This window comes from Gobius niger, assembly GCF_951799975.1.
Source record: "Gobius niger genome assembly, chromosome: 21".
NCBI lineage: Eukaryota > Metazoa > Chordata > Actinopteri > Gobiiformes > Gobiidae > Gobius > Gobius niger.
Window position 1 is genome coordinate 4,279,907 of NC_136872.1, and position 72,089 is coordinate 4,351,995.

General features: G+C 43.0%; 2 protein-coding genes and 2 long non-coding RNA genes across 5 annotated transcripts; all 4 read left to right on the forward strand.

The window, feature by feature from the left end:
• The first annotated feature begins 1,397 nt into the window (after window positions 1–1,397).
• LOC306980326 lies at window positions 1,398–1,896 on the forward strand. The gene is made up of 3 exons (XR_013794008.1): window positions 1,398–1,519; window positions 1,598–1,629; window positions 1,712–1,896. It is a non-coding gene; the product is annotated as an uncharacterized lncRNA (long non-coding RNA).
• A 12,285-nt stretch (window positions 1,897–14,181) lies between these two features.
• Window positions 14,182–14,692, forward strand: LOC306980330. Its single transcript, XR_013794012.1, has 3 exons — window positions 14,182–14,304; window positions 14,383–14,414; window positions 14,497–14,692. It is a non-coding gene; the product is annotated as an uncharacterized lncRNA (long non-coding RNA).
• A 26,280-nt stretch (window positions 14,693–40,972) lies between these two features.
• Window positions 40,973–43,881, forward strand: LOC306980773 (signal-regulatory protein beta-2-like). 2 transcript variants are annotated; one of them, XM_079580201.1, is made up of 5 exons: window positions 40,973–41,023; window positions 41,096–41,764; window positions 43,404–43,526; window positions 43,598–43,635; window positions 43,704–43,881. In XM_079580201.1, exons 1-5 carry the CDS (start codon window positions 40,978–40,980, stop codon window positions 43,827–43,829), a joined length of 1,002 nt encoding a protein of 333 aa, XP_079436327.1. In that variant the 5' UTR covers window positions 40,973–40,977; the 3' UTR covers window positions 43,830–43,881. The 2 variants fall into 2 exon arrangements, with proteins under 2 accessions (XP_079436327.1, XP_079436328.1); XM_079580202.1 differs by having other exon boundaries at window positions 43,601–43,635.
• Window positions 43,882–53,363: 9,482 nt separating this feature from the next.
• On the forward strand, window positions 53,364–59,809 carry LOC306980307 (uncharacterized protein). Its single transcript, XM_079579655.1, has 6 exons — window positions 53,364–53,408; window positions 53,493–53,831; window positions 59,115–59,165; window positions 59,255–59,359; window positions 59,567–59,598; window positions 59,681–59,809. Exons 1-6 carry the CDS (start codon window positions 53,366–53,368, stop codon window positions 59,795–59,797), a joined length of 687 nt encoding a protein of 228 aa, XP_079435781.1. The 5' UTR covers window positions 53,364–53,365; the 3' UTR covers window positions 59,798–59,809.
• The last annotated feature ends 12,280 nt before the right edge of the window (window positions 59,810–72,089 follow it).

Consider the following 72,089-nt stretch of genomic DNA (forward strand, 5'->3'; position numbering starts at 1 on the left):
TATCTCTTATAAAGTCCAACATAATGCAAGTACTTGTTTTGCTAGGTCAATCTCCAGAAAATTGGCGCTTTTAAATACGGATGTCTTTAGGCCAAAGGACAGTTTTGCACAATTGTAAAACTCATGCAAACGTACAGGCAGTTGTGTGGCTTACAGTTTTGGAAGACTATTTTTAAGATGAATTTGCGTCCTCATTATTGCATTATTTCGGCCAGTCTTACTGTAGACGTTTTATTCTATGAGAAAAAATAAATCAGGAGTTTATCATCCGCTGGTTGGCTGTGGATTTCGGGTTGACCCCATCTCTAACTGCCACACTTCCGAGGCAGCGCATCAGTCTGACTGACCATAGGTTTAAAGAAAAATCTGCTCAAATGTATACACTTTAGCACACTTTTGTAAAAGTAAATGTCGCTGTCACTGAGGGGTGCAGTAATTCAAGTATATGGGATTTACCCAATGACTAATATAGACTCAATACAGTGTTATTTTTTTATTCCACGCGTACATGTACCAGCTATCTGCTCCTGCTTTTTGTATCTGTTCAAAAGCAGGACTGTCTGGAAATGTGCAAACAGATGATCAAATCTGAAAATCACAGAGCACATTATCACAACAGGAACTGAATTAACTGCAAGTTATTATTACTATTATAAGTATTTTCCTAAATGTTCTTAACAAGAGCGTACTTTTCATCTTCTTCTTTTTCTTGTTGCCGCTTATTGAAAGTTCCAAACTTATGTTTATTGAAAAAGCCCTTACACATTCGTGTTGAGTTCTCCTACATTTAAAATCTGATCCGAGTTGCTCATGACTCCTTGTATCCTTCAGTTTTTCTGGCAAAAACAGCGTAGATCATTCACATTAGTCACTGCTCTTGTGGCCGATGCCATTGTAAAACTACAAAATACGCCGCATGCGTCATACAGTTTCCTGCTTTTCTGATTCTGATTAATAAGCTTGTAAATCACGGCCATTGGAAATCGGAAGAAATCACCCTGAGCCCAGATTCACTTTTTGTGAAGAACAGGAAAAGGGTGTCAGAGGAGAGAAGGAGAGTGTGTCAGTGGGTCACAAGCTAAAGTCCCAACCAGGTGTTCTTCATGATCGAGGGAAGTGAATCCAAACAACCTTGGATTTTCTCTTCTCAAGGAAAACGGTGTATTCTGGCTGGCCAGGCTATACATGTACGGGATGTGCACAAGAGGACAGTTTGCATTAGTGCACTTTTGAGGGACTGCTGTTAGATTATAATGGAGCCCTGTTGGCCCTCGGGCCTCATATGACACTTTGACACTTTGAAAAAGCATGTGGTTATGCTGTTAATGACCCTGGCATCTTCAACATGTCATGTCCCATTGCATGAATTTAACATAATTATTCCTCATAGGGGAAGAAGCTGTCCAGTCTGAAGTGAGTCGCACTGTCCTCGTCTTGACGGTGTTGAATGTCGTCTTCGGAGCGGCCGTGGTTGTCCTGGTGTGGGTGGTTTGCGACGCCCGCAGGAAACGAGTGACAGGTACCACATTTACAAGCAATTTTATTTTCTCTCCTTGGCACTGGAGAAAATACTGGATGTGAAATGTCTGTGTTGCAGACTCCTGTCCCGGCTCTGCTGACGCTCCACAGGTCACAAGGATTTGTCTTTGTTGTTTATTTGTCCAAACAAATCTCACCAAGAGAGTAATTCATCTTTGTATTGTTTTTTTAGGCTGAAGGTGAGGTCACTTACGCCAGAGTGAATGTGGTGCCCAGGAGCGCCCCCCGCAGGCCCACCTCAGCTGCGCCCAGACAGGACTCAGTGGTTTACTCTGGAGTGAGAAACCAACGCGTCTGACTGAAAAAGTCACTCGACTGAAGTCATTCAAAGCATGGACATGTGTTACAGTTTCAAAATTGAACTGAAGGAAACCTATACAAAACATTTCTGAAAGTTTCCAAATCAATTTTAACTCCTTTCCTTTGCTTTTTGTCCTGTTGAAAATAAGAACGCATTGAATGACAAACCAGTGTATTGTACGTTTGTCTCTTTCTATTACTTTGATTCTTTTCCCTGAAATGAGTCCAATGTTTTACACATCAGCAGAATGACAGCCTGTTCTGAGTTTGCCAAAAGGCACCGAAACGACTCCCAGACAATGAGAAACAAGAGACGAACCGTTTGTCCTGAATGCCAAGCATCAGATCTGGAGGAAACCAGGCGCCACTGATCACCTGGAAATACATTCCTACGGTGAAGCCTGGTGGTGGAAACATCATCCTGTGGGGATGTTTTTCAGAGGCAGGACCTGGAGACTGGTCAGGTGAGAGAAAGATGATTGCAGTAATGTACAAACACGTCCAGGATAAAAACCTGCCCCAGAGTTCTCAGGACCTCAGACTGGGGCGACGGTTCACCTTCAAACAGGACATCGAGGCCAAGCAGCACCAAGATAACAAAGCAGTGACTTCAGGACAAGTCTGTGAATGTTCTTGAATGGCCCAAACTGAGCCCAGTTTGAACCCGATTGAACATCTTTAGAAAGACCTGAAAATAACTTTGCAGCGACGCTCCCCATGTAACCTGACAGGTCTGAGAGGATCTGCAGAGAAAAATAAGGAAAATGCCCCAAATGCAGGTGCACCAAGTGTGTAGCATCAAACCCAAGACGACTTGAGGTTGTATTCATTCCTGAAGGCGCCTCAACAAAGTATGAAGTAAACGGGTGAATATTTTTGTACATGTGCATTTCCGTTGTTGATTTTTAATGAATTTACAAAAGGTTATCCCTTGTATCCTTCTTTTTGTCTGAAAGAAATGAAGACAGAAAAACATAACTTTGGACTTTACAAAAAAAAATCTTTCAGTTGGAATTGTCCCACTGCTTGAAAAAGTGTCAGAAAACTCCCATAAAGAGCTTCAAAGAACCCCTCAGTGCTGTTCGACAGTGTGTCGGTGTGTGAAACTCGAGTGCCGTGTTTACGTACAGTTGCAGAGTGTGCCCCGTGCACCAAACTAACCCGACTTCAGGCCACGTCCAGACCTCTTCAGATTCTCAACAGAGAGAATAGTATTTGTAGCGTCATCGGCAACGATTGCAACAGGACTTTCGGGTGGGATTTCATAACCATCTGCAACTTTGCTTAGTCTTTCAGCGATGTTCTCGACACTGTGCGCCTCATTCATTTGTCTGGTTTCGAACACAACACTTTTCATCATCCAATGTGCGTCAATAAAAGGAGCCGTGACAGTCATGTAGGCCTCCATTCGAAGAGAGGACCATGAATCTGTCGTTGAGGCCACAGCTTCAGAGTTCTGTAGCAACTCCTGTACTCGTGTTCTCGTTTGTTCAAAGCATGAACTTAAGGCGGCCTCTCTTTTTGGCACCGTGTACCTCGGCTCCAGGATTTTGTCTGGTCACAGATAATGTCATATTAATATGAAACTGATATCCGACATCTTAATTAGTGCAAGAAGCGCATGCAATTGGTCGACCAATAAAAATGTGTCCGAGCAAGACGCCATTGTCTGTTTAGTCGACTAAATGAGCAAGAGGGGGCGGCCCTAGTTCACAAACATATAAAGTACTTTTATTCACAAACTCTTTCAAACAAACTCAAACCAGTTTAACATCATGTCACACTGGTTTGTCTCTCAGTTAGACTCACTCACTAATCACCTGTGGTTTTAGTGAGACGATGTTTACTGGCTGAAAACTGTGTTCGTTCTGTTTGACCAACAAACAACAGGCAGGTTATTTTTTACCCCTGTTGCCAAACCACACTGAAGTTTCACTCTCTCTCACCAGAGCACCATGGTCAGTCAGAGGTTCACCTCTGCACATGATACAAGCCACAGAGCATTAAACATGAGGGCTGTGCACAAAGAGGACTCTGTGGCTTTCAGAGAGATGCACCGGCTCAGAGCAGATGCGCAGTTTGTGTCATGTAAATTTTTAGCAAAATGGCGTCTAAATGAAACCATGTAAGTGTTGTGTTTGTGTGACTTTGATCATTGGCTGCTATGTCTGTTGTGGATCCAGTTCTTCGCCTTCCATGACCTTCTGATGGATTTGATGGATATCTTCCTTTTCTAACTTGACCTCTACAATCACTCTTTGTTCAAAAGTTTAGAGACTCCATTCCCGGGATATACTGCAGATAAACCTTATTTTACTTGTCCATTTTCAAAATGTGTCAGGTCCTCATTTTATCATGGCTCATTTCCAGCAACAACCAAGACACACACAAGGAACACTGTTAACAACAAGAATAACTTCAAAATAAGTAGACAATGACGACAGGTAATACTAAAAAAAAGACCTGCCATCAAAAGAGATCAAATATAAATAAATAAGGTCAGTGATGGAGAAGACCCTGCTCCTGTGGTTTTATGGTTTCTTACTCCCAGTTTAAAGTCGCGCTGCAGGATTTGGGACCAATGGCATAAGTGTGAAGTGACTCGCAGAATCACATCACAGAGTCAAGTCTTGAGGATCTAAAAGCCTCCTCTCTTGTGTCTGCACATGCACGACTCCACTAAACCTTGGCCAAGAACGTCCTCTGGAAATCAGGAATTTAGGCGATGCCCACATCTGGGTGTTGACCACACGTTAAAGAACGAACCTGAAGACGTAGCTTTGAGGTCAGAGTATTACTTAAAACTGACAAATTCCATAAACCTTTAAAGAAAATGAGGGGAAATAGGATGTTCCATAATACACCAGTTACATTTTGTGCTATTTTAGGTCATGTCACTTTGACTGAAACAAACTCAGCGTCTGTAGGTGATGTGGCTTGTTTTCAAACAGCCTTTTTCAACCAATCAGGTAAATTTATGTTAATGTTCATCACCCAATCAGAAAGCTCCAGTCACAGCTTTATAAAACTTCCAGAGCCCGCCTCGATTCAGAATCTCTACAGCACAACTGCACTCAGAATGGAGACGCTGAAGATTGTTGTCATTACTGTGCTCTGCTCTCTGTGTAAGTAACTCTCCACATGGACTTTTCTCTTTATTTAATACACTTTAGTGAACTTTCATTATGATTTTTCAGATGGAGTTTTGCTGCAGGAAGTCGATCAACCAGAAGGTTTTAAAACTGCAAAGCTGGGTCAAACTGTTGATATAAAATGCTTCACCAACAGTAAATATAAGAGTAGAGTGTGGTACAAACTGGGCTCAAACAGAACATTACAACTGTTGAATGCACTGATGGATCGTCGTTATTCAGTGAAGTCTTCAGAGAATGAATTCACTTTGACCATCAAGGACATCACAGTGAAGGACATCGGCACGTACTTTTGCGGAATATCCTACATGGAAGACGTTTTCTTTGGATCAGGCACTGTCCTGGTGATCGAGGGGGAGTCAGAGCCCGTCCAGTCTGTTCTCCAGAGTCCAGAGTATATCAGAGCAAAGCCTGGAGACTCTGTGACTCTCAGCTGCTCTTTCACCTCCAGACACTGTCCACAAGAACACATCAGCGTCATGTGGGTGAGAAGTGGCTCTGCTGTTTCTGAAATTGTTTCTTCGGACCATGGAAAGAAGATCTACTGTGAGAGCAGCTCATGTGTCCATAACCTGACCCTCAAAAACATCAGCTCAGCAGAAGATGGGACCTACCTCTGTGTGGTCACCGTCTGTGGAGACATCATGATCGGCACAGGAACCAGGATCCAACTGAATGGTAATAAAAAGCCTTTATGGATCCTCGAAAACGCGATGGCACAAAAGAAATGACAACGTTACAGAAAATGTACTGGTCAAAGGTTTGGAAAGCTTTTCTCTTGTCTCTCTCAAACCCACAATGAACAAAAGTGGTTATGATTTCTCTCTGTTCAATGTTACAAGTGCACATTTTTTAGAATTGTGTAAATGCCTACATTGTATTATGTTTATATTTTACAGATGTTGAATTGGTCGATGTCCTAAGTCCTGCTGTCCTGGCTCTGATTTGGTCAAACGCTGTGCTCGGGCTGGTGCTGCTGCTGCTGTGGGGGATGTGGAGACTCAGCAACAACAAGACGGGTATTTCCTCACAGTCCTTTGGTTTTTCAGAAAGTAATAACTGTTTAATAAAAACTTCTTGCTTTGACAGAGCTGAACTCTGAACAGCAAAGAGCTCCTCACAGCTATCAGGTCAGACTAGTATAGGATTACTCATTTGAGAAACACTTAACAAACCACCATGTAACAAGTTGATCAGTCCTGGCTTCACCATCTTTCCTTGTTGTATCATATTAATGTCATTTTTCTGATTTCAGCCCGACGACACTTTCACTTACGCAGCCGTGTCTTCAACAACAGTGAGACGCAGAAAACACCCAGATATCTACTCCCAAGTGTGCTACCACCACTGCAAATGAACAAAGTCCCCACATTACTCAGTGTGGATATTCCTTTTGCTTTTCTTCTTCTTTTTTTATAGAATTGTCTGGTTGCTGATGAGACTTTGCATGATGCTGATGTAATGCACAGTTTGTGTGACGCTTTGAATTTAAAATAAAGACTGTTTAACCATGACAGAGTTGAACGTAAACTCCCAGGGTGTTTTTTTCCCTCTTCATCGCAATTGAATTCAATCGCATTCAACAAGGAAAGTTCGTTTTAATGATGTTTTCAGTAAAATGTTCATTATGAGAGTATTTTAGCTTCATTTTGAACCCAAGACTGGGGCTGTCCACAACCAAAGATTTTCATGGTCGACCAAAAACATGCCCTGAGCAGCGATTAGTGGACTAAAAGGGGGCGTGGCATGATGCTGGCATAACTACAACTTTTCTGACCCAAACTGCACTCATAACACATCAAATTGCAGGAGCTCTTGTTGCAACTATACTGTTTATACATAGAAGCAACGTAAATGCGCATTCCTGTGTAAAAGTCACATTAATCTCACCTTTAATCTCAGACTGCAGCTCCCTGTCTCACTCCTGCACCTGCTGCTGTACATGTGCTGCCCATACGTCCATATAATCCAAATAAAGAGAGATCCATCATCGTCCCTGTTCCCAAATGTCCTCCGGGTGACACTTCCATGTGACACTTGTCCCTGTTTCGCCTGTGATGTAAACATGAGCCATGTGCTTTATTGTGAAATGCTCCGCCCGCTGGTTCCGTGTGACGTCCTCTCAGGCCGTTTCATTTCTTCGACTTCGGCGCTGCACCGTGTAGTGATGAATCGGTTCACGTTTCGCGGAGCTCCTCGTCTTATTGATCTCGGAAAAAGCCAGAATGAAGCGGAGAAAGACACAGCAGCTCCATGAGCAGCTGAGCCTGATGTTATAGGCTACTTTCGGTTTCGTTTCTTTCATATTTTTCACTAAACCTGCAGACAGAGGACAGAGACGCGTTTAGGCTATTTCACAAGAACCAGGGTATTTGAGGTTTAAACAACAGTAGAGGTCTGGCCTATAGAAGACAACATCTCTCCAAGACACAGAGCCCCTGATCTTATCTGCTTATGTTCACACAGGAGAGGCCTCTCCCGTCCTCATGTCTCTCCTCAATGTTTTTTTTTTTTTGCAAAAGCATTTCACACAACCAATTCAAACATCAGTCTGTCTGTAAAACTTTGATTATCTGGTTTTATGATGAAGTATTAGCCCAAGGTAAAAGATAGACCAGCCAAAGGCCTCTGGTGTAAATTGAGATCAACTTAATTGTTTCAAAAGTGCATGGGGGGGCACACACCATTAGATACTGAATAATCTTCGTTTAACTGGTCACTTGAGGACTCTAGCAGAGGAGGAGCTGGTAGTTCCGGCAGGTGAGAGGTCCTGGGCTAGAAGGTTGGAACATAGTTTCTGGGCCTGAAATTTCTTTCCCTACGTCTCTCACGAAGGCAAGTCATCGAGTCTAGTGAAGAGTGATATAAGGTCCTCAAGTTTGGCGGTCTCACCACTGGCCGCCAGCTCGTCCTTCACCTCCTCACTCAGACCACGAAAAAAAGAAACCTTGTAGTGCCTTGTCATCGCACCCACAAATTGTAGCGAAAATGCGGAAGTCAGTGGAGTTTGCAGAAACTGAACCAGAGCCCTGACACAAAGAGCAAACGACGACTAGCCTCTACACCGTGCAGTGGATGATCAAATACTCTTTGCATTTCAGATGAAAATGAATTGAGAGTGTTACAAACTGGAGAGTCACTGGTGGATAAAGCGACAGCCCAAGCAGACGCCTTCCTGGAAAGTAGACTCATTATAAAACGCTAGAACAATCAGAAGAGTAGGTGAGCGGCTGCTTATCAAAGACTAACATGCATAGATGTATGAACTGCTGACACATCCCTATCACTCCTGAGTACCTACGAGGAATGGGTATGAAAGGCTCACGGGGCTGTCTCTCAGTGACACCCACAACAGCTGTTATTTTAGCTAGAATATTAATGGCCCCCAAGCTGGACGATGTTAACTGGCAGAAAACAGTGTTTATTCTGTTTGACTGATCAACAACAGGCAGGTTATTTTCTCCCCTGTCGTGAAACCACACTGAAGTTTCACTCTCCCTCACCAGAGCACCATGGTCAGTCAGAGGTTCACACTCTGCACATGATGCTAGACACAGAGCATTAAACATGAGGGCTGTACACAAAGAGGCAAAGGACTCTGTGGTTTTCAGAGAGATGCACCGGCAAAAGTGTGAAGTGACTCGCAGAATCACATCACAGAGTCAAGTCTTGAGGATCTAAAAGCCTCCTCTCTTGTTCTGCACATGCACGACTAAACTAAACCTTGGCCAAGAACGTCCTCTGGAAATCAGGAATTTAGGCGATGTCCACATCTGGGTGTTGACCACACGTTAAAGAACGAACCTGAAGACGTAGCTGTGAGGTCAGAGTATTACTTAAAACTGACAAAATCCATAAACCTTTAAAGAAAATGAGGGGAAATAGGATATTCCATAATACACCAGTTACATTTTGTGCTCCTTTAGGTAATGTTACTTTGGCTGAAACAAACTCAGCGTCTGACGGTGATGCGGCTCGTGTTCAAACAGCCTTTTTCAACCAATCAGGTTAAGTTATGTTAATTTTCATCACCCAATCAGAAAGCTCCAGTCACAGCTTTATAAAACTTCCAGAGCCCGCCTCGATTCAGAATCTGTACAGCACAACTGCACTCAGAATGGAGACGCTGAAGATTGTCGTCATTACTGTGCTCTGCTCTCTGTGTAAGTAACTCTCCACATGGACTTTTCTCATTATTTAATACACTTTAGTGAACTTTCATTTGGATTTTTCAGATGGAGTTTTGCTGCAGGAAGTCGTTCAACCAGAAGGTTTTAAAACTGCAAAGCTGGGTCAAACTGTTGAAATAAAATGCCTCTCTGACAGTAACTATAAGAGTAGAGTGTGGTACAAACTGGGCTCTAAGAGGAGATTAGAACTGTTTAAGCCAAATGCATGGATGGATCGTCATTATTCAGTGAACTCTTCAGAGAATGAATTCACTTTGACCATCAAGGACATCACAGTGAAGGACATCGGCACATACTTTTGTGGAATATCCTACGTGAAAGACGTTCTCTTTGGATCAGGCACTGTCCTGGTGATCGAGGGGGAGTCAGAGCCCATCCAGTTTGTGCTCCAGAGTCCAGAGTATATCAGAGCAAAGCCTGGAGACTCTGTGACTCTCAGCTGCTCTTTCACCTCCAGACACTGTCCACAAGAACACATCAGTGTCGCGTGGGTTAGAGCTGGCTCTGCTTTTTATGAAATTGTTTCTTTGGACCATGGAAAGAAGATCTTCTGTGAGAGCAGCTCATGTGTCCATAACCTGACCCTCAAAAACATCAGCTCAGCAGAAGATGGGACCTACCTCTGTGTGGTCACCGTCTGTGGAGACATCATGATCGGCACAGGATCCAGGATCCAACTGAATGGTAATAAAAAGCCTTTATGGATCCTTGAAAACGAGATCTCATTAGTAAACTTGAGCTTTTCTTTAGAGCATCAGGGCGGAATGTGACCATTTACATAGCACTACATCTTCTGCACTGATTCTCTCATTTATCGCTCCAGGTTCCATGTGTTTCTTATGTTCTCGACATTGTAAAATGTGAGAAAAAATGTTATCGGCCATTTTTTGTAATAACAACATTCAAACATGATTTACTGACTATAAGCTGCTACTTTTTGTACACTCTTTTAGCCTTTAAGATAATGGCTGATTTATAGATTTTTACAGTCATACTGAATATCGTGTCATGTTTTCAATAACAGTGCACCAGGGTCCAAAAACACAAGGCTATTTCTAATAGAAGAGCTCCAATGTGAGAAAGACGCAATAATAGCTCCACTTCCAAACACCCCTGAAATATTATGGAGGGACAAAGCGAGGCACAGGCTAAAGTCATCACAAGTCACCCTCGAATAATTCACCACAGATCCAGCTCTGCCACAGACAGAGCAGCTTCGAACCCTGGGAAACCCCGGGACCTCACACTGACAGGCCGCGGAGGGTGGCTCTAAACACGGCCACTAGCGTGGGTCAGCTTTTTATGACCCTGCGCCTTTTCTGTGACACCCCTAGCAATAATAACAAAAATATGTATTAATCCTGTAAGACTACTAATGGCCTAATAATAATGGTAAAAAAAACATATTTAATATCTAGGCTATTTTAAGCAAGCTCGAAAGGCTATGGTCAACGTAGCCTAAACCTTCACACGGCTCCTCCTCAGACAGCCTTGGCTTCGCTGCTCTCCATCTCCTCCACTGACACTAAATAACGAGGAAAGGGGATTTAGTCGCCCAATATTGTGATGCTATATGCATAAAATATTATAACCCTACAAATCCATATATCACCGGTGCATAACGTACCTGCTGCAGAAGGCCGCTGACTTTTGAAGTGCGGCGTCAGGAAGGTAGCGATTTTGTGGGTGGTTATTAAGATTAATTTTACATTCAAGAGCCTCCCTGCGCGATTGTGAATATACTGAATGTAGTCGGGATCTGTGCACCTTGGCTCACAGTGCACTTTGAGCTTGTTGTACCAAAGATCCACGCTGTCGATGGTTGGATAGCGATCACCTTCCACTTCTTCTGAAGCGTCTTTGAACAGAAACTCACCAACAGTGTTCAGCACTTCCACTTGGAGACCCTCCATTCGTTGTTCAGCTCATGGATCTGTCTGTATTGTTTTGCCACGGAGTTTATTATCGCCACTTTGCTATTCCACCTTGCTTCGTATTCTTGCTGCACAGCGTGAGGAAGACTGAGTGTGCTGTCAGACTTCTTGAGGTAAGTGACCAGCGCTTTGCACTTCAGAAGTTGACTTGTGCTCAAACTCATCAATGCTGGAGCTCAGATGTATTCTTCAGGATGTAGTTTTTAGAGCAGCTTTTATATTGGGGCCCTGGTCTGTGACAAAATAGGAGACACGTACTGAGGAGACACGCCGATGTCAATTAATTCCCTGCTTCTCTGGTCTTGTATGTTTACAGCAGTTTTCTTCTTGTTTGCGTCAAACTCCAAAGTAGAGATCACGCGGGTCAGTTGTACCCACTCCTCAGGAATCAAGTGATATGTGAGCGCTGTATATGATCGAAGCAATCCGTCCACATATCGGTTGTTGTGCCAATCCCATAATCAAGCGCTCTGTTAATAACGTTACAGAGAGCAGCTTTTCCGCTTTTGGCCTTGTCCTTTTCCTTATCACAAATGGTCTGTCTGTGAGGAATCAACATTGATGAGTCCCTGTGCCAAACTGGTGAAGACTTTGCTTCCTTGTTGGATATAAATGTTGTCATTAAAGGCTGTTTTGGCTGCGCTGTTGTCTCGGCAACACAACTATGGTGAGGCAGATTTGATGTAGCCATTTTGCGACTGTTTAATTTGTACAGTGCCTTACAAGTTAGGCTGATTACGTGGTCTGCAGGAGAACCATCTTGCAGAGCAACTTTACTCTTCTGGCTTTTTTTTTTTTTGCACAACTTTTGCCTCACCTGTTTTTAATTTATCTCTTATAAAGTCCAACATAATTCAAGTACTTGTTTTGTTAGGTCAATCTCCAGAAAATGGGCGCTTTTAAATACGGATGTCTTTAGGCCAAAGGACAGTTTTGCACAGTTGTACAACTCAAGACAAGACTATTTTTAAGATGAATTTGCGTCCTAATTTTTGCATTATTTCAGCCAGTCTTACTGTAGACGTTTTATTCTATGAAAAAAAAAGAAATCAGGAGTTTCTCATCCGTGGGGTGGCTGTGGATTTCGGATTGACCCGCGCATCTCTAACTGCCACACTCCAGGCATCACATGAGTCTGACTGACCGTAGGTTTAAAGAATAATCTGCTCAAATGTATACACTTTAACACACTTTTGTAAAAGTAAAAGTACCTGTAGGCCACTGTTTTCCTGGAATATTTGACCATGCATGAAGTCCTGCATTTCTAGTGCCGATGGTGCGTTCAAGTGGGCTTGTAACGATGTGGACAGCTGAGGCACATAGACAAGTGTGGCCTCTGTATGTTAAAGGAATAGGCCACCGTTTTTATATACTAAGATATGTTCTTACCTCACTTTAGTCGAGTTAATATATCCCCGTCTGGTCATTGTCCGCGCGCTCTGTCACGCAAACGGAGCACATACGCAGCCTCTCCCATATGTGACATAGCTCCGAAAAAGCTCACGATAGAAGCTACCAAGCTCTTCCACGTGTTCCCTATTTAAATAAAGTTACGTGAAGTGTTTTCATGCGAAGTATATTTACACAGAAATGTAACGTGTCGATTTTATAAGCAAATAAAAAGGGGGACTATATTGTGAGGCGTAATGATACGAGGAGTAAAACGTCCGCGCAGTAACTCCTAAAGGTTATTGACGGAAGTGAGCGGGGGAAGTCTTTAGGAGTTACTACGCGGACGCTGTGCTCCTCGTATCATTACGCCTCACAATATAGTCCCCCTTTTTATTTGCTTATAAAATCGACACGTTACATTTCTGTGTAAATATACTTCGCATGAAAACACTTCACGTAACTTTATTTAAATAGGGAACACGTGGAAGAGCTTGGTAGCTTCTATCGGGAGCTTTTTCGGAGCTATGTCACATATGGGAGAGGCTGCGTATGTGCTCCGTTTGCGTGACAGAGCGCGCGGACAATGACCAGACGGGGATATATTAACTCGACTAAAGTGAGGTAAGAACATATCTTAGTATATAAAAACGGTGGCCTATTCCTTTAAGATCACAACATCATGGCGGGGTCCTGGGTCACTGAGGGGTCCAGTAATCCAAGTATATGGGATTTACCCAATGACTAATATAGACTCAATACAGTGTTATTTTTTCATTCCACACGTACATGTACCAGCTGCTCCTGCTTTTTGTATCTGTTCAAAAGCAGGACTGTCTGGAAATGTGCAAACAGATGATCAAATCTGAAAATCACAGAGCACATTATCACGACAGGAACTGAATTAACTGCAAGTTATTATTACTATTATAAGTATTTTCCTAAATGTTCTTAACAAGAGCGTACTTTTCATCTTCTTCTTGTTGCCGCTTATTGAAAGTTCCAATCTTATGTTTATTGAAAAAGCCCTTACACATTCGTGTTGAGTTCTCCTACATTTAAAATCTGATCCGAGTTGCTCATGACTCCTTGTATCCTTCGTTTTTTCTGGCAAAAACAGCGTAGATCATTCACATTAGTCACTGCTCTTGTGGCCGATGCCATTGTAAAACTACAAAATACGCCGTATGCTTCATGCAGTTTCCTGCTTTTCTGATTCTGGTTAATAAGCTTGTACATCACAGCCATTGAAAATCGGAAGAAATCACCCTGAGCCCAGATTCGCTTTTTGTGAAGAACAGGAAAAGGGTGTCAGAGGAGAGAAGGTGAGTGTGTCAGTGGGTCACAAGCTAAAGTCCCAACCAGGTGTTCTTCATGATCGAGGGAAGTGAATTCAAACAACCTTGGATTTTCTCTTCTCAGAAAAAAAAGGTGTATTCTGGCTGGCCAGGCTATACATGTACGGGATGTGCAAAAGAGGACCGTTTGCATTAGTGCACTTTTGGGGGACTGCTGTTAGATTACAAGACCCTTTTGCCAGCCCTGTTGGCGCTCAGGCCTCATATGACACTTTGACCCTTTGAAAAAGCATGTGGTTATGCTGTTATTGACCCTGGCATCTTCAACATGTCATGTCCTATTGCATGAATTTAACATAATTATTCCTCACAGGGGAAGGAGCTGTCCAGTCTGAAGTGAGTCGCACTGTCCTCGTCTTGACGGTGTTGAACCTCGTCTTCGGAGCGGCCGTGGTTGTCCTGGTGTTGGTGGTTTGCGACGCCCGCAGGAAACGAGTGACAGGTATCATATATACAAGCAATTTTACTTTCTCTCCTTGGCACTGGAGAAAATACTGGATGTGAAATGTCTGTGTTGCAGACTCCTGTCCCGGCTCTGCTGACGCTCCACAGGTCACAAGGATTTGCCTTTGTTGTTTATTTGTCCAAACAAATCTCACCAAGAGAGTAATTCATCTTTGTATTGTTTTTTCAGGCTGAAGGTGAGGTCACTTACGCCAGAGTGAATGTGGTGCCCAGGAGCGCCCCCCGCAGGTCCGCCTCAGCATCGCCCACACAGGACTCAGTGGTTTACTCTGGAGTGAGAAACCAACGCGTCTGACTGAAAAAGTCACTCGACTAAAGTCATTCAAAGCATGGACATGTGCTACAGTTTCAAAATTCAACTTTAATTTGACACCAATTTCATTGATTTTTGTAAGGCAACATATACAAAACATTTCTGAAAGTTTCCAAATCAATTTTAACTCCTTTCATTTGCTTTTTGTCCAGTTGAAAATAAGAACGCATTGAATGACAAACCAGTGTATTGTACGTTTGTCTCTTTCTATTACTTTGATTCTTTTCCCTGAAATGAGTCCAATGTTTTTCACATCAGCAGAATGACAGCCTGTTCTGAGTTTGCCAAAAGGCACCGAAACGACTCCCAGACAATGAGAAACAAGAGTCGAACCGTTTGTCCTGAATGCCAAGCATCAAGTCTGGAGGAAACCAGGCGCCACTGATCACCTGGAAATACATTCCTACGGTGAAGCCTGGTGGTGGAAACATCATCCTGTGGGGATGTTTTTCAGTGGCAGGACCTGGAGACTGGTCAGGTGAGAGAAAGATGATTGCAGTAATGTACAGAGACATCCAGGATAAAAACCTGCCCAGAGTTCTCAGGACCTCAGACTGGGGCGACGGTTCACCTTCAAACAGGACATTGAGGCCAAGCAGCACCAAGATAACGAAGCAGTGACTTCAGGACAAGTCTGTGAATGTTCTTGAATGGCCCAAACTGAGCCCAGTTTGAACCCGATTGAACATCTTTAGAAAGACCTGAAAATAACTTTGCAGCGACGCTCCCTATGTAACCTGACAGGTCTGAGAGGATCTGCAGAGAAGAATGAGGAAAATGCCCCAAATGCAGGTGCACCGAGTGTGTAGCATCAAACCCAAGACGACTTGAGGTTGTATTCATTCCTGAAGGCGCCTCAACAAAGTATGAAGTAAACGGGTGAATATTTTTGTACATGTGCATTTCAGTTGTTAATTTTTAATGAATTTACAAAAGGTTATCCCTTGTATCCTTCTTTTTGTCTGAAAGAAATGAAAACAGAAAAACATAACTTTGGACTTTACAAAACAAAATCTTTCAGTTGGAATTGTCCCACTGCTTGAAAAAGTGTCAGAAAACTCCCATAAAGAGCTTCAAAGAACCCCTCAGTGCTGTTCGACAGTGTGTCGGTGTGTGAAACTCGAGTGCCGTGTTTACGTACAGTTGCAGAGTGTGCCCCGTGCACCAAACTAACCCGACTTCGGGCCACTTCCAGACCTCTTCAGATTCTCAACAGAGAGAATAGTATTTGTAGCGTCATCGGCAACGATTGCAACAGGACTTTCGGGTGGGATTTCATAACCATCTGCAACTTTGCTTAGTCTTTCAGCGATGTTCTCGACACTGTGCGCCTCATTCATTTGTCTGGTTTCGAACACAACACTTTTCATCATCCAATGTGCGTCAATAAAAGGAGCCGTGACAGTCATGTAGGCCTCCATTCGAAGAGAGGACCATGAATCTGTCGTTGAGGCCACAGCTTCAGAGTTCTGTAGCAACTCCTGTACTCGTGTTCTCGTTTGTTCAAAGCATGAACTTAAGGCGGCCTCTCTTTTTGGCACCGTGTACCTCGGCTCCAGGATTTTGTCTGGTCACAGATAATGTCATATTAATATGAAACTGAAATCCGACATCTTAATTAGTGCAAGAAGCGCATGCAATTGGTCGACCAATAAAAATGTGTCCGAGCAAGATGCCATCGTCTGACCAAGAGGGGGCGGCCCTAGTTGACAAACATATAAAGTACTTTTATTCACAAACTCTTTCAAACAAACTCAAACCAGTTTAACATCATGTCACACTGGTTTGTCTCTCAGTTAGACTCACTCACTAATCACCTGTGGTTTTAGCGAGACGATCTTAACTGGCTGAAAACTGTGTTCGTTCTGTTTGACCAACAAACAACAGGCAGTTTATTTTTTTCCCCTGTTGCCAAACCACACTGAAGTTTCACTCTCTCTCACCAGAGCACCATGGTCAGTCAGAGGTTCACCTCTGCACATGATACAAGCCACAGAGCATTAAACATGAGGGCTGTGCACAAAGAGGACTCTGTGGCTTTCAGAGAGATGCACCGGCTCAGAGCAGATGCTCAGTTTGTGTCATGGATTTTTTTAGCAAAATGGCGTCTAAATGAAACCATGTAAGTGTTGTGTTTGTGTGACTTTGATCATTGGCTGCTATGTCCGTTGTGGATCTAGTTCTTCGCCTTCCATGACCTTCTAATGGATTTGATGGACATCTTCCTTTTCTAACTTGACTCTACAATCACTCTTTGATCAAAAGCTTAGAGACTCCATTCCCGGCACATACTGCAGATAAACCTTATTTTACTTGTCCATTTTCAAAATGTGTCAGGTCCTCATTTTATCATGGCTTCATTTCCTGTTGTCCAATCCAACTTTATTTATATATTTCAACAACCAAGACACAAACAAGGCACACTGTTAACAACAAGAATAACTTTACAATAAGTAGACAATAAAGACAGGTAACACTAAATAAAAGACCATCAAAAGAGATCAAACATAAATAAATAAGGTCGGTGATGGAGAAGGCCCTGCCCCTGTGGATTTATGGTTTCTTACTCCAGTTTAAAGACGCGCTGCAGAAACGGCAAAAGTGTGAAGTGACTCGCAGAATCACATCACAGAGTCAAGTCTTGAGGATCTAAAAGCCTCCTCTCTTGTTCTGCACATGCACGACTCAACTAAACCTTGGCCAAGAACGTCCTCTGGAAATCAGGAATTTAGGCGATGCCCACATCTGGGTGTTGACTACACATTAATGAACAAACCTGAAGACATAGCTGTGAGGTCAGAGTATTACTTAAAACTGACAAAATCCATAAACCTTTAAAGAAAATGAGGGGAAATAGGATGTTCCATAATACACCAGTTACATTTTGTGCTCCTTTAGGTCATGTTACTTTGGCTGAAACTAACCCGGTGTCTGACGATGATGCAGCTTTTGTTCAAACAGTCTTTTTCAACCAATCAGATAAAGTTATGTTAATTTTCATCACCCAATCAGAAAGCTCCAGTCACAGCTTTATAAAACTTCCAGAGCCCGCCTCGATTCAGAATCTCTGCAGCACAACTGCACTCAGAATGGAGACGCTGAAGATAGTTGTCATTACTGTGCTCTGCTCTCTGTGTAAGTAACTCTCCACATGGACTTTTCTCATTATTTAATGCACTTTAGTGAACTTTCATTTGGATTTTTCAGGTGGAGTTTTGCTGCAGGAAGTCGATCAACCAGAAGGTTTTAAAACGGCAAAACTGGGACAAACTGTTGATATAAAATGCTTCACCAACAGTAACTATAAGAGTAGAGTGTGGTACAAACTGGGCTCTGACAGGACATTACAACTGTTTAAGCCAAATGCACTGATGGATCGTTATTATTCAGTGAACTCTTCAGAGAATGAATTCACTTTGACCATCAAGGACATCACAGTGAAGGACATCGGCACATACTTTTGTGGAATATCCTACATGGAAGACGTTCTCTTTGGATCAGGCACTGTCCTGGTGATCGAGGGGGAGTCAGAGCCCGTCCAGTTTGTGCTGCAGAGTCCAGAGTATATCAGAGCAAAGCCAGGAGACTCTGTGACTCTCAGCTGCTCTTTCACCTCCAGACACTGTCCACAAGAACACATCAGTGTTGTGTGGGTTAGAGGTGGCTCTGCTTTTTATGAAATTGTTTCTTTGGACCATGGAAAGAAGATCTTCTGTGAGAGCAGCTCATGTGTCCATAACCTGACCCTCAAAGACATCAGCTCAGCAGAAGATGGGACCTACCTCTGTGTGGTCACCGCCTGTGGGGACATAATGATCGGCTCAGGGACCAGGATCCAACTGAATGGTAATAAAAAGCCTTTATGGATCCTTGAAAACGAGATGGCACAAAAGAAATGACAACGTTACAGAAAATGTACTGGTCAAAGGTTTGGAAAGCTTTTCTCTTGTCTCTCTCAAACCCACAATGAACAAAAGTGGTTATGATTTCTCTCTGTTCAATGTTACAAGTGCACATTTTTTAGAATTGTGTAAATGCGGAGATTGTATTATGTTTATATTTTACAGATGTTGAAATGGTCGATGTCCAGAGTCCTGCTGTCCTGGCTCTGATTGGGTCAAACGCTGTGCTCGGGCTGGTGGTGCTGCTGCTGCTGTGGGGGATGTGGAGAGTCAGCAACAACAAGACGGGTATTTCCTCACAGTCCTTTTGTTCTTCAGAAAGTAATAACTGTTTAATAAAAACTTCTCGCTTTGACAGAACTGAACTCTGAACAGCAAAGAGCTCCTCACAGCAATCAGGTCAGACGAGTATAGGATTACTCATTTGAGAAACACGGTCAAAAACTATTCATGTTTTATTCTTAACAAACCACCATGTAACAAGTTGATCAGTCCTGGCTTCACCATCTTTCCCTGTTGTATCATATTAATGTCATTTTTCTGATTTCAGCCCGACGACACTTTCACTTACGCAGCCGTGTCTTCAACAACAGTGAGACGCAGAAAACACCCAGAGATCTACTCCCAAGTGTGCTACCACCACTGCAAATGAACAAAGTCCCCACATTACTCAGTGCGGGTATTCCTTTTGCTTCTTCTTCTTCTTCTTTTTCTATAGAATTGTCTTGTTGCTGATGTGACTTTGCATGATTCTGATGTAATGCACAGTTTGTGTGACGCTTTGAATTTAAAATAAAGACTGTTTAACCATGACAGAGCTGAACGTAAACTCCCAGGGTGTTTTTTTTCCCTCTTCATCGCAATTGAATTCAATCGCATTCAACAAGGAAAGTTTGTTTTAATGATGTTTTCAGTAAAATGTTCATTATGAGAGTATTTTAGCTTCATTTTGAACCCAAGACTGGGGCTGTCCACAACCAAAGATTTTCATGGTCAACCAAAAACATGCCCTGAGCAGCGACTAGTGGACTAAAAGGGGGCGTGGCATGATGCTGGCATAACTACAACTTTTCTGACCCAAACTGCACTCATAACACATCAAATTGCAGGAGCTCTTGTTGTAACTATACTGTTTATACATAGAAGCAACGTAAATGCGCATTCATGTGTAAAAGTCACATTAATCTCACCTTTAATCTCAGACTACCTGTCTCACTCCTGCACCTGCTGCTGTACATGTGCTGTCCATACGTCCATATAATCCAAATAAAGCGGTAGATCCATCATCGTCCCTGTTCCCAAATGTCCTCTGGGTGACACTTCCATGTGACACTTGTCCCTGTTTCGCCTGTGATGTAAACATGAGCCATGCTGGTTCCGTGTGACGTCCTCTCAGGCTGTTTCATTTCTTCGACTTCGGCGCTGCACGGCGTAGTGATGAATCGGTTCACGTTACGCGGAGCTCCTCGTCTTATTTATCTCGGAAAAAGCCAGAATGAAGCGGAGAAAGACACAGCAGGTCCATGAGCTGCTGGGCCTGATGTTATGGGCTACTTTCGGTTTTGTTTCTTCCATATTTTTCACTAAACCTGCAGACAGAGGACAGAGACTCGCGTTTAGGCTATTTCACAAGAACCAGGGTATTTGAGGTTTAAACAACAGTAGAGGTCTGGCCTATAGAAGACAACATCTCACCAAGACACAGAGCCACTGATCTTATCTGCTTATGTGCACACAGGAGAGGCCTCTCCCGTCCTCAAGGCTCTCCTCAATGTTTTTTTTTTTTGCAAAAGCATTTCACACAACCAATTCAAACATCACTGTCTGTAAAGCTTTGATTATCTGGTTTTCTAATGAAATATTAGCCCAAGGTAAAAGATTGACCAGCCAAAGGCCTCTGGTGTAAATTGAGATCAACTTAATTGTTTCAAAAGTGCGTGCATTTAGTCGACCAATGAAAATCTTGGTCGACCACGACGGCATCGACCAATAAGTCGACTAAATGACCAAAAGGGGGTACACACCATTAGATACTGAATAATCTTAGTTTAACTGGTCACTTGAGGACTCTAGCAGAGGAGGAGCTGGTAGTTCCGGCAGGTGAGAGGTCCTGGGCTAGAAAGTTGGAACATAGTTTCTGGGCCTGAAACTTCTTTCCCTACGTCTCTCACGAAGGCAAGTCATCGAGTCTAGTGAAGAGTGATATAAGGTCCTCAAGTTTGGCGGTCTCATCACTGGCCGCCAGCTCGTCCTTCACCTCCTCACTCAGACCACGAAAAAAGAAACCTTGTAGTGCCTTGTCATCGCACCCACACATTGTAGCTAAAATGCGGAAGTCAATGGAGTATGCAGAAACTGAACCAGAGCCCTGACACAAAGAGCAAACGACTACTAGCCTCTATACCGTGCAGTGGATGATCAAATACTCTTTGCATTTCAGATGAAAATGAATTGAGAGTGTTACAAACTGGAGAGTCACTGGTGGATCAAGCAGACGCCTTCCTGGAAAGTAGACTCATTATAAAACGCTAGAACAATCAGAAGACTAGGTGAGCGGCTGCTTATCAAAGACTAACATGCATAGATGTATGAACTGCTGACACATCCCTATCACTCCTGAGTACCTACGAGGAATGGGTATGAAAGGCTCGCGGGGCTGTCTCTCAGTGACACCCACAACAGCTGTTATTTTAGCTAGAATAGTAATGGCCCCAAAGCTGGACGATGTTAACTGGCAGAAAACAGTGTTCATTCTGTTTGACTGATCAACAACAGGCAGGTTATTTTCTCCCCTGTCGTGAAACCACACTGAAGTTTCACTCTCCCTCACCAGAGCACCATGGTCAGTCAGAGGTTCACCTCTGTACATGATGCTAGACACACCATTAAACATGAGGGCTGTACACAAAGAGGACTCTGTGGTTTTCAGAGAGATGCACCGGCTCACAGCAGATGCTCAGTTTGTCATGGAAAGTTTTTTTTAAAGAGGGGGTATTATGCTTTTTTCAGCCACATAGCACCAGTCTATATCACACTACAATGATGACGAGACCGTCTGTTGGTCTGTAAATGCAGTGAATTAGAATAACTGCCTTGTATAAAATTGCTCTTTCAAAATGGTGGTAGCGAATGACTTGAAATAGGCCCCTGTCTCTTTAAGAACCTCTGACCCTTTCAGACACGCCCCCTCCACACGCTGTCTGTGGCATCACAACAAACACTACGCTCGTTGTCTCAACTGTATTGAAACTACGATCGGTGCATTTTACTTTTTATTGTTGGAAAGGACCTACTGTTTATCACTTTGTGAACAATGGCCACACAGGATATTATTTGGAGACAAACCTTCCACACCGGACGCTTGGAAGGGGCTCTTGCCTGAAAAATAACTGCTGTTTGGAGGCTCTCTCTTTGCATCTGCCATGCCCTATGGATCTCTAACTATACCCCCATGGACGACACCAGGATCTGCAGGAGCCCATACGATTCAAAGACGGACATTATCTGTGCAGGTGGACAATGGTTTTTCGAGGTTACCCCGTTAGCTTGTTATAATCGACTACAGCTCATTGTTGATGAAAAGTCTGCAATAAACCACAAATGTGTAAAGCCAGGCTCATTGTGTGATCATCGTAAAGGCTGCTTCGAGTAGTTGCTGCTTTATTGACGTTATTTGTGCATAATATGCTGCCTGTTTTCAATGAATGTTGTGAAGGTGAAGGTTGTTAGCTTGTCGCGGCTAATAGTGCCTTAGCTCCGGGAGAAACCACTCGGCTACGACTCACTGTAGATGAAATGTGAGCAATAAACTACACAATCAACAAGCCAGGCTCCGTGTGTGATCACCATAAAGGCTGCTTCAAGCAGTTGCCTGTTTTAGTGGCGTTTTCAATGCATAATATGCTGCTTGTATTCAGTGAATTTTCCCGTTAGCTTGTCGCGGCTAGCTTGTTAGCTCCGGGAGAAAACCACTCGGCTATGACCCATTGTAGATGAAATGTGAGCAATAAACTTCCAAATCAACAAGCCAGGCTCCGTGTGTGATCATTGTTAAACGGTTCTTTATGTGTGTGGTGGTTTTATTGACTTTATTTGTGCATATTTCTCGTTTTCACGTGATGACTCGAGGTTTAGCTTAGCATTAGCTTTCTCCGGAGGCTCTGTGCATCATCAAGGCCCAGCGCAGAACCAGACACTGAAATAAGTGTTCTTGTCACCGGTTTTAATCCTGGGTGTTTAGGTAACAGAAACACTGATGTGTGTCTTTGTAAAGTCTGCTGTGGCTCCGGTTCACAACACATGAAGCTAATCCTCCATGATGACTCTGTTTACGTCTTAGGGCTAGACACTGCGGGAGGGGGTTCTGCTGAGGGGCAGTGGTTGGTTACTCGGCTGGTGACGAAAGGTCGGAGGCGTATCCTGGAGGTCGGAGGCGTTTCCTGAAGGAATCAGGCGTTTTATCCCTAAAATGGCTGCCATCGGAGTTTTTACAGATTACTCGAAAATACGTGAATGTGCTAAGGCAACACTTCAGGCATGTTTTTAATGAGGGAATGACTTAATAACATGATGTAAAGCTTGAAAAAGTCGATTTTGCATAATAGGCCCCCTTTAAAGTAAATGCCCTGAGCAAAATGAAACCATGTAAGTGTTGTGGGAGGTACAGTTTGTGTGACTTTGATCAGTGGCGTGACTGCACACGTCTGTTGTGGATCGAGATCTTTGCCTTCCATGACCTTCTAATAAACTTGATGGACATCTTCCTTTTCTAACTTGATCACTATTTGTTCAAAAGAGAGACTCCATTCCCGGGATATACTGCAGATAAACCTTATTGTACTTGTCCATTTTCAAAATGTGTCAGGTCCTCATTTTATCATTTTATCCAGCTGTTGTCCAATCCAACTGTTATATTTCAACAACTAAGACACAAACAAGGAACACTGTTAACAACAAGAATAACTTCAAAATAAGTAAACAATGAAGACAGTAATACTAAATAAAAGACCATCAAAAGAGATAAAGCATAAATAAATAAGGTCGGTGATGGAGAAGGCCCTGCCCCTGTGGTTTTATGGTTTCTTATTCCAATTTAAAGATGCGCTGCAGAATTTTGGACAAACGGCAAAAGTGTGAAGTGACTCGCAGAATCACATCACAGAGTCAAGTCTTGAGGATATAAAAGCCTCCTCTCATGTGTCTGCACATGCACGACTCCACTAAACCTTGGCCAAGAACGTCCTCTGGAAATCAGGAATTTAGGCGATGCCCACATCTGGGTGTTGACCACACGTTAAAGAACGAACCTGAAGACGTAGCTGTGAGGTCAGAGTATTACTTAAAACTGACAAAATCCATAAACCTTTAAAGAAAATGAGGGGAAATAGGACATTCCATAATACACCAGTTACATTTTGTGCTCCTTTAGGTCATGTCACTTTGACTGAAACAAACTCAGCGTCTGACGATGATGCAGCTTATGTTCAAACAGCCTTTTTCAACCAATCAGATAAAGTTATGTTAATTTTCATCACCCAATCAGAAAGCTCCAGTCACAGCTTTATAAAACTTCCAGTGCCCGCCTCGATTCAGAATCTCTACAGCACAACTGCACTCAGAATGGAGACGCTGAAGATTGTTGTCATTACTGTGCTCTGCTCTCTGTGTAAGTAACTCTCCACATGGACTTTTCTCATTATTTAATGCACTGTAGTGAACTTTCATTTGGATTTTTCAGGTGGAGTTTTGCTGCAGGAAGTCGTTCAACCAGAAGGTTTTAAAACTGCAAAGCTGGGTCAAACTGTTGATATAAAATGCCTCTCTAACAGTAACTATAAGAGTAGAGTGTGGTACAAACTGAGCTCAAACAGGAGATTACAACTGTTGAAGCCAAATGCATGGATGGATCATCCTTATTCAGTGAACTCTCTAGACAATGAATTCACTTTGACCATCAAGGACATCACAGTGAAGGACATCGGCACGTACTTTTGTGGAATATCCTTCGTGGAAGACGTTGTCTTTGGATCCGGCACTGTCCTGGTGATCGAGGGGGAGTCAGAGCCCGTCCAGTTTGTGCTGCAGAGTCCAGAGTATATCAGAGCAAAGCCAGGAGACTCTGTGACTCTCAGCTGCTCTTTCACCTCCAGACACTGTCCACAAGAACACATCAGTGTTGTGTGGGTTAGAGGTGGCTCTGCTTTTTATGAAATTGTTTCTTCGGACCATGGAAAGAAGATCTTCTGTGAGAGCAGCTCATGCGTCCAAAACCTGACCCTCAAAAACATCAGCTCAGCAGAAGATGGGACCTACCTCTGTGTGGTCACCGTCTGTGGAGACATCATGATCGGCACAGGAACCAGGATCCAACTGAATGGTAATAAAAAGCCTTTATGGATCCTTGAAAACGAGATGGCACAAAAGAAATGACAATGTTACAGAAAATGCACTGGTCAAAGGTTTGGAAAGCTTTTCTCTTGTCTCTCTCAAACCCAAAATGAAAAAAAGTGGTTATGATTTCTCTCTGTTCAATGTTACAAGTGCACATTTTTTAGAATTGTGTCAATGCCTACATTGTATTATGTTTATATTTTACAGATGTTGAATTGGTCGATGTCCTAAGTCCTGCTGTCATGGCTCTGATTGGGTCAAACGCTGTGCTCGGGCTGGTGGTGCTGCTGCTGCTGTGGGGGATGTGGAGAGTCAGCAACAACAAGACGGGTATTTCCTCACAGTCTTTTTCTTTTCAGAAAGTAATAACTCTTAAATAAAAACTTCTCGCTTTGACAGAACTGAACTCTGAACAGCAAAGAGCTCCTCACAGCAATCAGGTCAGACTAGTATAAGATTACTCATTTGAGAAACACGGTCAAAAACTATTCATGTTTTATTCTTAACAAACCACCATGTAACAAGTTGATCAGTCCTGGCTTCACCATCTTTCCCTGTTGTATCATATTAATGTCATTTTTCTGATTTCAGCCCGACGACACTTTCACTTACGCAGCCGGGAGCCTGGACTCTTCAACAACAGTGAGACGCAGAAAACACCCAGATATCTACTCCCAAGTGTGCTATCACCACTGCAAATGAAGGAAGTCCCCACATTACTCAGTGCGGATATTCCTTTTGCTTCTTCTTCTTTTTTTATAGAATTGTCTTGTTGCTGATGAGACTTTGCATGATGCTGATGTAATGCACAGTTAGTGTGACGCTTTGAATTTAAAATAAAGACTGTTTAACCATGACAGAGTTGAACGTAAACTCCCAGGGTGTTTTTTTCCCCTCTTCATCGCAATTGAATTCAATCGCATTCAACAAGGAAAGTTAGTTTTAATGATGTTTTCAGTATAATGTTCATTATGAGAGTATTTTAGCTTCATTTTGAACCCAAGACTGGGGCTGTCCACAACCAAAGATTTTCATGGTCAACCAAAAAACATGCCCTGAGCAGCGATTAGTGGACTAAAAGGGGGCGTGGCATGATGCTGGCATAACTACAACTTTTCTGACCCAAACTGCGCTCATAACACATCAAATTGCAGGTGCTCTCGTTGTAACTGTTTATACATAGAAGCAACGTAAATGCGCATTCATGTGTAAAAGTCACATTAATCTCACCTTTAATCTCAGACTGCAGCTCCCTGTCTCACTCCTGCACCTGCTGCTGTACATGTGCTGTCCATACGTCCATATAATCCAAATAAAGCGGTAGATCCATCATCGTCCCTGTTCCCAAATGTCCTCTGGGTGACACTTCCATGTGACACTTGTCCCTGTTTCGCCTGTGATGTAAACATGAGCCATGCTGGTTCCGTGTGACGTCCTCTCAGGCTGTTTCATTTCTTCGACTTCGGCGCTGCACGGCGTAGTGATGAATCGGTTCACGTTACGCGGAGCTCCTCGTCTTATTTATCTTGGAAAAAGCCAGAATGAAGCGGAGAAAGACACAGCAGGTCCATGAGCTGCTGGGCCTGATGTTATGGGCTACTTTCGGTTTTGTTTCTTCCATATTTTTCACTAAACCTGCAGACAGAGGACAGACACTCGCGTTTAGGCTGTTTCACAAGGACCAGGGTATTTGAGGTTTAAACAACAGTAGAGGTCTGGCCTATAGAAGACAACATCTCACCAAGACACAGAGCCCCTGATCTTAGCTGCTTATGCGCACACAGGAGAGGCTCTCCCGTCCTCATGTCTCTCCTCAATGTTTTTTTTTTTGCAAAAGCATTTCACACAACCAATTCAAACATCACTGTCTGTAAAGCTTTGATTATCTGGTTTTCTAATGAAATATTAGCCCAAGGTAAAAGATTGACCAGCCAAAGGCCTCTGGTGTAAATTGAGATCAACTTAATTGTTTCAAAAGTGCGTGCATTTAGTCGACCAATGAAAATCTTGGTCGACCACGACGGCATCGACCAATAAGTCGACTAAATGACCAAAAGGGGGTACACACCATTAGATACTGAATAATCTTAGTTTAACTGGTCACTTGAGGACTCTAGCAGAGGAGGAGCTGGTAGTTCCGGCAGGTGAGAGGTCCTGGGCTAGAAAGTTGGAACATAGTTTCTGGGCCTGAAACTTCTTTCCCTACGTCTCTCACGAAGGCAAGTCATCGAGTCTAGTGAAGAGTGATATAAGGTCCTCAGGTTTGGCCGCCAGCTCGTCCTTCACCTCCCCACTTAGACCACGAAAAAAAGAAACCTTGTAGTGCCTTGTCATCGCACCCACACATTGTAGCTAAAATGCGGAAGTCAATGGAGTTTGCAGAAACTGAACCAGAGCCCTGACACAAAGAGCAAACGACGACTAGCCTCTATACCGTGCAGTGGATGATCAAATACTCTTTGCATTTCAGATGAAAATGAACTGAGAGTGTTACAAACTGGAGAGTCACTGGTGGATAAAGCGACAGCCCAAGCAGACGCCTTCCTGGAAAGTAGACTCATTATAAAACGCTAGAACAATCAGAAGAGTAGGTGAGCGGCTGCTTATCAAACACTAACATGCATAGATGTATGAACTGCTGACACATCCCTATCACTCCTGAGTACCTACGAGGAATGGGTATGAAAGGCTCACGGGGCTGTCTCTCAGTTACACCCACAACAGCTGTTATTTTAGCTAGAATAGTAATGGCCCCCCAAGCTGGACGATGTTTACTGGCAGAAAACAGTGTTCATTCAGTTTGACTGATCAACAACAGGCAGGTTATTTTCTCTCCTGTCGTGAAACCACACTGAAGTTTCACTCTCCCTCACCAGAGCACCATGGTCAGTCAGAGGTTCACACTCTGTACATGATACTAGCCACAGAGCATTAAACATGAGGGCTGTGCACAAAGAGGCAAAGGACTCTGTGGTTTTCAGAGAGATGCTCCGGCTCAGAGCAGATGCACTCAGGTTGTGTCATGGAAACTTTTTTTTTAAAGTAAATGCCCTGAGCAAAATGAAACCATGTAAGTGTTGTGGGAGGAAAAGTTTGTGACTTTGATCAGTGGCGCGACTGCACACGCCTGTTGTGGATCGAGATCTTTGCCTTCCTTGACCTTCTAATAAATCTGATGGACATCTTCTTTTTCTAACTTGATCACTATTTGTTTAAAAGCTTAGAGACTCCATTCCCGGGACATACTGCAGATAAACCTTATTTTACTTGTCCATTTTCAAAATGTGTCAGGTTCTCATTTTATCATTTTATCCAGCTGTTGTCCAATCCAACTTTTTTATATATATTTCAACAACTAAGACACAAACAAGGAACACTGTTAACAACAGGAATAACTTTACAATAAGTAGACAATGAAGACAGGTAACACTAAATAAAAGACCATCAAAAGAGATCAAACATAAATAAATAAGGCCGGTGATGGAGAAGGCCCTGCCCCTGTGGATTTATGGTTTCTTACTCCAGTTTAAAGACGCGCTGCAGGATTTTGGACTAACGGCAAAAGTGTGAAGTGACTCGCAGAATCACATCACTAAACCTTGGCCAAGAACGTCCTCTGGAAATCAGGAATTTAGGCGATGCCCACATCTGGGTGTTGACCACACGTTAAAGAACGAACCTGTGAGGTCAGAGTATTACTTAAAACTGACAAAATCCATAAACCTTTAAAGAAAATGAGGGGAAATAGGATATTCCATAATACACCAGTTACATTTTGTGCTCCTTTAGGTCATGTTACTTTAACTGAAACAAACTCAGCGTCTGACGATGATGCAGCTCGTGTTCAAACAGCCTTTTTCAACCAATCAGGTAAAGTTATGTTAATTTTCATCACCCAATCAGAAAGCTCCAGTCACAGCTTTATAAAACTTCCAGTGCCCGCCTCGATTCAGAATCTCAGAATGGAGACGCTGAAGATTGTCGTCATTACTGTGCTCTGCTCTCTGTGTAAGTAACTCTCCACATGGACTTTTCTCATTATTTAATGCACTTTAGTGAACTTTCATTTGGATTTTTCAGGTGGAGTTTTGCTGCAGGAAGTCGTTCAACCAGAAGGTTTTAAAACTGCAAAGCTGGGTCAAACTGTTGATATAAAATGCCTCTCTAACAGTAACTATAAGAGTAGAGTGTGGTACAAACTGGGCTCTAACAGGAGATTAGAACTGTTGAAGCCAAATGCATGGATGGATCGTCGTTATTCAGTGAACTCTCTAGACAATGAATTCACTTTGACCATCAAGGACATCACAGTGAAGGACATCGGCACGTACTTTTGTGGAATATCCTTCGTGGAAGACGTTCTCTTTGGATCCGGCACTGTCCTGGTGATCGAGGGGGAGTCAGAGCCCGTCCAGTTTGTGCTGCAGAGTCCAGAGTATATCACAGCAAAGCCAGGAGACTCTGTGACTCTCAGCTGCTCTTTCACCTCCAGACACTGTCCACAAGAACACATCAGTGTTGTGTGGGTTAGAGGTGGCTCTGCTTTTTATGAAATTGTTTCTTTGGACCATGGAAAGAAGATCTTCTGTGAGAGCAGCTCATGCGTCCAAAACCTGACCCTCAAAAACATCAGCTCAGCAGAAGATGGGACCTACCTCTGTGTGGTCACCGTCTGTGGAGACATCATGATCGGCACAGGAACCAGGATCCAACTGAATGGTAATAAAAAGCCTTTATGGATCCTTGAAAACGAGATGGCACAAAAGAAATGACAACGTTACAGAAAATGTACTGGTCAAAGGTTTGGAAAGCTTTTCTCTTGTCTCTCTCAAACCCACAATGAACAAAAGTGGTTATGATTTCTCTCTGTTCAATGTTACAAGTGCAGATTTTTTAGAATTGTGTCAATGCCTACATTGTATTATGTTTATGTTTTACAGATGTTGAATTGGTCGATGTCCTAAGTCCTGCTGTCATGGCTCTGATTGGGTCAAACGCTGTGCTCGGGCTGGTGGTGCTGCTGCTGCTGTGGGGGATGTGGAGAGTCAGCAACAACAAGACGGGTATTTCCTCACAGTCTTTTTCTTTTCAGAAAGTAATAACTCTTAAATAAAAACTTCTCGCTTTGACAGAACTGAACTCTGAACAGCAAAGAGCTCCTCACAGCAATCAGGTCAGACTAGTTTAGGATTACTCAGTTAAGAAACACGATCAAAAACTATTCATGTTTTATTCTTAACAAACCACCATGTAGCAACTTGATCAGTCCTGGCCTCACCATGTTTCCTGTTGTATCATATTAATGTCATTTTTCTGATTTTAGCCCGACGGCACTTTGACTTACGCAGCCGGGAGCCTGGACTCTTCAACAACAGTGAGACGCAGAAAACACCCAGATATCTACTCCCAAGTGTGCTACCACCACTGCAAATGAAGGAAGTCCCCACATTACTCAGTGTGGATATTCCTTTTGCTTTTCTTCTTCTTTTTTCATAGAATTGTCTTGTTGCTGATGAGACTTTGCATGAGGCTGATGTAATGCACAGTTAGTGTGACGCTTTGAATTTAAAATAAAGACTGTTTAACCATGACAGAGTTGAACGTAAACTCCCAGGGTGTTTTTTTTCCCCTCTTCATCGCAATTGAATTCAATCGCATTCAACAAGGAAAGTTCGTTTTAATGATGTTTTCAGTAAACTGTTCATTATGAGAGTATTTTAGCTTCATTTTGAACCCAAGACTGGGGCTGTCCACAACCAAAGATTTTCATGGTCGACCAAAAACATGCCCTGAGCAGCGATTAGAAAGGGGCGTGGCATGATGCTGGCATAACTACAACTTTTCTGACCCAAACTGCGCTCATAACACATCAAATTGCAGGAGCTCTTGTTGTAACTATACTGTTTATACATAGAAGCAACGTAAATGCGCATTCATGTGTAAAAGTCACATTAATCTCACCTTTAATCTCAGACTGCAGCTCCCTGTCTCACTCCTGCACCTGCTGCTGTACATGTGCTGCCCATACATCCATATAATCCAAATAAAGAGAGATCCATCATCGTCCCTGTTCCCAAATGTCCTCCGGGTGACACTTCCATGTGACACTTGTCCCTGTTTCGCCTGTGATGTAAACATGAGCCATGTGCTTTATTGTGAAATGCTCCGCCCGCTGGTTCCGTGTGACGTCCTCTCAGGCCGTTTCATTTCTTCGACTTCGGCGCTGCACCGTGTAGTGAGGAATCGGTTCACGTTACGCGGAGCTCCCCGTCTTATTTATCTCAGAAAAAGCCAGAATGAAGTGGAGAAAGACACTGCCTGATGTTATAGGCTACTTTCGGTTTCGTTTCTTCCATATTTTTCGCTAAACCTGCAGACAGAGGACAGAGACTCGCGTTTAGGCTATTTCACAAGGACCAGGGTATCTGAGGTTTAAACAACAGTAGAGGTCTGGCCTATAGAAGACAACATCTCTCCAAGACACAGACACACTGATCTTATCTGCTTATGCGCACACAGGAGAGGCCTCTCCCGTCCTCATGGCTCTCCTCAATGTTTTTTTTTTTTTTTGCAAAAGCATTTCACACAACCAATTCAAACATCACTCTGTCTGTAAAACTTTGATTGTCTGGTTTTATAATGAAATATTAGCCCAAGGTAAAAGATAGACCGGTCAAAGGCCTCTGGTGTAAATTGAGATCAACTTAATTGTTTCAAAAGTGCGTGCATTTAGTCGACCAATGAAAATCTTGGTCGACCACGACGGCATCGAAAAAATAAGTCGACTAAATGACCAAAAGGGGGCACACACGATTAGATACTGAATAATCTTAGTTTAACTGGTCACTTGAGGACTCTTGCAGAGGAGGAGCTGGTAGTTCCTGCAGGTGAGAGGTCCTGGGCTAGAAGGTTGGAACATAGTCTCTGGGCCTGAAACTTCTTTCCCTACGTCTCTCACGAAGGCAAGTCATCGAGTCTAGTGAAGAGTGATATAAGGTCCTCAAGTTTGGCGGCCTCATCACTGGCCGCCAGCTCGTCCTTCACCTCCTCACTTAGACCACGAAAAAAAGAAACCTTGTAGTGCCTTGTCATCCCACCCACACATTGTAGCTAAAATGCGGAAGTCAATGGAGTTTGCAGAAACTTAACCAGAGCCCTGACACAAAGAGCAAACGACTACTAGCCTCTACACCGTGCAGTGGATGATCAAATACTCTTTGCATTTCAGATGAAAATGAATTGAGAGTGTCACAAACTGGAGAGTCACTGGTGGATAAAGCGACAGCCCAAGCAGACGCCTTCCTGGAAAGTAGACTCATTATAAAACGCTAGAACAATCAGAAAAGTAGGTGAGCGGCTGCTTATCAAACACTAACATGCATAGATGTATGAACTGCTTACACATCTCTATCACTCCTGAGTACCTACAAGGAATGGGTATGAAGGGCTCACGAGGCTGTCTCTCAGTTACACCCACAACAGCTGTTATTTTAGCTAGAATAGTCATGACCCCAAAGCTGGACGATGTTAACTGGCAGAAAACAGTGTTCATTCTGTTTGACTGATCAACAACAGGCAGGTTATTTTCTCCCCTGTCGTGAAACCACACTGAAGTTTCACTCTCCCTCACCAGAGCACCATGGTCAGTCAGAGGTTCACACTCTGCACATGATGCTAGACACAGAGCATTAAACATGAGGGCTGTGCACAAAGAGGCAAAGGACTCTGTGGTTTTCAGAGAGATGCACCGGCTCAGAGCAGATGCACTCAGGTTGTGTCATGGAAAATTTTTTTTTAAAGTAAATGCCCTGAGCAAAATGAAACCATGTAAGTGTTGTGGGAGGAACAGTTGGTGTGACTTTGATCAGTGGCGTGACTGCACAGTGCACACGTCTGTTGTGGATCGAGATCTTTGCCTTCTTTGACCTTCTAATAAACTTGATGGACTTCTTCCTTTTCTAACTTGAACACTCTTTGATCAAAAGCTTAGAGACTCCATTCCCGGGATAAACTGCAGATAAACTTTATTTTACTTGTCCATTTTCAAAATGTGTCAGATTCTCATTTTATCATTTCCAGCTGTTGTCCAATCCAACTTTATTTATATATTTCAACAACTAAGACACAAACAAGGAACACTGTTAACAACAAGAATAACTTCAAAATAAGTAGACAATAAAGACAGGTAACACTAAATAAAAGACCATCAAAAGAGATCAAACATAAATAAATAAGGTCGGCGATGGAGAAGGCCCTGCCCCTGTGGTTTTACGGTTTCTTACTCACAGTTTAAAGACGAGCTGCAGGATTTTGGACCAATGGCAAAAGTGTGAAGTGACTCGCAGAATCACATCACAGAGTCAAGTCCTGAGGATCTAAAAGCCTCCTCTCTTGTGTCTGCACATGCACGACTCCACTAAACCTTGCCCACATCTGGGTGTTGACCACACGTTAAAGAACGAACCTGTGAGGTCAGAGCATTACTTAAAGCTGACAAAATCCATAAACCTTTAAAGAAAATGAGGGGAAATAGGATATTCTATAATAGACCAGTTACATTTTGTGCTCCTTTAGGTCATGTTACTTTGACTGAAACAAACCCGGCGTCTGAAGATGATGATGAAGCTTTTGTTCAAACTGCCTTTTTCAACCAATCAGGTAAAGTTATGTTAATTTTCATCACCCAATCAGAAAGCTCCAGTCACAGCTTTATAACACTTCCAGAGCCCGCCTCGATTCAGAATCTCTACAGCACAACTGCACTCAGAATGGAGACGCTGAAGATTGTCGTCATTACTGTGCTCTGCTCTCTGTGTAAGTAACTCTCCACATGGACTTTTCTCATTATTTAATACACTTTAAAGATCTTTCATTTGGATTTTTCAGGTGGAGTTTTGCTGCAGGAAGTCGATCAACCAGAAGGTTTTAAGACTGCAAAGCTGGGTCAAACTGTTGATATAAAATGCTTCACCAACAGTAAATATAAGAGTAGAGTGTGGTACAAACTGGGCTCAAACAGGACATTACAACTGTTGAATGCACTGATGGATCGTCGTTATTCAGTGAACTCTCTAAAGAATGAATTCACTTTGACCATCAAGGACATCACAGTGAAGGACATCGGCACGTACTTTTGCGGAATATCCTACGTGGAAGACGTTCTCTTTGGATCAGGCACTGTCCTGGTGATCGAGGGGGAGTCAGAGCCCGTCCAGTTTGTGCTGCAGAGTCCAGAGTATATCAGAGCAAAGCCAGGAGACTCTGTGGCTCTCAGCTGCTCTTTCACCTCCAGACACTGTCCACAAGAACACATCAGTGTTGTGTGGATTAGAAGTGGCTCTGCTTTTTATGAAATTGTTTCTTCGGACCATGGAAAGAAGATCTTCTGTGAGAGCAGCTCATGCGTCCATAACCTGACCCTCAGAAACATCAGCTCAGCAGAAGATGGGACCTACCTCTGTGTGGTCACCGCCTGTGGAGACATCATGATCGGCACAGGAACCAGGATCCAACTGAATGGTAATAAAAAGCCTTTATGGATCCTTGAAAACGAGATCTCATTAATAAACTTGAGCTTTTCTTTAGAGCATCAGGGCGGAATGTGACCATTTACATAGCGTTACTTCTTCTGCACTGATTCTCTCATTTGTCGCTCCAGGTTCCATGTGTTTCTTATGATCTCGACATTGTAAAATGTGAGAAAAAATGTTATCGGCCATTTTTTATAATAACAACATTCAAACATGATTTACCGACTACAAGCTGCTGCTTTTTGTACACACTTTTAGCCTTTAAGATAATGGCTGATTTATAGATTTTTACAGTCACACTGAATATCGTGTCATGTTTTCAGTAACAGTGCACCTGGGTCCAAAAGCACAAGACTATTTCTAATAAAAGAGCTCCAATGTGAGAAAGACGTAATATCAGCTCCACATCCAAACAACACTGAAATGTTATGGAGGGACAAAGTGAAGCACAGGCTAAAGTCATCACAAGTCACCCTCGAATAACTCACCACAGATCCAGCTCTGCCACAGACAGAGCAGCTTCAAACCCTGGGAAACCCCGGGACCTCACACTGACAGGCCGCGGAGGGTGGCTCTAAACACGGCCACTAGTGATGCGTAGGTCAGCTTTTTATGACCCTGTGCCTTTTCTGTGACACCCCTAGCAATAATAACAAAAATATGTATTAATCCTGTAAGACTACTAATGGCCTAATAATAATGGTTAAAAAAAACATATTTAATATCTAGGCTAAGGCTATTTTAAGCAAGCTCGAAAGGCTATTGTCAACGTAGCCTAAACCTTCACACGGCTCCTCCTCAGACAGCCTTGGCTCGCTGCTTTCCATCTCCTCCACTGACACTAATTAACGAGGAAAGGGGATTTAGTCGCCCAATTTTGTGATGATATATGCATTAAATATAATAAGCCTACGAATCCATATAGCGCGCACCAGCCTGTGCGTAACGTACCTGCTGCAGAAGGCCGCTGACTTTTGAAGTGCGGCGTCAGGAAGGTGGCGATTTTGTGGGTGGTTGTTAAGATTAATTTTATATTCAACAGCCTCCCTGCGCGATTGCGAATATACTGAATGTAGTCGGGATCTGTGCACCTTGGCTCACAGTGCTCTTTGAGCTTGTTGTACCAAAGATCCACGCTGTTGATGGTTGGATAGCGATCACCTTCCACTTCTTCTGAAGCGTCTTTGAACAGAAGCTCACCAACAGTGTTCAGCACTTCCACTTGGAGACCCTCCATTCGTTGTTCAGCTCATGGATCTGTCTGTATGGTTTTGCCACGGAGTTTAGCATCGCCACTTTGCGTTTCCACCTTGCTTCGTATTCTTGTTGCACAGCGTGAGGAAGACTGAGTGTGCTGCCAGACTTCTTGAGGTAAGTGACCAGAGCTTTGCACTTCAGAAGTTGACTTGTGATCAAACTCATGAATGCTGGAGCATCTTTGTCCTCAGATGTATTCTTCAGGATGTAGTTTTTAGAGCAGCTTTTATATTGGGGCCCTGGTCTGTGACAAAAATAACCGTGGAAACTTGCTGAGGAGACACGCCGATGTCAATTAATTCCCTACTTCTCTGGTCTTGTATGTTTACAGCAGTTTTCTTCTTGTTTGCGTCAAACTCCAAAGTAGAGATCACGCGGCTCAGTGCCCACTCCTCGGGAATCAAGTGATATGTGAGCGCTGTATATGATCGAAGCAATCCGTCCACATATCGGTTGTTGTGCCAATCCCATAATCAAGCGCTCTGTTAATAACGTTACAGAGAGCAGCTTTTCCGCTTTTGGCCTTGTCCTTTTCCTTATCACAAATGGTCTGTCTGTGAGGAATCAACATTGATGAGTCCCTGTGCCACACTGGTGAAGACTTTGCTTCCTTGTTGTATATAAATGTTGTCATTAAAGGCTGTTTTGGCTGCGCTGTTGTCTCGGCAACACAACTATGGTGAGGCAGATTTGATGTACCAGTTTTGTGGCTGTTTAATTTGTACAGTGCCTTACAAGTCAGGCAGATTCCGTGGTCTGCAGGAGAATCATCTTGCCGAACGACTTTACTCTTCTGGCCTTTTTTCTGCACAACTTTTGCCTCGCTTGTTTTTAATTTATCTCTTATAAAGTCCAACATAATGCAACTACTTGTTTTGCTAGGTCAATCTCCAGAAAATTGGCGCTTTTAAATATGGATGTCTTTAGGCCAAAGGACAGTCTTGCACAATTGTACAACTCAGGCAAACGTACAGGCAGTTGTGTGGCTTAAAGTTTTGGAACACTATTTTTAAGATGAATTTGCGTCCTCATTTTTGCATTATTTCGTCCAGTCTTACTGTAGACGTTTTATTCAATGAGAAAAATAAATCAGGAGTTTATCATCCGTGGGTTGGCTGTGGATTTCGGGTTGACCCGCGCATCTCTAACTGCCACACTCCCGAGGCATCGCATCAGACTGACTGACCATAGGTTTAAAGAATAATCTGCTTAAATGTATACACTTTAACACACTTTTGTAAAAGTAAAAGTACCTGTAGGCCACTGTTTTCCTGGAATATTTGACCATGCATGAAGAGAAAAGTCCTGCATTTCTAGTGCCGATGGTGCGTTCAAGTGTGCCTGTAACGATGTGGACAGCTGAGGCACATAGACAAGTGTGGCCTCTGTATGTTAAGATCACGACATCATGGTGGGGTCCTGGGTCACTGAGGGATGCAGTAATTCGAGTATATGGGATTTACCCAATGACTAATATAGACTCAATACAGTGTTATTTTTTCATTCCACGCGTACATGTACCAGCTGCTCCTGCTTTTTGTATCTGTTCAAAAGCAGGACTGTCTGGAAATGTGCTAACAGATGATCAAATCTGAAAATCACAGAGCACATTATCACAACAGGAACTGAATTAACTGCAAGTTATTATTACTATTATAAGTATTTTCCTAAATGTTCTTAACAAGAGCGTACCTTTCATCTTCTTCTTGTTCTTGTTGCCGCTTATTGAAAGTTCCAAACTTATGTTTATTGAAAAAGCCCTTACACATTCGTGTTGAGTTCTCCTACATTTAAAATCTGATCCGAGTTGCTCATGACTCCTAGTATCCTTCAGTTTTTCTGGCAAAAACAGCGTAGATCATTCACATTGGTCACTGCTCTTGTGGCTGATGCCATTGTAAAACTACAAAATATGCTGCATGCGTCATACAGTTTCCTGCTATTCTGATTCTGATTAATAAGTTTGTAAATCACGGCCATTGGAAATCGGAAGAAATCACCCTGAGCCCAGATTCACTTTTTGTGAAGAACAGGAAAAGGGTGTCAGAGGAGAGAAGGTGAGTGTGTCAGTGGGTCACAAGCTAAAGTCTCAACCAGGTGTTCTTCATGATCGAGGGAAGTGAATCCATAAAACCTTGGATCTTCTTCTCTTCTCAAGGAAAAAGGTGTATTCTGGCTGGCCAGGCTATACATGTACGGGATGTGCACAAGAGGACAGTTTGCATTAGTGCACTTTTGGGGGACTGCTGTTAGATTATAATGGAGCCCTGTTGGTTCTCGGGCCTCATATGACACTTTGGCACTTTGAAAAAGCATGTGGTTATGCTGTTATTGACCCTGGCATCTTCAACATGTCATGTCCTATTGCATGAATTTAACATAATTATTCCTCACAGGGGGAGGAGCTGTCCAGTCTGAAGTGAGTCGCACTGTCCTCGTCTTGACGGTGTTGAACGTCGTCTTCGGAGCGGCCGTGGTTGTCCTGGTGTGGGTGGTTTGCGACGCCCGCAGGAAACGAGTGACAGGTATCATATATACAAGCAATTTTACTTTCTCTCCTTGGCACTGGAGAAAATACTGGATGTGAAATGTCTGTGTTGCAGACTCCTGTCCCGGCTCGGCTGACGCTCCACAGGTCACAAGGATTTGTCTTTGTTGTTTATTTGTCCAAACAAATCTCACCAAGAGAGTAATTCATCTTTGTTTTGTTTCTTCAGGCTGAAGGTGAGGTCACTTACGCCAGAGTGAATGTGGTGCCCAGGAGCGCCCCCCGCAGGCCCACCTCAGCATCGCCCAGACAGGACTCAGTGGTTTACTCTGGAGTGAGAAACCAACGCGTCTGACTGAAAAAGTCACTCGACGACAGTCATTCAAAGCATGGACATGTGTTACAATTTCAAAATTGAACTGAAGGAAACATATACAAAACATTTCTGGTTTCCAAATCAATTTTAACTCCTTTCCTTTGCTTTTTGTCCTGTTGAAAATAAGAACGCATTGAATGACAAACCAGTGTATTGTACGTTTGTCTCTTTCTATTATTTTGATTCTGTTCCTGAAATGAGTCCAATGTTTTTCACATCAGCAGAATGACAGCCTGTTCTGAGTTTGCCAAAAGGCTCCGAGACGACTCCCAGACCATTAGAAACAAGAGTTGAACCGTTTGTCCTGAATGCCAAGCATCAAGTCTGGAGGAAACCAGGCACCACTGACCACCTGGAAATACATTCCTACGGTGAAGCCTGGAGGTGGAAACATCATCCTGTGGGGATGTTTTTCAGTGGCAGGACCTGGAGACTGGTCAGGTGAGAGAAAGATGATTGCAGTAATGTACAAACACATCCAGGATAAAAACCTGCCCCAGAGTTCTCAGGACCTCAGACTGGGGCGACGGTTCACCTTCAAACAGGACATCGAGGCCAAGCAGCACCAAGATAACAAAGCAGTGACTTCAGGACAAGTCTGTGAATGTTCTTGAATGGCCCAAACTGAGCCCCGTTTGAACCCGATTGAACATCTTTAGAAAGACCTGAAAATAACTTTGCAGCGACGCTCCCCATGTAACCTGACAGGTCTGAGAGGATCTGCAGAGATGAATGAGGAAAATGCCCCAAATGCAGGTGCACCAAGTGTGTAGCATCAAACCCAAGACGACTTGAGGTTGTATTCATTCCTGAAGGCGCCTCAACAAAGTATGAAGTAAACGGGTGAGTATTTTTGTACATGTGCATTTCAGTTGTTGATTTTTTATGAATTTACAAAAGGTTATCCCTTGTATTTTTCTTTTGGTCTGAAAGAAATGAAAACAGAAAAACATAACTTTGGACTTTACAAAAAAAAATATTTCAGTTGGAATTGTCCCAGTGCTTGAAAAAGTGTCAGAAAACTCCCATAAAGAGCTTTAAAGAACCCCTCAGTGCTGTTTGACTGATGAACGATGCCCTGGTTATTTTTACACCTGTGACCGAAACACACTGAACTGAAGGTTCACACCTTTCTGTGCACGACACAAGCCACAGAGCATCAAACATGAAGGTCTGCACTGACACCAAGGACTCTGTGGTTTCGAGAGACGGCTCAGAGCAGATGCCTCAGTGTCATGGAAATGTTTCAAAGTCTATGCCCTGAGCCAAGTGGAGTCTAATTCAAGCCACTAAAGTGTACAGTACGTCTGACTTTTATAATTACCGTGACTGCACATGTCTGTTGTGGCTCGAGGTCTTCGCCTCCCACGACCGTCTAATGTATATAAGTAAGTAAGTAAGAAGCCACAAAGTGCTTCACAACAGTTTAAAAACATCTGAACGGATCTTCCATTTCTAACTTTACAACTAGATCAAACATATTGTCTTTAGGTTGTGTTTACTTTATTGTCCCCAAAAGAAAATCTATCCTCTGCATTTGCCCCGTCCTTCAATGCCGCTGGGGAGCAGTGGGCGACGGCAGTGTTGCGCCCGGTGACCGATGTCCAGATGTGGAGCCAGGCTGATGGTCAGAATCATCTGGCTGGAGAAGTTATTGTACATGTTTTTAGTGGTAGGGGAAACCGGAGTACTCAGAGCAAAGCTACAGACACGGGGAGAACATGCAGACTCCACACAGTCCAGGTGGGAATCAAACCCGGGACCTTCTTATTGTTAAGCACAAGGGCTAACCACTGATCCACTCGTGTTTGTTCCAGTTTTTACTTCAGGTCGTCATTTCATGATGACTCAGATCCAGCTCTCGTCTCTTCCTCAGAGAGTTCCTACATTTGTGCAAAGTTTTGGGAGGTGAAGCAGAGTCTGACAGAGCGTGATTGACTGTACAAGGGACCAATCAGAAAAGGTGTTGGGTTGAAAGAGTTTCCTGATGTTTCATTGGTTTAAGCACCAAACACCGTCTTGTCCAAAACTGGAACAAACATGAGTGGATCATAGGGATATATTTCTTTATTTGACGACTTGTTTCAATGGGATTTGGAGCTGGCAATGATCGAAGAGAAGTTTTTGTGAAGTTTAAAAACAAAGCTAACATGTGCAGAGGGTAATAGTTTGTGGTTCATCTCTCAGTTGGAAGACGCTCTCCAGGCACTTACTTTGAATGAAACAAACTCAGCGTCTGACGGTGATGCAGCTTTTGTTCAAACAGCCTTTTTCAACCAATCAGGTAACGTTATGTTAATTTTCATCACCCAATCAGAAAGCTCCAGCCACAGCTTTATAAAACTTCCAGAGCCCGCCTCGATTCAGAATCTCTACAGCACAACTGCACTCAGAATGGAGACGCTGAAGATTGTTGTCATTACTGTGCTCTGCTCTCTGTGTAAGTAACTCTCCACATGGACTTTTCTCATTATTTGATACACTTTAGTGAACTTTTATTTTGATTTTTCAGGTGGAGCTCAGGATCGGAAAATCTTTCAGCCAGAAGGTTTTAAAGCGGCAAAGCTGGGACAAACTGTCGTCTTAAAATGCGTCATTGACAGTTATGTAAGTAAAAGAGTGTGGTACAAACTGGGCTCTAACAGGAGATTACAACTGCTCGCTTCAACAAACTCCTTGTTTAAGCCAAACCCACCTGTTGATCATCATTATTCAGTGATCTCTTCAGAGAAAGAAACCACTTTGACCATCAAGGACATCACAGCGAAGGACATCGGCACGTATTTTTGTGGAATACCCAGCACTTATGATGTTGACTTTGGATCAGGCACTGTCCTGGAGATCGAGGGGGAGTCAGAGCCCGTCCAGTCTGTTCTCCAGAGTCCAGAGTATATCAGAGCAAAGCCTGGAGACTCTGTGACTCTCAGCTGCTCTTTCACCTCCAGACACTGTCCACGAGAACACATCAGCGTCATGTGGGTGAGAAGTGGTTCTGCATCTTCTGGAATTGTTTTGTGGGATTATATGAATAAGAACATCTGTGAGAAGACAGAAGACTCCTCCTGTGTCCATAACCTGACCCTGAAAGACATCAGGTCAGATGAAGAGGGGACCTACCTCTGTGTGGTCACCGCCTGTGGGGACACACTGGTTGGAAATGTGACCAGGATCCAACTTTATGGTAATGAATGTTTTCTTTCAAACATATGGACACTCATCAGGACAGCACATGAACATTTACATAGGACTATTTTTAATGGAGTGATTCTGTAACTTTTCACTCCAAATTCCTCGTTAGCTTTCCCTATGTACATATTCTCTAAAAAGTCTTTATTTCATGGGGATAATTATCATCAAAGTCTTTAAAAACACTGTGTGCAGGATGTTTCTTTATATCACATGTAGTGGCCAACAAGCAGCACAGAACCTTCATCACAGAACAACAGGTTGTGTTCATGCTATAGAATTCTATTTCACTGGGCGGTACCGGGTTCTATTCCCACCAGGGACGGAGCCTTTCTGCAATGGAGTGCATGTTCTCCCCGTGTCTAAGTAAGTTTCCTCTGAGTACTCCGGTTTCCTTTACCACTAAAAACATGAACAATAGGCCAGGACGACGGATAGAAATTATCCCAATGCTACAATCCGGTGTGGCTTGTTCATTAACATGCACTGTCCTTGCCAAAGAAACCAATCAACTAAAGTAACTTGGAGGGCAGAGAAGGTTAGGTTAGGTTAGGTTAATTTATTTGTACCCGTGGGTAAATTCGTCTTGCAAGTCTGAGAACTAGTCGACACATTAAAACACATTATGCAAAGATAAAACATCACACATATTTAAATATGAAACTTGTAAGTGCTCCAGATACTAACAGGATGTGCCTTTGGTACAGAAACAAACTGACGTTTAAGCCACTTGACAGTAACAAAGATAAAAAAGCCGTGTCAGGGGCACTTTGATCCCGACTTGTTCATAAAGGAAAGGGCAGAGGGAACAAAGCTTTTCTTAAAACGGTTTGTGTGGCTTATTGGCATCAAAAACCGCCGCCCAGACGGAAGCATCGAAACTCTGAATGCAAAGGATGCTCAGTGTCTTTGACGATGCTTCGATAGACAGTCCTCTCTAACTGTCTATCATTCAGAAAGTCCAAACTGGTCTGAGGCTGATGACTTTACTTGACCACTTGACCAGCTGATTCAGGGCGTTTTTGTTTCTAACAGAAGAGCTCCCGTACCAGGCGACCAGGCAAAAAGCTCGGGTCGCTTCGATGAATGCCCGATAGAAAAGTGACATCACAGTTTGATCTACATGAAAGAAGGACAGTTTCCGAAGACAATACAGTTGCTGGTGACCCTTTTTACAAACAGCAGCACAGTTTTCATTAAAATTCAGTTTGCAATCTATAATTGTTCCAAGATACCTGTCGGACCTGTAGAACTCTTTGGGAGAGAAACTGTTTTGAAAGATATTTCCAAAAAATATATTTTTCTGATCATTATTTGTTAGTTATTGGATTCACACACCAGCCACATTATTCTCTTGGGATGGAAGTTCTTTCTACTTTGTTGAAACACAAGGTTGTAGGTAACATTAAGGTGTCATATTAGGCCAAATGGGCCCAATCTACAAAAATGTGACCTCGTCAGGAGAACCACCCCTCTCTATTTTTCTATAACACAAAGTCTTATGTGAATCTGAAAAATGAAGTTTCATTTATAAGAAAAGTAGAAAAATAAATGAATGTTTCAGCCATGACATCTCACTGTTCTTTATTTGTCCTGATTTACAAACTCTGAAAGTCTTTATTCCTCATTTGAAGGAGCTGACCAGTCCACAGTGAGCCCCACTGTCCTGGCCTTGGCCGTGTTGAACGTGGTCTTCGGAGCGGCCGTGGTCGTCCTGGTGTGGGTGGTTTGTTGCTCCTGCAGGAAACAAGTGACAGGTACCACATTCACCTGCAGTTTAACCTCCTCCCCGTCACTGCAGAAAGTATTTGAAATGTCTGTGTTGCAGAAGAAGACTCTGACCGCGGCTCTGCTGACGCTCCACAGGTCACTTTTACTTTCACATTTGTTTTGTTTTTTGCAGGAGTGTGGTTAATCTTTGCATTGTTTTTCAGGCTGAAGGTGAGGTCACATACGCCGGAGTGAATGTGCTGCTCAGGAGCGCCCCCCGCAGGCAAATCTCAGCAGTGCCCAGACAGGACACAGTGGTTTACTCTGAAGTGAGAAACCAACGCGTCTGACTGATTATGAAACTCATAGACTGGGTTCAAGTCGTTTAAAGAAAGGACATGTGTTACTCTTTCAAAATGTTTTATTCATTTTTGGGTCAAGACAACATGAACAAAAAGTGAATGTGACTGTCAAGGTTCATTCCTTCCTTTGTAACATAATAATAAAAAAAAAAATCTAATTCCTTGCTTGATTCATTGACTGATTAAAGTGATAGTCTGTAAGTTTTACACATGTAATAGTTTCCCTTTAATTGACCTGAAAAAATTCAAGCAGCTTATCAGTATGACAGGGATGTAATGTCTTTAAGTGACGCCTTTATTGATTTGGCTTCATGGCTGAGGAATTACCCTACTTGTTTACTTCTAAAATTTCCCTCTCTTATCACTTTAAATCCCAAGAAATAAGTCAATTTTTTTTTTTTTTTTTTTTTTTTTAAAGTAATAACAAAAAGAAAACAAATTCAATATTCACAATATCCACTGAGATACATTTTGTATCTATTTCAACAAAATAAACCCTGTAAATGTAAACCTGGCTCCTTTCATGATTCAGATCCAGATACAGACGGCATATATAGGGGGATTTCGACAGGACTGGACCAGTTTGGTTCATTTGAGACCGGTTCATTTAGGGCGGGGCAAGTGTCTTTCGGATAAAGTGGTCTGGGTCCTTATGGGAGTGGCCAAGGACATTTATATTCATGTGACAACAACCACAGCCTGATATCACTATGCTTTTCCACATCAGAATCAGGCATGAAGGCTGTGAGGAGAGAGGGCCAAAACTGCCTATAAGCCTGGTTTAAATTTGTGAAGAGAAAGCTGACTTTGACTATGCAAGCCGACTATTGACCTTCACAGGCCTGACCAATCAGAGTGGTGATAAGCCCCCCTCCCCTTTCCCCCCAAACCGGTCTAGTTTGCAAACCGCTCCAGACCCCATGGCTGAAGTGGGCTGGGACTGGAGCGATGTGGACCCCCCTTTGGGAGCGGAACGGTTCACTTTTGGCTGTAGAAACACTCTCGTTCCGGTCTGGTCCTATGGAAAAGCCCCTGCAAATGCCCATATACGGTCATGTTCGAAGCAGCCAAAAGGGGTAAAAAAAAAGAAGAGAAACAACTTAATCGTCTACCATTTCTCCCCCATCACTAACAAACTAACAAATGCTGAATTGTGAATATATACTTTTATGCTAAACAAAGATACAGAGACATGGAGAGGAGCAAAAAGCTCGAGGTTTATCTTCTCCTGATGCAGGAAGTCAAAAGACACACCAGGATTAGCATCAGCATGACCCCCGTCCGGACGATGGACAGCCAGACCAGGACCCGGAGGACGTCGGGGTCTCCGCCTTCTCCGTCATCTCCGTCGTCGCCGTTGACCTTCACCACGGTCCCCGTCCCGAACAGGATGTGTCCGCAGGAGGCCAGGGCGCAGTAGTACGTCCCGGCGTCGGCCCGGCTCACGTTGGCCCTCTGCAGGTGGTACGTGCAGCTCCGAGGTCCAGACTTTAGGCCTGGTTTCAGAGACGGGGAGGAGTTACAATCACTCAAGAACAGTCGGGTCAGGGTTCTGGGTCTGCTTCTTTCTGTGTCCGAAGCTTGTCTGCTCGTATGTTGAAAAAAAAGCTTTAAAGGAAATTCAAATGTATTTATCATAGCATTTCAGTCACGGTCACTGCTGAGGCTCCTCCTGCCAGCAGAACTAACTGAAGTGAACCAGCTTCAGCTCGGCCTTGTAGACTCTTTGAGCAGAACGACCCAGAACAACTATAATGTTGGATTATGGGCTTTAAAAATGTGTTTCAGGGTTTAATAATAATGCAATTGTATCCAGGAAGTACAGGACAAGGTGCTGACTCTCACTGTAAACCCCAACAAGTTCACTAAACTCAAATATCTTTGTGGAAACTACATTTCGATAGAAGTTTTGAAATGTTTGAAAATGTTTACATAAGATCTGACTTATAAGTTAAAAGTTCAGTAGACTCATCTGATCTATTTTTGTTTTGTTTTTAGTTTAGTAGACTCTTTTTGGTAAGTTTGAACCTAAACTCTTTAAGTTCAGTACTCATTACTTTATCCATTTTATGTCGGTTTTAACACAAAAAGGCAAAGTTCAGCAAACTCAATAAATTTACTTTTTCAGACTTTCAGACTTTTTTTTCTAAGTTCAGTACTTAATTTAACCATTTTCTGTCTGTTTGAACTTAAAAAATATAAAGTTCAGCAAACTCATTATACTAACTTTTTCTGACAATTTGAACGTAACATTTTTAAGTTCAGTAGACATATTACTTTAACCATTTTCTGTCCGTTTGAATTTAACAAATCTAAAGTGTTACTTTTTGGTAAGTTTGAACCTAAACTCTTTAAGTTCAGTACTCATTACTTTAACCATTTTATGTCGGTTTGAACACAAAAATACTAAGTTCAGCAAATTCATTAAATTGACTTTTTCATACTTTCATACTTTTTTTTTAAGTTCAGTAATTAATTTAACCATTTTCTGTCAGTTTGAACTAAACAAATATAAAGTTTAGCAGACTTGTTATATTAACTTTTTCTGACTCTTTCAACCTACAATTTAAAGTTCAGTAAACATATTACAATAACCATTTTGTGTCAGTTTGAACTTAAAAACATTAAGTTCAGCACACTTATTGCATGGCAGAAACAGCTGAATCAAACATCGTGTCTTACTCAAACGTGCATGAATGTATAATACAATACAATACAATACTATTTTAAGCATGTCTTTGACAAAGGAACATCGTTATAACAAGATATTAAATAGGCTTAAAAAAAATTGGATACTGCATGATAGCTCCACTTCAGTTTAGGCCTTTTTACTTCTCTTTGAGTAGAGTTATCTCGTCCACTCACCTCCGCCCGCTGTGCACTGGTCTCCGTCGGTGTGGACAAGGCCCAGTCCAGACCCGTGTCTGAACCAGTAAACGCTGTGCTCCTCTGAACACGCTCCCGGCTTCACCGAGCAGTTCAGCGTCACGGAGGACCCGGGCTCGGCCGTCTCCACCTGCGGGTCCTGGGACACCTGGCTGGACCTGGACTCTGCAGGAACAGACACGGCTCTTCATGAGGTCTTTGACTCACTAAAACATTGATTATTTCATCCAGTGGCCAAATAGGAGATATTTCACCAGTTACTTCCAAAACATCTCTATGAAAAATGTGTAAAAAATGTATCTTTGTTTTTTGACATTCATTAAAAGTTTACTGCTTTCTTCTGTCGATACACATTATAAAACTGTACTGCCTGTTTTCTCACGATAAGGTTTTCATTTCACATTTCCACTTAAGATTACATTTTTTCTAGTCTTATATTTGACAACATTTCAAAAAAATGTTCCTTGTATTCAACCCAAGAAAGCAAGGCACAGGGTAGCCGCGGGGTCTTAAATCATTGAAAAAGTATTACATTTGATCACGCCAAAGTTAAAGGGGCTAGATGCAAGTTAGTCATTTTATGCTCACTACTGCCACCTCAGGTCATACGTGTAACTGCAGCTTCTATATTAAAGGGGGGGTATTATGCAAAATCGACTTTTTCAAGCTTTCCATCATGTTATTCTGTCATTCCCTCATTAAAAACATGCCTGAAGTGTTGCCTTGGCACATTCACGTATTTTTGAGTAATCTGTAAAAACTCTGATGGCGGCCATTTTAGGGATAGGTTTGCCTGAGTCCTCCTAGGAACGCCCCCACCTCCTGGAGACGCCTCCGAGCTTTCGTCACCAGCCGAGTAACCAACCACTGCCCCTCAGCAGAACCCCCTCCCCACTGATGCCACAGACAGCGTGTGAAGGGGGCGTGTCTAAAGGCTCAGAGGTTCTTAAAGAGACAGAGGCCTATTTCAAGACATTCACTACAGCCATTTTGAGAGAGACATTTTATACAAGGCAGTTATTCTAATTTACTGCATTTACAGACCAACAGAAGGTTTGTCTTCATTGTAGTGTGATATAGACTGGTGCTATGTGATTGAAAAAAGCATAATATGCCCAGTAAAGTGAAGATTACTGCGCGGATTTCGAACTACTCCTGGTATTATTACGCCTTACAATATAGTCCCCCCTTTTATCCGCTTAGAAAATCCAAATTGTTTAATTTTGTGTATTATACTTTGTAGTGGAACACTATATATAGGGAAATATATAGGGAAAACGTGGAAGAGCTTGGTAGCTTCTATCTTGACCTGTTTTGGAGCTATAGTGGAGAGAGGGAGAGGCTAAATGCTAACGCCGTCTGCGCTGTGTTTACGTGACTGAAGGCACGGGTGAAGATCAGACAGGTCCTAAAGAACTCGTCAAAGCTAAGGTAAGAACATATCTCAGTATGTAAAAACGGTGGCCTATTCCTTTAAGCTCGTGCATGACGGCACTTCAGACCCGAAGTAACACCTTTCTGAGTGACAGTGCAGGATTTTAGAGGCAGTTGTGGTGAACAGGTCTGGGCTCATTCTACACATTAGGACATGACTGGAACATGTAGGGGGAGGAAAATACTTAGCTTTAACATTATTAAACGACGGATAGTCCCTTTAAGGCCTTAAAAGCATTACATTTAACACAAAAAGTATTACATTTTCAGTGCATGGGCCTTACATTTTCTTTAATCCTTGTGTCTCATAATATTTTTGTCAAAGTATGACTCAAAATAATGTTCATTTGAGACTCGATGTACTCGCGCTGCTACAGGTGTGTGAAAAATGTGCGAGTGTACGAGGCGAGAACTACGCTAGAAACGAGTCCCGACGCTCCAGCAGCACAACTTTAACCACAGACATTTTATTTGTCGTGTGACTGACGCGCTCCTCCAGAGTCCTGTATTCCCACGGCTGCTCCTGGTGACTGAGGGCAGAACCATCATCCTTTACTGCCCATTTAGTCCGGGTTTAGACCTAGTTCAGTCCAGGACATGGTTAGATCTGAAGTCTTCACTCTACAGGACTGATTTACCAGCGTTTAGTTCTGAGACTGACTGAAAAACTGCCCACTACACTGTCCAACTACATCCTTATCCTTATACTAACTTCATTGTTTTGACGAGCAGCTAACTACATCCTTATTATCCTTATTGTATTTTTGACCCGTGATAGTCGCATTAAACTTTACCGTGATGGCATTAAAAAGGTATTAAAGTCATACATTTCACTATAGGCCAAAGCTGGAGCTGCCCTGAAGGCAACATTTCAATATAGATGTTTCAAGCATAAAATAACAAACTAGACGAGATATTGAAAATCCTTTTAAAAATCTTTGTATCTAATATGTCAAAAAATATAAAGCCATAAGTTTCAACTCTATCCGTGCTTCAGATTTTTTTTGCAATAAAACAAAAAAAACATTGATATTCTGATAATTTATACAAACAAAATGCCTTTTTCAGGAAGAAAACTTGCATCATGTTTATGTCAGTGATCTAGAGAAAAAGCTTCAAATTGCTGTTTCTACATTTCTTCTCCTGCAGTGTAAAAATGACGTGTACCTTGAACGTTGAGGAAGACGCCCTGTCCGAACTCCATCTTGTTGTTGTGGGAGCTGCCGCAGAAGTACAGAGCCGAGTCCTGCAGCGTCACACCGGAGATGTGGAGGTGGTTCTGCCCTTCCTGCCTCTGCACCGAGAACCGCGGGTGCTTCTCCAGCCACACCAGCATCCTGGGCGGGGTGTCGAACTTGTACAGGGTGGACAGCTCCGTGGGGCTGCCCCCCAGGGGCTGCCGGTACCAGGCGTAATGGCTGGCCACCTGGGTGATGTTGTAGTAGCAGTGCAGGGTCACACTATCTCCCACACTGACCGAGGTGACCCCTCGGTCCTGGTTCACGTACGAGTGGGCGACCGCCGCCATCAGGAAGTCTGGAAATGGACACGGAAATACATGTAGGGCTTCCTTATGGAACAAATCACAGTGACAACGTTTAGGGAATAGATATAGAACTAGATATATCATGCAAAGTTAAATAACGCTCAAGGAAAAACCTGAGTGGTTTCATAAACTGTACAAAAGAAGAAGAAGAAGAAGTGGAAGAAGAAGCGGGCTGAAAAACACTGACTCGTCTGCGTCCCCCATTCAAAACCCATGCAAATAGCGTACAATGATGTTATTATAATCAAATATAATATTTTATACATATTCTTTATGACAAAATCTACACAGGTATCATCACAATAAAATCTAATATTTTGTAAAATATTAGAAGCCACACAGTATGTTGGTATTCAGCAAAGTCTGAGTTGGTGATATTTTCTATGTTTAAGCCACGTTGTTGATATGTGATAAAAAGAGACTGACACTAAAGGACGATCATGACAGTAAAAATCTATGTTTTTTTTATTATTATTAAATTATTATTTTTTTTGGCTAAATAAGTTTTGTTTGTAATTTTAGCAACTTTACTTTTTAGTAAAAAAAAGAATGCTAAAAACATAAATAATTGTATATCGGGAATTTTGAATTAATAAAAACATATGCATACATGTTTTAAAGGCTAAATTATAGTGTTTTTTTCTGTAAATGGTTGAATAATTTTCAAATGTGTCTCTCAGTAACTGATATGACATATCAGATACATTATATCTAAGCCATGACCCTACTTTAAAGGCCCGATAACTGTTTTTTTACTTTCCTTTAACAAACAATGAAAGCTGGGACACGTACATTAAATTGTTAGTTGCAAACAAACAAACAAGCTTAATTCTTCAAAAGGGATTTTTTTTTTACTTTTACAACTTTAAGGCTCACAGTCACAGAAATGCAAAGAAACTTGCCTGCAAGTTTATAATTAGATGCACAATATATTTTCCTACAAATTCCTAAGGAGGACAGCATACATTTCATTCCACTTATATATTTATGTATATTGATTACATATATTATATATATATATAAATATATAAAATCTGGTATCACCATTAGGGCTGCAAGACAAATCACAGTTAAAAAACAGAATCTCAATTTCAATGGTTGCTCTTTCCGGTTTGCAAAAGCTGTATTGTCTCTAAAGGATATTATTATTTCGATTATATTCTGAAATACATGTGATTCTTGTTATAATGGATACACTTCATATTTCAGTCTCCGTTCGATCTGGTTTTACAAGTACAGGACCTTGATTTGAAAAGTGCACTCCTAACCTAAACCCATGTAAAAACCTAATAAGAAAAGCCATCATTTCCCCTCAATCCTCAAGCCTGAACTATATTTCTATATTTCTATCTTTTAATTAGACTCACAGATTGCGCAGAAAGCCAGAGCCGGGTGCATCTCGCCGGCGGTCGGAGCGGAGTGAGCTCAAAGTGCTGAGCTCAGCCTGAAATGGCGGGGCTGCGTGCGATCGGCTTCTAAACGGGTCAAGTGGTGTCTCTGCGAGAAATACGCAAATGTAGATATAACACCAGAGCAAAATGTCAGACCACAGGATCGCTGCTGCCTCTGTGGTCCACTGGTGAACACACTGTTGAGAAACAGTTTTACCCGAACAACAACCACCAGGCAAGCACCAAAAAATGTGAACTTAGAAAAGACACTAACCCTGTAACCCTCTGCAGTCAGTGTTGAGATTTTGTAACACCTCAGAACTCACTTTGCGATGCCTGATTTATGACGTTTTACTCCAGTGTTAATGGGCCCCTCGGTTCAGGCGAGCATCAGAAATCTTAGTGTTTGGTTTAACCAGTTCTGATCTAGAATTGGTGATTCATGCTTTTATCTCCTTTTGTCTAGATTATTGTAACTTCCTTTGTACTGGTTTTAAAGCAGTACTAAGTGACTCTTGCCCCTAGAGGCCATAAGCGTAGCAAGTCGTGATTGTTTTACTCATTAATTGTCTGTGAGAGTAAATACTACGCTGACAGAAAAGACAAAGGGAGAGAGGGATATTGTACATAGTGCCACAACCCAAATACACAATCATTTTTTTCACTCAAACTTGGCTATAAATACAATTAGCTTTGCCCGTTAGCCTGTTAGCTTCTTCTTCGTGATTCCATTAGTGTGTATTGGTGGCGCCGGTCCGGAGACAGTCAAGTTGCAATTGTGGTTTTCTGGCCAGAGACACCAGAGGGAGATGAAAGACCCTCCAATCATCCGAGTAACACTTGAATTTAAACTCATACAGTATGTGTCTGACCTGCTGAGCTCCTCCTCCGGTCAGAACCTCCTCACTGTCCCAGTGACCCGCCTTAACACCAGAGAAGACCTCTGCTCAGAAGAGCTTCTCGTCGACGAGGCTGTGATTGTTTCTATTTTCATTTTTGATCCTCTTGTTCTTCATGACACTTTGTGATTTTATCTGTGGAAGGTGCTATATAAGTCGTTTCTTCTTCTTTCTTTTCTTTGTAATAGTTTTAATAAGTTCATCTTAGATTTAGATCAATTAAGTTTACATGCACATTTTAGTCAAATTAACAAACATTTTCATCCAAAGACTAAATCTAAATCTAAAACTAAGACTGACACACTCACAAACACTGACATGTTTAGTTACCGTGTGAAAGGCGACAGAGGTGACGCTGTAATCCAAATATGGTCATTTCCTTTGTGGGAGACTTATACTGCACTGAGCATGTGCAGACGCTACAAAACTTTAGGGCCGTTTTCTCCAAACATTAACAACATCTCCACTTCAGGGGCTCCGACAGACTCCAAACTTTCCAGGCTTGGACAGAACAAGATATTGATTTTTTTTTTCCCCTTTGTATTTTTTTTTTTATATCAAAGTCGTGACTGATTTATTGAGTTTTGAACTGCAAGAAACCAGTGGAATTTTAAACAGATTTCCTCACACATAGCTTTTCAAAAACAAGACATTATCCAATATCTCCTCTGAAGAACTATTTACAGCTAATGATTCACAAAATAAAAACCATACATTTAAACCTATAGCTCTGTCCATTATTTAATTTCATCACTGAAAATATCATCAATTTTGCTCCATTTTAATGTCATATTTTTATACAAAAACATAAAATGACCGAAAAACTTGTAATACAGTAATGTTCAGCAAAATAATCACAAAATGTAAAATTTAGGAGAGCAGCATTTGCTGAAGTAAATGACCAAGCTCCTCCCTCCTCCTCTCCTGATTGGACCAGACAGGTTCTTCTCAGGAAAAGCTCGTATCATTGGTCGACACGGGAGGATGCTAGACTCTGGTTAGTTGCTGAGATCTGGGAAGGAAAAAAAATAATATATAAACCTTTTTAGTTTTGCTTTACATCAAAAAGTCCCAAACAGTTTGAACTTGTTTAAGTTTTGTTTTTGTCATAAATGTGTTTCAATTTCCTCATATCTCCTTCACACCTAAACCTGGGGCTCTGGTCAGAAGCAATGACTCATTCTGTGAATCTTTTTCACTTTCAGGTTCCTTGGTGTTCATTGATTTCCTCTTTTCTAACTTTCAGATACATTGCTGTCACCGCTTTACCACATTTTTTTTGTAGAAACCACACCTCTCAGCAGGGTTTAGAAGCCCCTCGATATAAATGGAATGAGAGATGACTGGAGGTGTCACTCTTCAGGAACCATGAAGGCGCTCTCCATCGCAGCAGTCACCGTCTGCTTAGGTGGTAGGTCATTCAAATCAGTCTAAATCTAGTGAAAACTTTAGTAGCTGTTTATTTATCACATGTGTCTTGTTTATTCTTTTGAAGGATTGGTCGTGGTGGCTTTGGCTCATAGGACGTTGGAGGTCCATCCAGGAGGAAACGTCACTTTGTCGTGTGTGAATATTTCCAAAGATGATACTCAAGTGGACTGGTTCAGAGTGGAGAACGGAACCAAAGCCAACTGTATTTCATCAGTTGTTGGAGCTTATCCTCCTTCCTACTGCGCTGGATTTAAAAATGGGAGGTTTCGAATGAGCTCCAACGAAACGGACGTGTTCTTGAACATCGACGAAGTGGATTTCTTAGACACCGGCTTGTACTTCTGTGGATTCTTCTTAAGGTCAAACATGGTACTTGGAGAGACGACTTACTTAACAGTTACAGGTAAAGCTGCCTTTTTTACACGATGAATTGAATCCTTCTCTCTAATTCTTCAGCTCGGTCCGGTGAAGTCTATAAAAGAATAAGTTGAACAACGCCAAGTCTGTCTTGTGTCAGGGGTCTCTAATCTGATTGACATTTATTCCATCCATCCATCCATTTTCTTCCGCTTTATCCGGGGCCGGGTCGCGGGGGCAGCAGTCTCAGCAGAGATGCCCAAACTTCCCGATCCACACACACCTCCTCCAGCTGTTCTGGGGGGACCCCGAGGCGACACCAGGCCAGCTCGGAGACATAGTCCCACCACCGTGTCCTGGGCCTTCCACGAGGCCTTGTCCCACTAGGACATGCCTGGAACACCTCCCGCGGGAGGCGACCAGGAGGCATCCGAAACAGATGCCCGAGCCACCTCAGCTGGCTCCTTTCGACGTGAAGGAGCAGCGACTCTACTCCGAGCTCCTCCCGGGTAACTGAGCTCCTCACCCGATCTCGGAGGGTGCGCCCAGCCACCCTGCGAAGGAAACTCATTTCGGCCGCTTGTATTCGCGATCTTGTCCTTTCGGTCATTACCCAAATCTCATGACCATAGGTGAGGGTGGGAACGTAGATCGATCGGTAAATCGAGAGCTTTGCCCTCCGACTCAGCTCCCTCTTCACCACGACAGACCGATACAGCGACCGCATCACTGCTGACGCCGCACCGATCCGTCTGTCGATCTCACGCTCCATCCGTCCCTCACTCGTGAACAAGATCCCGAGATACTTGAACTCCTCCACTTGAGGTAAGGACTCCCCACCGACCCGAAGAGGGGAAACCACCTTTTTCCGGTGGAGAACCATGGCCTCGGATTTGGAGGTGCTGATCCTCATCCCGGCCGCTACACACTCGGCTGCAAACCGCCCCAGTGCGTGCTGGAGGTCCTGGTTCGTTGAAGCCATCAGAACAACATCGTCCGCAAACAGCAGAGATGAGACTCTGAGGCTCCCAAACCGGACACCCTCCGGCCCCTGGCTGCGCCTAGAAATTCTGTCCATAAAAGTAATGAACAGAACCGGTGACAAAGGGCAGCCCTGGCGGAGACCAACACGCACCGGGAACAGGTCTGACTTACTGCCGGCAATGCGAACCAAGCTCCTGCTGCGGTCATACAGGGAACGGACAGCCCTTAGCAGAGGGCCCCGGACCCCATACTCCCGGAGCACCCCCCACAGGGCACCACGAGGGACGCGGTCGAACGCTTTCTCCAGATCCACAAAACACATGTGGACTGGTTGGGCGAACTCCCACGAACCCTCGAGTACCCGATGAAGGGTATAGAGTTGGTCCAGTGTGCCACGACCAGGACGAAAACCGCATTGTTCCTCCTGGATCCGAGGTTCAACTATCGGCCGGATCCTCCTCTCCAGCACCCCGGAATAGACCTTACCGGGGAGGCTAAGGAGGGTGATTCCTCTGTAATTGGAACACACCCTCCGATCCCCCTTTTTAAAGAGAGGGACCACCACCCCGGTCTGCCAATCCAGAGGCACTGTCCCCGACCGCCACGCGATGTTGCAGAGACGTGTCAGCCAAGACAGTCCTACAACATCCAGAGACTTGAGGTACTCAGGGCGAATCTCATCCACCCCCGGAGCCTTGCCACCAAGGAGCTTTCTCACCACCTTGGTGACTTCAGCCCCGGTGATGGGCGAGCCCACCTCCGAGTCCCCAGCCTCTGCTTCCCCATTGGAAGACGTGACGACGGGATTGAGGAGGTCCTCGAAGTACTCCTTCCACCGTCCGACGACATCCCCAGTCGAGGTCAGCAGCCCCCCACCCGCACTGTAAACAGTGCTGGTGGAGCACTGCTTCCCCCTCCTGAGGCGCCGGATGGTTTGCCAGAATCTCTTCGAGGCCGACCGATAGTCTTCCTCCATGGCCTCCCCGAACTCCTCCCAGACCCGAGTTTTTGCCTCTGCGACCGCACGAGCCGCAGCACGCTTGGCCTGCCGGTACCTCTCAGCTGCCTCAGGAGTCCCACATGCCAACAAGGCCAGGTAGGACTCCTTCTTCAGCTTGACGGCATCCCTTACTTCCGGGCGCCACCACCGGGTTCGGGGATTGCCGCCGCGACAGGCACCAGAGACCTTACGGCCACAACTACGAGCAGCCGCATCGACAATGGAGGAGGAGAACAGAGTCCACTCTGACTCCATGTCCCCCGCCTCCCCCGGAATCTGGGTGAAGCTCTTCCGGAGGTGGGAGTTGAAGACCCCACTGACAGAGGGATCCACCAGACGTTCCCAGCAGACCCTCACAACACGTTTGGGCCTGCCAGGTCTGACCGGCTTCCTCCCCTGCCAGCGGATCCAGCTCACCACCAGGTGGTGATCGGTTGACAGCTCAGCCCCTCTCTTCACCCGAGTGTCCGAGACACGCGGCCGGAGGTCAGACGACACAACTACAAAGTCGATCATCGACCTCCTGCCTAGGGTGTCCTGGTGCCACGTGCACTTATGGACACCCTTGTGCTCGAACATGGTGTTCGTTATGGACAAACTGTGACTAGCACAGAAGTCCAATAACAGAACACCACTCGGGTTCAGATCGGGGAGGCCGTTCTTCCCAATCACCCCCTCCCAGGTCTCACTGTCGTTACCCACATGGGCGTTGAAGTCCCCCAGCAGAACAATGGAGTCCCCAGTCGGAGCACTATCTAGTACCCCTCCCAGGGACTCCAAGAAGGCCGGGTACTCTGCACCGATGTTGGGCCCGTAGGCCGAAACAACGGTGAGAGACCTGTCCCCGACCCGAAGGCGTAGGGACGCGACCCTCTCGTCCACCGGGGTGAACTCCAACACGTGGCGGCTGAGCTGGGGGGATATGAGCAAACCCACCCCCGCCCGCCGCCTCTCCCCGCGGGCAACTCCAGAAAAATGGAGAGTCCAGCCTCTCTCCAGGAGTTGGGATCCGGAACCCAAGCTGTGCGTGGAGGTGAGCCCGACTATATCTAGCCGGTATCTCTCAACCTCCCGCACAAGCTCAGGCTCCTTCCCCCCCAGCGAGGTGACGTTCCATGTCCCGAACGCCAGAAGCTGTGCATGCGGACCAGGTCGTCGAGGCACCCGGCCTCGACTGCCACCCAGTCCTCTCCGCACCCGACCCCTACGGATCCCTCTGCGGGTGGTGGGTCCACAGGAGGGCGGGCCCACGTCGTCCCTTCGGGCTGGGCCCGGCCGGGCCCCGTGGGCAGAGACCCGGCCACCAGACGCTCGCGTTCGGGCCCCAACCCCAGGTCTGGCTCCAGGGTGGGGCCCCGGCTGCGCCATGCCGGGCGACGTCACGGTCCTTGTATAGTGTACGTCCATGGGGGTCTTCTGAACTGCTCTTCGTCTGACCCGTCACCTCGGACCTGTTTGCCATGGGAGACCCTACCAGGGGCATAAAGCCCCAGACAACATAGCTCCTCGGATCATTCGGGCACTCAAACAACCCCACCACGTTAAGGTAGCAGTTCATGGGGTTGATTGACATTTACAGATACATTTTCTCTTTGTGCACCAAATGCTGGAGTCATGATCACACTGAATGCCACCTACAAAGTAAAAAATAGCATAAAAGCAAACTTGGCTAACGGTCCCAGGGTGAACTCCGCATGAGTGACAGTCTTAGGTACCGTAATTGCTGATCGGAAAAATAGGGGTGGAAAAGGGCTTTCCCTTCATTCTGAAGAAATAAGATCAAAAACACCTCAAAGTGCATCGTCATGTTGACTTACATTTCTCATTTTTCACTAAATGCTATAGATTCATGAGAAATATATCAATAATCTATCTTCAGCCTTCCGGTGAACACAAACGGAAAGACAGGATGATTAAGCTCACTCAGTGTTGGGGAGAATACTAAATACTAAATTGTGTTTAGTAACAGAGTACTATGTTCTGAACGCTTAGAATACCTTCATGTTAATGCACATGGTTTTTAAACTTATTCACCACTAATTAGTAGCACAAAATGCAAATATAACTAGTTTCAAATGTGTGTTTTGGGTGGGACATAGTAATGATGATTAAAGGTGAGGCACTACAGAGTTAACCATAATGTATTAGGAAAGTAACTGTATTCTAAATACTCTTGTAACAGTACCTGGATACGAGTACCAGGAATACGTCTTTCAAATAAATGCTATGAACAGGCCAATATCTGACACTTAATGCACCAGTAATTCCATTCACGCTGCTGTTCTGTGTCAATTGTTGTTTGTTTATCTCTTATATTTGAATCTATTTCATGCACGCCCTTATAGTTTTAAAGATTGTTATCTCTACCAAGTTTTATGTTTCATGTTGCACGATTACACCTGTTCATTGACAATGGCAATACAACCAATTCTGATTCTAAAGCTGTTCAGAAAGCTTCCCAGCACTGAACACAGTGACAGATTGGGATAGTAATGATAATAATAATAATCCATTGGTTTTATATAGCACTGTTCTGTTACATTAGTCCGACCACCGGCACTCTCTCACTCACTCAGACCCACATTCAACCCAGGCTTCGTGGTGTTACCAAACGGTCTCCAGAAGTATCCACCAGGCCCTTCCTGCTCATTTTTGAGATCTGACGGGATCAGACAGACCAAAGGTGGTATGGCCTCACTGAATACTTACCGAATTCTCATTTTGAGTAACTGTGTTCAGACACAGAGATCAAAGATCACACTTTTATATTTAGAATACAGTTTTCCTCAAATCAAACATTCAAGAAAAGATCACAACAGTCAGGGAAAAGTTTAGCTCTACGTCATTTTGGACTAATTGGCATTTCGCGTTTTTTTACATTCTTAATAGTGTTAAATAAGTTCAGAACAGGCGGTGTAGTGTTAAGAATACAGATTAGACTTTAAGGCAAGTATTCAGTATTCTGTTACAAAATACAATTTCAAAGTATTCTCCCCAACACTGGTTATATGGAGCTAAATATTGGCACTGAAGTTTTGCCACTGATTATTTTGATGATTACTGATAGTTACTTTTGTGATTACTAAGATTATTAAGTAATTCTGTAAATGTTATTAAAGTGCACTTGCAGTTTGTAGTGCACAGTTATACAAAACCAAGAGCATTAATATTTGAGAGAAGACTGAATACATTCCTGCTAATATGAGGAATGGAGGAATACATTTTAGCCCTCTGACTGTGAAGCAGTCTACATCTACATCATCTACTTTAATATGCTATCATCCCATTTAAATAAATCTGAATGAAAGATAAAGTACATTATCTCTATTTTGATCCTTTGTTTAGGTGCTTCTGACTCACCCAACCATTTACAGAACATCAACCTTAAAGCTGAAAGTAAGATTTTTCTTCTTTGGTCAATTTTTGATTAAAAACAAACAAACAAAAAAAAACATGGCATTTACTAATCCAAACCTGTTTTCCAGACAAGCTGGACCCGTTTCTGCTGCTCATCATTGTGGGTTCTCTGAGTGCGGTCCTTATGATAGTGATCATCGTTCTTTCTGCAAATAACTGCAAACTTAAGAAAGGTAAAAGCTACGTTTGAATATCAAGGGCTGGGAAACAGGTGCTTAGTGTCATTTGTGGGGGAAATGATTCTGATGCCGTATCACAATGTAGCGGATTTTTATTTTATTGTTCTGTAAAGCCATTGAGTCGCTTGCTCTGTTTTCCCACCCCTCATGAGTCTCCAACATACAGTACATGCATTCTGATATTATGTCTATTTTCATTAGCAATCAAAGAGCTGCGAGATGAAGCCAACGCGGTGAGGTTGCATTTTTACTGGCTTTTACTTCATTTTCTCTTGTGCGTTTGAGCTAACTCAGGTTAAACACTGTTGATTCCAGGCTCCTTCCGATGACGTGACCTACGCGGCGCTCAACGTCAAAGCCACAAACAGACCTGGAGGGCAGACGCCTCGCAGACCAGTGGAGCCTCACGTCATCTACTCCTGCCCAAAATAAACACAAAAAAACAATAAGCTCATATCTGGACTTAAGGAGATCAGCCCTAACAATCCCAACGTCTTAATCAATTGCCAAAAGATCATTGGAAGGTACACTGCCTGACGAAGAAAAGAAAAAGTCACCTGTATGTAGCTAACTGTGACTGACTGATCTGGGGTTGCTGCAGTTCTAGGGTGTCCAGATTTTCCACATTGGGACCAAATGAGAATTTAGGATGTTTTCCCCCCACGACGTAGATAGTAAATTAGTTGTCGGTAACTTTGTGTTAACTTTATGTTTAACATGGTAAAAATCCTGTCCAATTTTCCGGTAAAAACGGCTGCTTTGGCCATGGGGGTGGTGCAAAACTGAGATACCTGGGACAGGAAATGTGTAAAACTGGGACACAACAATGGTTTGGGAGAAATCCACTAGGACATGGTACAGAAGGCCTTAAACTGAAACTGTCCGAGGTAAATTGGGACTGTTCCGGGTAAACTGATACTGCTCTGGGTAAACTGGGACAGTTCAGGGTAAATGGGAACTGTCCTGAATAAACTGGGACTGTCCCGGGTAAACTGGAACTGCCCTGGATGAACTGGGACTGTCCTGGATAAACTGATACTGTCCATAGTAAACTGGGACTGTCCTGGGTAAACTGGGGCTATCCTTGGTAAACTGATACTGTCCTTAGTAAACTGGGACTGTCCTGGGTAAACTGGGGCTGTCCTTGGTAAACTGATACTGTCCTTAGTAAACTGGGACTGTCCTTAGTAAACTGATGCAGTTCTGGGTAAACTGGAACTGTCCCGGGTAAATTGGAACTGTCTTGGATAAGCTGGGACTGCCCTGGGAAGACTGATACTGTCCTTGGTAAACTGAGACTGTCCTGGGTAAACTGAGACTGTCCTGGGTAAACTGAGACTGTCCTGGGTAAACTGGGACTGTCCTTGGTAAACTGATACTGTCCTGGGTAAACTGGGACTGTCCTTGGTAAACGGATACTGTCCTTGGTAAACTGGGACTGTCCTTGGTAAACTGATACTGTCCTGGGTAAACTGGGGCTGTTCTGGGTAAACTGGGAATGTCTCAGGGAAACTGGGACTGTCCTTGGTAAACTGGGACACCCAGTTGATCAGTTCCAGATTCAGCAACACTATTTACCCAAAGAATGAGATCAGCTGACGACCTGGACATCCTGAATGACCAGGTTATTCCTTCAATGTATTTCTTCTTCTCTGATGGCCTCGGTCATATTCCCAGATGACAACACCGGGATTGATGGGACTAATGCCGGCCGTGAAAGAGTGGTTCCGGGAGCACGAGACATTTCAAAATAACATGGATCGGCCACCACAGAGTCCAGATCTTAACCCCATTGAGACTTTCTCTCATCAACAATACGCGAACTTTGTGGAAAATGACTGGATCTTTTTACAGAAGCTCCAAATATCAGAGAATGTGGACTTTTTTGTGCTCAGGCAGTGTGATTTTGCTAAGCTAAAATGAATGTCAAAGAAATGCACCAACATTTCTGGCCACACTCTCCAACCTCAAGTGTCCCATATACATTCTCTCTGGGTGTGGACATTTCGACGGCCTTTGCTGCTGTCATTTTTTCTCAGGTGTCAATCTTCAGGTTTCGTTTCCCCTTGTGCTTTAAGTTGCTTTTCTCTCTTTAGTGAGAATGATCACGGTTGACTCATAGGGTCCTGCGGCGCTGTGCCGGTGGGTGATGCACCGTCGGCAGTCAGCAGTTGAACAGGAAGTCCTATGTGGTCTGAACAAACAAATAACCACATGGCACACACTGGCTTCACAATCAGGAGGTGGTACAGAGAAACCTACTCATGTTCCTGCCACAGAAAAAAAAACATCTATGTGTTTACAGACATTGTTCCATGCTGTGCTTGTAAGTCCATGTGAGATGCGATTGAGTGGACTAAACCACAGGAAGCGACAGTCATGTTGAAAGTGATGACGTCTTTTACCTGCTAATAAGCTAGAAGTGCTTTGCAAATGTCCAAAGCTATTAACTCAGAATGCTTTTAAAATGTAAAACGAATTGAGTTCTGTATGTAAGGGTCATTCAGACTTCTTAGTAGAGACAATAATAAACATTTCCTATGCAACCCTACCCAGTAATGACTAAGTTATTGAAATCAGAAAGTAGAAAGGAGTGCGGGGTGAGATTTTAAAGGGGGGGTATTATGCAAAATCGACTTTTTCAAGCTTTACATCATGTTATTGTGTCATTCCCTCATTAAAAACATGCCTGAAGTGTTGCCTTGGCACATTCACGTATTTTTGAGTAATCTGTAAAAACTCTGATGGCGGCCATTTTAGGGATAGGTTTGCCTGAGTCCTCCTAGGAACGCCCCCACCTCCTGGAGACGCCTCCGAGCTTTCGTCACCAGCCGAGTAACCAACCACTGCCCCTCAGCAGAACCCCCTCCCCACTGATGCCACAGACAGCGTGTGGAGGGGGCGTGTCGGAAAGGCTCAGAGGTTCTTAAAGAGACAGAGGCCTATTTCAAGACATTCACTACAGCCATTTTGAGAGAGCAATTTTATACAAGGCAGTTATTCTAATTTACTGCATTTACAGACCAACAGGAGGTTTGGTCATCATTGTAGTGTGATATAGACTGGTGCTATGTGATTGAAAAAAGCATAATACCCCCTCTTTAAAGACGCGGCGTCTACAACTCAAGGCATACTCAAGTAATTAGCTTCTTCACAGTCATAAGAATCTGATCTTTTCAAAATATGTTTCCAATCCAACCTGCATCATAACCATATGGAGCACGGACCATGGCTTTTCCGGGCAAACTACCGCCCGAGGTGACCTCAGCACTAGGGCCGGGGAAGTTTCTCCTCTGGGTGGGTGGCCCTGTGCAAAAATTAACATGCAGGCAACAATTAGATGACATTATCTACACACCCATTGAGTGTGTTTACATGCACTCCAGTATCCCAGTTATAGAGTAATATCCTGGTTATGACAATATTCTGGATATGACGTTTAGCTGTTACATGTGTCAGAGAAATCACTCACATCCCTGTTTATATGGTCTCCATGGTGAAGTGTAAACACTGAAGAGGAAACAAGAACTCCCCACACCTGCTGCACAGTGGAGGTGTCCCAAGAGGCGAGAAGGAGGAAGAGGAAGGAGGAGGTGGAGGAGATGACCAGTGCGGGACACCATGCTCTAACAGGGAACAACCCAGGAGGCGGTGCAGGCGGAGATATGTTCTTACCTGAGCTTAGACGAGTTGATGCATACCTGTCTGGTCTTTTTGCGTGTCCGTGGAAGAGTGTGGTAGCTTCCAACTTCACCCCTGTTTGGAGCTATAGCAATACATTGGGAGAGGCCAAATGCTAAAAACATCTTTGGTCATTTTGCGTGACTGAGCACACGCACAAAGACCAGACAGGGACGCATCAACTCGTCTAAGCTCAGGCAAGAACATATCTCAGTATGGAAAAATGGTGGCCTGTTCCTTTAACAAATGTCAGCTCCAGAAGGGGTGGGGCTAATGACTCATGATGACTGTCCCAGCTTCAGTGCCAGACATGCATCTTTGTCCCTTAGCCCTTAGTCCTAACAGCCAAAAAGGGTGAAAATTGACTTATTTTTGGTACTATACCGGAATGTTTTGTTAATGTTAACATGATCAAAAGTTTAAAAAGCTCAGCTACCAGCTACAATCACTATACAGGAATGTGTGTGCTCCTGCTTTATCCGTTTGAAAAGTTGTCACATGCTCTGCAAGTCAGCAGTGGTGAGAAACAAGGATATGACACTATATCCTGGAATAATGAGAATATCCTGGTTTCCAATAACCTGGATATTGGCTTTTCCGGAAATCGGTATACTCTACTTACTTGGCACAGATATAACCAGGACACTTGAAATGCCCAGTAATGACTGGGATACTCAAGTCCATGTAAAGGCAAGGCAAGGCAAGTTTATTTGGAGAGCACATTTCATACACAAGGCAATTCAAAGTGCTTCACAGTTCAAGCAGCATAAAATATAAAAAACAACAACAAATACAATCAATAAAAACATCAACAAAAATTAATCAATTACAGTAAGAGGCAAGAGTGTAGATAAAATACTTTCAGTTATATGCATTTTTAAGTCTTGCTCTGATTTGCTCTGTCTTGAGCACTATTTTAAGTCTTATTTTGACTCCCTCTGTCTTGAGCACTATTTCTCTGTCTTGAGCATTATTTCTCTGTCTTGAGCACTATTTCTCTGTCTTGAGCACTATTTCTGTCTTGAGCACTATTTCTCTGTCTTGAGCATTATTTTAAGTCTTGTTTTGACTTGCTCTGTCTTGAGCACTAGTTTTAAGTCTTGTTTTGACTCGCTCTGTCTTGAGCACTAAACACACTCATTTTCTCCTTCAATAAAGTTCCAGACTCGTCAAGATGTGCCGCTCATAAAGCCCAAAGTGTCAGAACAGACTGCTGGCAGAACACTGGAAAAGGAATATTAGTTTCTCTAAAATGAGCTCAGTCTGTTTTATTGTCCCATGTCTCATAGTTTGTACTTTGAATAGTTGTTTTTATGAAGCCTGTGAGGCGGCTGCTGCTGTAATATCAGGCACCGCAGAATCACACTGAAGGAAACTGAGCTTATGGGTCTGAAAGAAAAGTGAGAAAAGTGTGAAAAAGCTGTTTGCTCCTCCCCCTCAAACTCCTTATAAAGAGCCTCAGACGCAGACCCCGCTTCAGATCTCCACTAAATCACACCATGGACACGCTGGCGAAGATGATACTCTTCATTCTCAGTAAGTGTGCTCTGACTGTTGTTGAAAGTGTTCTTTTTCTTATATGCGTAAATAAACTGTATATATTTTTATTGTTGTAGGTGTTGTTCTTGGATCAGCTTTGGGACATAAAACATTGGAAGCCGATCCAGGAGAAAACGTCACTTTGTCGTGTGTGAATATTTCCAAAGATGATACTCAAGTGGACTGGTTCAGAGTGGAGAACGGAACCAAAGCCAGCTGTATCTCCTCCATGTACGGTTTGAAAAATCCTCCTTCCTACTGCGCTGGATTTAAAAATGGGAGGTTTCGAATGAGCTCCAACGACACGGATGTGTTCTTGAACATCGACGAAGTGGATTTCTTAGACACCGGCTTGTACTTCTGTGGATTCTTCTTGAAGTCAAACATAGTCTTAGGAGAGACGATTTACTTAAACATCAACAGTAAGTAGACTTTGACTTCCAGAAGACTATTCTTCTTCAACACAAAGGGGTGAGACACTGCAGGAAAAACAAATAATGTTCACTTTCCAGGTTTCGGCCCAATATAAACTTTCCAGACCATAGTGTCTCCTCCTTTCTGTCCCGAACTTATGCCAGAAAGTCTGCGATGTTAGAAAACAACCACTGAAGGATGAAAAATGAACAGAAGTGTAATCAGCTGTCTCTTAAAGGTGGTGAAGAACGTCTTGCACCTGCTCCTCAAGGTAAGCCTCCAATGTGTATCGTGCATTAGTCTGTGTCCTTGTCTTAAGACTCTTACGTCCAACAGCGGAGGAACACGCCCAAACACAAACGGCCACAGTTATCCTGGGGGCCGTCGCTGCTTTGTCCTGTGTCGTCATTACTGGCCTGAGCGTTAAAATCGTCCATTTGCAGAGAGGTATGAGGTTTCAAATAAGCAGATAATCAGATGTGGAAGATTATTACTCTAACAATGGGTTTCAGTTTTAGGTGCATCCAAAAGGAACGCTCCACAGCCACGGGAGGTGAGCTTATCTATCTATCTATCTATCTATCTATCTATCTATCTATCTATCTATCTATCTATCTATCTATCTATCTATCTATCTATGCATTGTGGCTTTAATGCAAATCTCACGAGAGCAGAGAAACATAAGAGTTTGGATAGAGCTGGGTTTAAGTAATCGATTTTCCTTTCAAGAGCCCGAAATCGATTCAAAAAACCCTTACAGCGATTATTTTAATATGTCTTTTCCCATATAAATGCCATATATGACTTGTATTATTGTTTTGGTCAGGTCATGTTCAGTAAAAAGTACAGCACGTAATTGCAGTTACAGTGAGTTTCTACAATCTGCAGCATTAGTTCTTCTGAGAATGTCTCCATATCCAAGTCTAATGGGTACTGGGTGATATCCTGAACTGAATCCAAATCAATCAAATTGAATCGTGAATCGAATCGGGCCCTTGTGAAGGGAATCGGATATACCAGTAATAACGATAAATGAATTCTGAAAGGTTTAGTGCGATTAAAAATATGAACGTGAATGAATCCCACTTTACTTTAGCGGCGCAGACACTTTTTCAGGTTCCTTTTTCCTGCAGACGTTGCTTAGGGACGAACACAATGTAAACGCATACATAAACTTATTTAAAAAGATCATTCTCAGAAACAAATCACACAGCGTCTGTCTTTGAAATGTTCGAAATTATCTCACAGGCCTCACGTCTCCACCAAATTAAGTTCAAATGGAAAAAAAAATCCAACCCCTAAATAAATTATGCTTAAGCTCTTAGCTCCCACCTGAACGGTGAATGAATGAATGAATGAATGTGACAAAAATTCAACCAAAAAGTGACAAAAAGTGACAAAAATTAATCAAAAAATCATCAAAAATGTGACAAAAATTCATCAAAAATTCAACTAAAATGTGACAAAAACTCAACAAAAAAATTACAAAAACTCAACAAAAATGTGACAAAAATTCAACCAAAAAGTGACAAAAATGTGACAAAAATTCAGACAAAAAGTGACAAAAATTCATCAAAAATGTGACAAAAATTCAACCAAAAAGTGACAAAAATGTGACAAAAATTCAGACAAAAAGTGACAAAAATTCATCAAAAATGTGACAAAAATTCAGACAAAAATGTGACAAAAATTCATCAAAAATTCAACAAAAATGTGACAAAAACTCAACAAAAAATTACAAAAACTCAACAAAAATGTGACAAAAATTGAAAAAAAAAACAACATTAAAAATGGTGACACCACACAGCAACAACGCGAGGAAAAAGATCATTTTCGTGGGTCTTAGCTTTCAAATGAGGTGCTACACAGGCCTATATAATAGCCAAAGAGGACAGAATGCATTTGGTTTAGGCGGGTGGTAAGAGGTTAAATGCGATTAATTGTGATTAATTCATCACAAAGGCCATAAATACAGTAACTATTAAAAAAATGTAATCGAGCCTCACTACAACAAATAGTAGTATAATCATTTTAACATTTACTGTATGCATATAAAACTTTTTTTTTTCTCTTTTGTTTTCTCTTTGTTGTGTCCAGAGTTCTGCTGCAGGAGTCTACAGACCCACCGCATTGAGAGGCAGGACATCCAAGACGTCAGAGGAGACTCACGTAGTCTATACTTTCATCAGATAAACCACTTCATCCAGAATCACAATTTATACCTCTACTTTTCGCTTTTGTTTTTTTTCTTTTATCCACTCACGCATGGGTTCTTCTGGTGACCCATTAGAAACCATGTGTTATGCTGCGTCCACACCATGATCCATGACCCGTGATCACGCGTTTTGAAGCTTTTCGCTCGTGGTGAGCTTTTGACGCGCCTCCAGAGCGTCCAGCGCGGCTCGAGGATGCCTGTTGTAGCATTACCACCGGAGAAAGCTAATGCTACAAGCTAACTCTCCGGTCCTCACGTGAAAACGAGACATATGCACAAATAAAGTCAATAAAACCAGCGTCTATATAAAGCAACCGTTCAACAATGGGCTATTGGGTTTATTACTCACATCATCTACAATTAGCTCCGGGAGAAAACCATAGCTTGTTAGCTCAGTTAGCTCACATCGAGCTCCGGTTTTCTTCCGTGAATACAAGCATTATGCGCTAATAACGCCAATAACGCTGTGACTATAGAGCAGCCTTTATGATGATCACACACTGAGGCTTTGTGGTTTATTGCAGACTTTTTGAGCTTTAGCAGGTGTTTTTCAGGCAAGAGCTAGGCTACTTCCAAGATGGTGACGAACACACTCTGAGCTGACGCGCGGCCAGGGCGTCTGGACACTCTGTGACATTTGTGACAAGCGTCTGACTTCAGTAAGCACAAGCGTCCAACTACGGGCTTTAGGCACGTTTTTCACGCCCGAAAAGCGCTTGGTGTGGACGCAGCATTAGCAGCACGGCTATTATCAACATGCTGAAGGTCATTTGACCGCCTTGACCGAGTGCAAGTTCTCCAGTTTGGCATTACCCCAATCCAGAAACTTTTTTACTGATTTATTTGTCACTTTTTTGTTGCGTTTTCGTCACTCTAAATGTCCGTGAACTTGATTCAACGCTTAAAAACAAAAAACATGTTGAACTTGAAGTCTTAAAATAAAGTGTGGAACTGAAAGTAGTCAGAAGTCTGGTTGTCTTTGTCGTGAACTTGATCTGGCTGTGGTTAAAGCACTGACTGAAGGTGAACCACATCAACGCAGGCCTCTGCTCCTCTGTCAGGGATGTATTTTTTATGTACTTTCCACACATCCAACCAAAACTGAGTCTGAAGGTTCTCCTTCATTTTCACAGTTTTGAGTGCATAACACACATTCCTTTACTAGATGCCGTCTGTGTGGGATTTCTGCTCTATTTGTATTGGACTGTATTGTAGAAATAATGATCTGTATTAGTATTTCTATTTGTATGTATTTTCATCAAATAGGCACCGACCTTAACCCAAGTGTTTCCACACTTTTGTTTGTAATTTAATGGGGATATAGTGTAATGAGCTTTTAGCCACGTTATATTATATAACATACCTGGATTAGTTTTGAAGCATTTGTACATGTGTGTCCTGTTCACCTGTTTTTTTGTTGTTGTTGATGCTTCTCCGATTGGAAAAGGGCATCCCCATTTGTATTTCCTGCAACATAAAGAGATTGGTTTCAGAGCTCTGGTGCCAAAAGTGCTTTGTGTCAAAAGTGATTTGTTGCCCTCTTCTGGTGACGACTGGAACAAGTTGAGGACGAGGGTTAAAGTCCAAAAGAATATCTGTGGACTTGATTCAAAAAGGTTCAAAAAAGCAGTATGATATGTTGTTCAACTTGAAGTGAAGTTTAAATAAAGTGTCAAACTGAAAGAGTCTGATCTAAATGTGGCTGTGGTTAGAGCAGAGACTGAAACTGAACCGCATCAGCACTGGCCCTGTTCCTCGGTAAAGGGTATTTTTAAACTTCCTGTACATAGGCTTGCGTGCACAGCTTAGCGTCAAAAAAATGTCTGAATGTTTGTCTTTCGAAAACAGCATTTTTACAGTTTGGCGCACACAGTCGTGTGATTGTTTCAGTGCCCAGAAGTGATAACACAATACCCAGATTATTTTATGGAAAATAGTGACATTTTAGTTCAAATAAAGTCTGTGCACATTTACTATGACAACCCAGATGTCTTTCCTGAAGCTCGATGTTTAGCTCGTCGTGGGGCTCGACGTGGGGCTCGACGTGGAGCCCCATGTCGAGCCTAGCGGCCCCCTCGCCTAGCAGCCCCCGCGCCTAGCGGCCCCCGCGCCTAGCGGCCCATAGATTTGGGTGGGTGCTTGAGCCCTGCAGCACCCACGGGATCAGCACCTGTACTGTACAGTAGCATAGTAGAACCAGATATTTTCCATCGCGAAGTAGTATATGTTTTCATTTTTGTGACGAGATTTGTCTAATTGTAAATGAACTCACCTGTTGTGGGACTTTTGAAGAGAATCTGGGAGACTTTGCCATCGTTGCCTGTTAGGTTTGGGGAAAATTCATCAGTCTGACCGAGGTCCCATCTCGTTTGTTCAGATGCTGGGGCTCTCCTGAACAACAAAAATCTTACAGTGTGCTATGTTTCACAAACTCTCTTATCAATTGAGTCAGTCCTGGCTTATTGTGATTTGTTTTGCTTGGATATTTTTTATACAATTTTCAACCACAACTTGTTTTTTGTCTCATTCATTCAATGTTTTCTTCACTGTTGATCAAGTTTTATCATATCCACACTTGCAAAAAGGTTAATCCACACGTGGTCACAGTACAGACACAGACACTGAGCGCCCGCCCCTTTTGCTTCCGACCACTTTAAAAGCATAGTAGTGTGCCATTGTCGCAGTCTTTTGCACAGGCGCGATGAGGACCTTCACCTTTACAGCAGCTCTTGTGCTGACGACCTTCAGTAAGTATGACTGCTAAATATTTCATGAATTCTAATAAATGACCGCAGTCTACCTTTCAATTCATTCCAAGATTCCGATTATTATTTTTCCTGCACAGTGTAGGGATGAAAGGCTTGTTAACTTAAATCACTTAAATCAGTAACCATTACAAAAGGAAATAGCCTGGTTGAGAAAACAATCAGGAGACAATACATATGCGATTAACGATTGCACGAGAATATTTAATTTGATAAATAGGGTCCTCTCAGTTTTAAAACTTTAGCGAGCCATATTTTAGTCATTCCTCGGTTGTTTTTAAAAGAATGAAATAACTGTCAAAGAGTGGAGGGGCGACTCTTCCTGTTCATCTGGGCTGCAGTTTACAGAGAGAGAGACCACGCAGACGCTCGACTGAGGGGATTCACGGTCGGGTCTAAAGTTCAGATCCAACACTGGAAAAATGGCCATCTTCAATATGATAAATGACAAAAAATCCCTTGAACAGATTCTTTATGTTGAATTTGAGTCGGTTTGAACTTATCTAATAACAGATAAAAGACGCTAAGGCCATTGGAACAACTTGAAATCAGTCCAAAAAAAACTTTTACTTTTTAAAAAGATTTCCTGTACTTGAAGTGATACAAAATAAGAAACAATATACTTGTGCCATTAGAAAAATAAGGGGTTTCTATCAAAGACTAGACCGAATCAACTCAAACCATAGACCATTTATTCTTTTAAGGGGAGACACTGCAGGCAAAACTCAATTTTTTCAGTTTTCAGGTTTTGGGACAAATTGGTCTCTGAACATACAAGCTTTCACCCGGAAACAGAAAATATGCCTAATATTCACAATAACATGTTCAAATATTGCGCTGATTCAATGTTCCCCCATAGACTTATATGGGAGAATGCAATTTCAAGGGCCTTTTTCTCCAAACACATTTTTCTGTCATTGTGGCGACGCTATGTCCACGTCAGTCGGACCTAAAGACTTCACATTTTCCAGCCTTGGACTGAACAATATTTGGAAGATTTTTTCAGAGGGATTTTTTATGATTTAATCCCTAAGCCCCATTTATTGAGTTTTGAATGTCAAAAAATGAGGCAAAAATTACATTTTTACACATTTTTCCACATTTTTCCACTAAAAAACAGCTTATTTTAAAACTAGAAAAAAAGATATCCAAAATCCCCTCTGAAAAAATCTTGGTAGCTCATTTACCAATAAAATGAAACCATACATTTGAATGTAGCTCAATCCATTATTCAGATTTCGTCGCCGAAAAGATGGGAAATTTGGAGCATTTTTAGGCATAAAACACCTTGTTCTTATATGAAAAGATAAAATAACAGAAAACTTGCAATGTATTTTTTTCTCACATTTATGCCAGTGATCGACAGCAAAAGTTTCAAATTGATATCTGTAAATTTATTTTTTTCCCCTATTCACCTGCAGTGTCTCGCCTTAAATCAAATAGATTTATGTCATTTCTTCCTTGATTATTCTTTTCCCAGTGAAGGTTTGGGTCAAGGCGGGTTGACCAGTTCCGAGCCGGGATCCCCTAATCCATGACCTCTGCTATAGTCACATTGCAGCACATAACCTATAATCTTACCTGTGTGTTTTAGGTTGGAGCTCAGGGTTCAGCAGAGTAGAAGTTGCGCCTGGTGAAGATGCAGTCTTGACGTGCAGAAATGTTTCCGATAAACCAGCCGACATGTTCTGGGCCAGGCTGATCAATGGAAACTACAGCTGCATCGCCTCCAACGCTAGAAAGCTCTGCTCGGGAATTAGGACTGACAGATTTGAAACAAGTTCCAATAAGTCATTTGTTTCTCTCAAAATCAAGAATGTCACAGTGGACGACAGTGGCTTTTACTTTCGTGGCTTTAACGTCTATGAAACGGGAGAAATTGATCTGGTGCAGTTAAGTGTCGAAGGTACTTTTTCTTATTGTTTTTCTTATTCAGCGTATTAGTAATAACTTGTCGACATATTTGCAGATAATGAAGATTAGGACTGAAGCACGAGCACAAAACCAAAAGAGGCATTTTCTGCTTAGCAATGCCCGAAATGATTCAACAAATGGAAAATTAGTAATGGTTCGAACCACATTTTAATTTACGGGTTCATTTTGTGACACA

Excerpts from the sequence above, each read along its gene's own strand:
- LOC306980773 (XM_079580201.1), top strand. The coding sequence starts at position 40,978 with ATGGAGACGCTGAAGATTGTTGTCATTACTGTGCTCTGCTCTCTGT. Across the intron at positions 43,527-43,597 it reads CTGCAGGAAACAAGTGACAG|AAGAAGACTCTGACCGCGGC; the intron begins GTACCACATTCA and ends TCTGTGTTGCAG. Across the intron at positions 43,636-43,703 it reads GCTCTGCTGACGCTCCACAG|GCTGAAGGTGAGGTCACATA; the intron begins GTCACTTTTACT and ends ATTGTTTTTCAG.
- LOC306980307 (XM_079579655.1), top strand. The coding sequence starts at position 53,366 with ATGAAGGCGCTCTCCATCGCAGCAGTCACCGTCTGCTTAGGTG. Across the intron at positions 59,360-59,566 it reads TAACTGCAAACTTAAGAAAG|CAATCAAAGAGCTGCGAGAT; the intron begins GTAAAAGCTACG and ends TATTTTCATTAG. Across the intron at positions 59,599-59,680 it reads TGCGAGATGAAGCCAACGCG|GCTCCTTCCGATGACGTGAC; the intron begins GTGAGGTTGCAT and ends TGTTGATTCCAG.